Source organism: Triturus cristatus, chromosome 8, assembly GCF_964204655.1.
Source record: "Triturus cristatus chromosome 8, aTriCri1.1, whole genome shotgun sequence".
In the NCBI taxonomy this organism is placed as follows: Eukaryota; Metazoa; Chordata; class Amphibia; order Caudata; family Salamandridae; genus Triturus; species Triturus cristatus.
In genome coordinates, this window is record NC_140591.1 from 440961633 (window position 1) to 441033721 (window position 72089).

The following is a 72089-nucleotide window of genomic DNA, read 5'->3' on the forward strand; positions in this document are numbered from 1 at the left end:
GAGAAAGGGAATGCTCCACAGGGCTCATACCGCTAGTGCCATGACCTAAGCAGCCCGTGTTTCACATATATAATGAGGTGGCCCCCTTTTTCGAAAATGTAGCGGGCTGGTACCGCTACATTGACGATATTTTTTTCATTTGGGAGGGTGACACTGAGAAGCTAAATGAATTCCTCGATTGGTTAAATCAGGGTGATCCTAACTTGAGGTTCACATCGTACCACAGTAAAAGCAAGGTAGATTTTCTTGATATCACCATAAAGGACTCGAATGGAAGTCTGGAGGTTGAGTTGTTCACAAAACCAATGGCAAAAAACACTCTCCTCCATTTCTCCAGCTTCCATCCGAAGTCCCAAAGAGAAAGCATTCCCTTCAGTCAATTCCTTCGTTTACGAAGGAATTGTTCTGACCTACAAGACTTCTATAGACATGCAGAAGATCTCAAACGTAAGTTTAAAGATAGAGGCTATCCTAACAAACTCCTCTCACACTCCCTCAAACGTGCTAGGTTCTATGACCGTGAAGCACTGGTTGAAAAATCGGTAGGTAAAAAAGAACCTCCCAACAAAGTCGTTTTTGTTAGCAAATTTTCTCACCTCAGCAACCAGATTAAAAATGTAGTCAATAAAAACTGGCATATTATTAATTTCGATGAAGAAGCGAAACTGGAGAAACCGTTATTTGCCTTTAAGAGAAACAGCAATCTAAGAGACATGCTTGTGCACACATACCGTGAGGAAAATAACTGGACATAAAGAACGATTACTAACACTCCAGCAGTGGGCAATGTGAGATGCGGCACTTGTAATGTGTGCCCTTTATGTATGCAAGCAAAAGAAATCTCCTATAATGGCGTGAATATTCGATCTACAACACTCAACAATTGTAGAAGCAAAAATGTAATCTACTTCCTACGATGCCCCTGTGATCTTGGTTACGTTGGGGAAACAGGTAGAGAGGTTCGAGTGAGAATGCAAGAACATAGGTCAGCTATTAAAATGAAGAAATTAACAGCACCTCTTGTTTCGCACTTTCTTGAAGTAGGACATGGTGAAAATGATTTTTCTTGGTTCATCTTAGAAAAAGTTAAGCTTGATAAAAGAGGGGGCAACATTACCTGTAAACGCAAGGCCCGTGAACAATGGTTTATCTCTCATCTTAATACCACACGGAAAGGCCTTAATTCACGTGAGGAGTGGGAAGCCCTGTTAACAATGTAACTTCTTATATTCGAGTCTGGAACTTAATAGTCGTTTTACTTACCACCTTTCTTTAATTTATGTGTCCTAGATATAATGACTACTTAAGTACAGCCGTCTCTGAGGGGCATAAGCTTGAATGATGACTTCAAGTAAGGAAGAGTCTTTTTAAATGATAATCATCCTAATATTTATTTTCGCATTTGCGAATGTAAACTAATGCATAGAACAAATATATGTGCGGAGAATGTCACCCTGGCGATGACTATCTATTCAAATTTTACCTACCATAGATTGTTTTTTGCCCCTAAGGAATGACAATGCAATTAAGCAAGAAATTCAACGAGAGATTTATAAGGAATTAAGATATGTATTGCATTTGTTCCTACAATCACACTTGTGACGTTTCTTCCGTCGTCACATCTGCCTTTCTGTTCGGCTGCAATATAGATGTACTAACGTGATAATTATGGTGAAATTTCTTCCTTCTTTGAAAACGGATCCGTTCTTATTAAATATATCTCCGGTAGTATCTCATAATTACTTTGAGAGAGCAGTGTTCCGTTAGTATAAAGATATAACGAGTTAAACTGCTTGACTTCAGTACTAATGTAACAGTGTTAAGATGGCGGCCACTGTGTTGTTTTGTTATATCAGGTTTTATTTGGCCTTTTTCCTGCCCCGGAAGGATAATCTTTAGTTCCGGTGCCGGCAATTACTAGATGATACTTAAGCCGGTTATTTGTTGGACTCTGTGTTCAACACATTTGAAGGAATCCCCCTTTGCGGTCGGTACCGAGCCCTATTAAGGTACGTAAATAGATAGCGGCAAAGAGCAGATCGCGTCTTTGGTTATTTTGGGGCTTGCTATTCGATTTTTGCTCCTTGTGTTTTTTTGCCATAGGGACGTACAGGATCTTAGTACCTTGGGAACCCGCTATCTTCACCACGTTTTGAGAGTGCTAGAGAACGAACAATAAGGTACCTATCAATATCGAGGGAACTTATTAGTGGCAGGTTTGGAGGATGCCCGTATACCGGGAGCCTTCGTTATTCAGAGCCGCCATTTCAATGCAGGCAGCGTTACGGTGTAGTCTCAATAAGTTATTCTCGGTTGAGCTATTAGTAATGCATGATTATTTCCTTATATATAGCCAAGAACAGTATGGTTTGGATGCATTCTCACGGTGCTGAGTGAAGCCAACAGCAGTAGTAATTCTCGTAAGTATAGCTCCGTGTAAATGGCAAATTGAGCGAGTCTAGCCGATCGGGACATAGATTTAGTTAGAAACAGCTAAGATGTGTGGGGTATTATGGTTATTAATAGATATTTTTGCTCTGTTTCAGATATCTCATTGGAGAAAGATCGAAGACTTTCCATAATTAGAATATTTACAGCCTAGGAAGTGTGTATATACCACCTGGCTGTATTAAAAGAATTGAATGGTAAATATAGGAACTAGGGTGTGCTATAACTGTATTTGGACCTAATAGATAGGGAGCCAAGCCTTTCTGATAGGGCTGATTGAAAAACATATATCTGTTTTTTATCTATGCTAGGTAACAGAATTTCATGTGATTAATGTCCATGAATTTATCTATGGATCACCAGCTTGCGGGGCCTTGATTTATGCTAAGCACAGAAAACCTTAAGGTAACTTCTTAAACCCTTCAAATGAGATGTACTCGTTGTGATGAAGTCCCTTGGCAACTGAACAAAATTGTAGTGCTGCTGTAGCCTTTAGGTAATGCAGGGGACGAAATATGATTATAAGAACTGAGGTCGTATGACCTACATAATGGCAAAATTTCAATTTCGTAATGCCATTATGTATACAATACTATATACATATAACCTCTGAGTGAGAGAGGTTATCCTCCCATAGCGATTCAGTTCTAAATATTATGAACGATTGGCTTTATGACTCCATTTATGGGGAATAAACTTTTTTCAATTATCAACAAGCACTATGTACCTACATAGTGCGGTGTGAAAGAGTGTATGCATGTTTTGAAATAGAACTGTCTTTTTAGCATGGGCTGAATCGTGGTCAATGAAGTATATCAAATAATGTCTCAGGTGTTAATATGGGTAGTCACTTATGTTATTTTTGTTGTACATTTTTTTCAGATTTTCTAATTATTAATATTGGGATCAGCAAACAATCCTGAGGAAGGTGTTGGCCGTTACTTGTGGCCTACCGAAATGCGTCGATGCTTTATTAAAGGGAAATCGGATATAATCTGCAACAATAAGGGTTGTGCGAAATGTATAATGTAATCAAATGCTAACAGGGTCACAACTACTCAGTCCTTGATTAAGTGATTCTCCCTTTGGAAGTAGGAATAAGTTTCCTGTTCTTCTCCCCTTTTCCCAATTCTCTTGTTTTTATTAATTCTTTATTGTATATTGACAGTGAGGACTATTGTTGTGGTGTCATTACACTATATGTCATTGAATTATATGTACAATTTTTATAGATTTTTTATCTTTTTGTGTATTTTGATAAATTGTCTAACAATTGTTTCTTAACGGATGTGTACAACTGCTCACTTTTTTGTGAGACTTATGTGACTAATTTTAATAAACCAATGATTTAGTAGCTTGTTTGTTTGCTTCGTTGATGCCGGTTCTTACCCTGCTACTTTTTAAAGTAAAGTTTTGTGTGTTGTATGATTGACAGGTATATACATATCCAAGGGAGGCTCTTCTTTTTTGACTACGGTCTTGCTTGGCACGCCTCTCCCTTGGTGTAGGGGTCCCTCTCTCTTTGTTAGAGAGTAACACGAGAAAGGGACATAGTTTTAGGTCGCGTTTGCTGAGGGAGAAAGGGAATGCTCCACAGGGCTCATACCGCTAGTGCCATGACCTAAGCAGCCAGTGTTTCTCTGATTCCACATGTGATCATTCCATGAAGACCCTGAGCTGGGAGGACTGGTAGTACCGGTGAGATCAGGAATGCCCAGACCTTCCTCTAAGGGGGGTCTGTAGCTAAGGTCCCTGCGGAGATGCAGCCGTTTATCCACCCACACAAATCTGTTAAGTTCCTGCTGCATGGTTGGCACCATTCCCGGAGGGGGTGCCGCAGGAAGGGCCTGCAAGAGGAACAAGACATTCGGTAAAATTGTCATTTTGATTGCTGCGATTCACCCTTTCCAAGACAGTTGGTACGCTCACCACTGGGGTAAGTCAGATTTGTTCTGTTGGGACAAGGTCAGATAATTAAGTGCCACAGTGTCCGCTATTGTGGAGGCGATTTGAAGGCCTAAGTAGAGAATAGATGACTGGGCCCACTGGAGAGGCAAGGTTCGTTGGAGAGCATCTGGAGTGTGTTGCCTGAGGGTCAGATTAAGAGCCTGTGATTTGTGAATATTTATTTTAAAGCCTGCTGCTAGGCCAATGCTGATACTAATCCCCCTTTTTTTTCTTCGTAGATGTCCCTACAACACTAGGTCCTGATGAGACCCTGTACTGCACAGAGGGTCGAAACGTCGTCGACACAAAGCAAAAGCGAACCATCAACAAGCGCATATCATTGTATATAGCTGCTGCATATTCTGTACATACTCGATGGTCGACTTTCAAAGAATTGTGGAAACCTTGCAAAAAATACTGTCACAATAAGGAATGTCATTTGAGGTTCCTGTTTTCACTGGGACACTACGCACAACTGTTTATTTAATTTTGTCCTAATTCTTTGATATTGTATATACTGCTCCCTTGCTCTTTGCCATAAAATCTAATGTGATACATTCAATCATTGGTATTAGTGGTTCTTTGCCTTCTGACAGCTCAACAACCCTTCAGCTTGCTTTTACGCAAAGTATTAATATGATAATAGATTATACCAGTCCACAGGAACCATTGATCCTGGCAGGACAGCCCTCTCCAACTCTACACAGGTCCCATTGTTCACTGTCTGGGCCCAATAAACATTCTTGATGGGGCAATTACGATACGTTTGAGTGTATAAATCTGTTCTCTGTCTGATCCCAATCTGAAGATTGCACCTATTAATTGAAATAAGGTAAGCCTGAACGATACTTGTGTTGTTTTATTTCTCCTTTCCTGCCGAGTCTTGGGGGCGGGACCTGGGGGGCTGACGGCACTGAAGGGAGTGATAGTGCATTCCCTTGACTGCGCATGATGGTTTGGCCGGCTGTCTCAGGCCAGCCAAACCATCATGCGCAGTGAACCTCTCTCCAACCCCTGCTGCATTGCTGGTGTCGGAGACAGCAGGCACATACTTCCAGTTTGTCCTGGAGTGCCAATCAAGGGTGCTCAGGCCAATCCTGGAGCTGCTCTCATGTGAGAGCAGCTCCAGGATTGGCCGCAGGGCATTCTGGGAACCTGTGCCTGTCTGCAGCAGTGGGTCAGAGGAGCGCGATGCGGGAAGCGGACGGCTGAGGGTAGGTTTTAGTTTTTAAAAATCATTTTTATTTTACCCTTCCTCCTTTTGAACCCCTATGCCCCCTCCTGATCTCCCCTCCACGTGCCCGCACACCCGCCTTGCCACTCGTCCCAAACACGGGCCACTACTGTACCTTATGAATATTAAAATGGAAGATCTAGGACTGGCAAAGGTTTATTTTGTCAGGCCATATTGGCAATTTAAACTGCACTGCAGGTTTTAGCAGCTGGCCTGAGACATGTTTTAAAATGCTGCTTTAGTGGGTGGCTCAATGAGTGCTGCTGCCTCCTAAAAGCATTTAATGTACAGACACGGGGTACACATAGTAGCATGTACCAGGGACCTAAAAGTAAATTCAATGATCCGATCAGGTTTAGGCCATTTTTGCCATGTTTTAAGGAGAGAACACAGGCACTTTACCACTGATTATCAGGGAAGAAGTACAGAGAGTCCAAAAAGCCAATAAAAACAGGTTCAGCAAAGGAAGGTAGAGCGAATAAAAATCTAGCAAGACCCTGCAGAAAGGACCAGGTACGACATTTAGGTTTCAATTAAGGTGAAACATATATAACTACAATGCTCCACAAACCACATTGGTCACAGTGGTGTAGTTTGTATAGATGCAACTAAAAAGGAGAGAAATGTGAAATGTATAGTGTAATGTGTATGTCATTTTGATGTTTGCCTCTTACAAGCACCGGAAAAAAAATATTATTTTAATTTGTTTGAAATTTTTAAACAAGCTTTAGTGTAGATTTATCACCTAGTGCTTACAATAATTGCAATTGAAAGCATGATATTCATAGGGTTACGTTGATTAAAGTAAATAAATACCTGCTTTCAAGAGCACACAAAATCCATTTATTTTGCTTGTGAAGGAAAAAGTCAAACACAAGCATAGAAAGGTATTTATTTTCACAATTACATAGATGGCTCTCCGGCATGTCCTCTCAAGCAATCATTCTTCATGTCTGTGCCTTCCACATCCCTGGGCCACTTTAAACAAATCTCCCCAAGGATTTTCTATGGAGAAGGGAAAGGGAGTTCATGTCAGCACTGTATACCCCAAACAATGTCTCTGTCATAGACCTGCTTGAAAGGCAGGCAATTGTAACAATTCTGCTTCCTCCTTCCTTCCAACCTTGTTCCCCGTGAGGCCAGATGGCCTGGAACTATGACTGGAGTATTCACAAAGATGTACCCTTGTAAGTAATTTATATGTGTTTATTACACTTTTTGAGTAACTTTACTACTTTTAGCTTTACACAGAAATCCTAGTGAAAAGTTACTGAAAGGTGTAGACTTACACGTCTCTAACCGTGGAAAAGGGGGAAGGGGAACCTAAATTACAAGTGTAAATTAATACAAAAAAAAAAGTAGTAAGTCTAACACCACTCATTGCCATCTCCTGGTAACACCCTCCTATACAAAATAATGGAGACAGGGACATTCATTTAAAGTAAATAATTAAAAATAGATACACAAATAAATATTTATAATTTAATGTTACACAAAGATATAAATATAGTACACATTTTTTATTTAATTATGGAATATTGTAATCAAAATTTTGCATTTCAAAATTAATGTAAAATATGTCTTATTTCAATATTATTACATTACTATTAATTATATAGTTCATTTCCCAAAATTATGAATACATAATTAAAATATCTATTTTGTATTTTAATTCAGAATTTATTTTTATTTGTTGAATATTTTTTAAATGTAGTTAGTTGTGCATTTTTTATTTCATTTGTACTTTTAAAATAGATATATAACATTAATTTACAATATTATTGAGCATAAAAATATTTTTACAGAATTTTTCCACCTTTTTACTCATCACTATACTTTACCATGCAGAGATCTCACCTCTGGGATGGATAGCACCCATAGGTAAATACTTTACTATGTGGAGATCTCTGTCATGGCTGCGGAGATCTTCTAATGATAAAAGGTTACTTTTCCCAGTACTATACGATTGCAGAGTCTCTCCATGGCAAAGTATTGGGAAAAGTAAAAAAGTTTATTCAACTTGGAAAAAGTTTGTTAAAATATTTTTATGTTAAACATTAATGTAATTTATTTTATATATTTATTTTAACTGTAGAACTGAATGCTACAGCACTATTAAATCCATTTTGAATGAAAACATAATTTAAAATATATTATTAATTAATATAATTAATTATTAAATAATTAAAATATATTAAATTACATGATGTCTATTTTTTCCTAAGTTTAAATTAAAGCATACATTCCCTCCTAAACTAAAATATATTTGTTATTCTCCAATAAAAATTATTCAACATGATGTATAGAATTAATTAAACGTAATTTAATTATATGTAATAATATTTATTTATATGACATTTTTAAATGCAAAAACGTTATTCAATATTTTATAACTAAATTAAAAATACATACTATTGCTAGGTATTTGTTTATATTTTTTTAACTTTTCCTATTTAGGGGCCGATTCCGATCCGGGTCGGAAGGGCACCGAACGCGATCCAGCCGGAAAAACTACGAGCCATACGCGTGTTTTCTGGCCGACTCGTACAGCTGTATGAGCGAGAAAGTACGATGCGAGCTACGTGAGATTCACCGACCGAGTCGTTTACGGGTCCGAACCGCACCGTACGTCTCGGTCGGAAGCTAACCGTGGCGTGCAATGGATGCGATTTACAACCGAACCAGTACGATGCACGCGTCGGACAGCCTGTGTGAGCCGGAGTGTCCAGCTCGCAAAAGCTCCCGGAGTCGGACTTCGGGGGTCCGCGTTGGACCCCCTGACACCCGCAGCCCTACGACTCAGACACAGGGGGAGACCTATGGGTCTCCCCAACACAGTGATGTACGGTGCGGATGGCACCGACGCGTACCCACTGTAGGGGGCGCACTTGTTCAAGATGTACCCATTCAGTCAATGGGAGCGCATGTACGCGTCATACAACTGGCTCCCATTGACTTCTATGTGAGTCCGACCGAACCGAGTCCGACAGCATACGTGCGCATCGTACTCGCTCGGTCGGACTGTAGGGGTCCGGCTCTGTCGGAAAACACTCTGGATCTGGCTCGGTCGGAGTGCTTTCCGACCCGGATCGGAATCGGCCCCTAAGTTTTATTTTAGATCTGTAACTCCATTAATTTGGATGGGAGGGTGTTGCATTACCAGTGTTTGGTCATGTGTGGTGCTGGATTTACTTCAGCTCTGAGCTGGAGTACTTTAAGACTGTGAAGTCCCTTTTTGGCTGTAGTAAATTTAGAAGCGCAGTTTGTGAATAGGAATGGACTTACTCTTTTGTTGATGGGGAGACATCCCTACCCAAGTCCCTCCTGGTCCGTTGCTTAACACCATGTTGCATCTCCCTATTCTGCTCCCCTTTAGTAAGTATTTAAAATTTTCCAGCCCCTCCCCTCTGTCCCTCCCACATTTACTAATAAAATGTACACTTATGTGTGCGGATACTTTGCACTTGGAGTGGAGACCTCCTCATCAAAAAAGATTGGAAAGCCTGAGGTGTAAACTACACACATATGCTTGTGAATCACATTTTGTAGTATATGTTGTAATACTACAAAGCATTCTACATAATGCAGTTTGCGGATAGGCCTCTCAGGCACTACTCATAGTTTTTCAGACAACAGAAAAGAGGATTTCTCTCCACTGTGTTTCTGTTATTTTTGTTAGCATAGCTATTGTCAACCTGCTGGTAAAATAATACAGCAGTCCTGCACACTCGTTTAGCTAGCATCACCTTTCAAAATATTTGTTTTTAAGCCCCTACTCTAAAGCACTCCTCATGCTGTTATACAATTAGGCATGTCTTTTTATAACATGTATATAATTTCAAGAAAGAACTGTCATGGAGACAAGTGTAAATAGATGTATCTGCTGTCCCCTTATTGTGGTGTCTATGATGGTTGTTTTAGGTCCAGTGAGGGCACAGCATAATGGTCCAAACATACTTGCTCCACATTCATAAAAAATATCAGTAAATAAATTGTCCCTTCCTGTTACTATATCACCTAAATACTAGTTCATACAGTGGAGCTATTCTGTGCCCACAAAATCAGTTCACCACCTTTGGCATTCATCTTTCTGAATGGCGAACAGTTAAACAGAGTGCCTGGTTGTCAACATTTCCAATGTGCTGGTCAAATGCTAACCATAAGTGACAATGGTTTAAGTGGGGTTTCATTCCATCAACTGTGTAATAGGAGATATGGAAGTTCTGCACCTCAATATATGGAGGGAATATACAAATTAAAATTATGTATGTACAAAAGTAGTCTATTAGGAGCAATCATGAAACACAACACTAAAGAGCTTATTAGAGTTTGGAGAACAGGATACAAAATGCATCAGAAGCCCCGGCCTTTTTGTTACAAGTACCACAGGCTATAGAAAATTTTAATATCGTGCATGGGACATTCATCATGTTTGCAAAACTGTATCCCATATGACAAACTCTTAATAAGGCTGTAACTCTTTACAGGTCATAATGGTGGCACAAGATTCCAGTCTTTACCTGCTCTTTTCCTGCTCCCTATTGCAACATTCTATTATCTAGGGTTTCAAGCTTCCTTCAACAACATGTTTTTATCCAGGGATGTGCGACATTTGTATTACACAAGTAAAATCCCATTGACCACCCAATTATTGCCGTTTGTGTGTTTTGCATAATTTCAATTTCACCTACACTTATGCTATTTTCATAATTTTTGCTCACAGGAGACATAGGGCATGATTTATATCTTAGTGGTACGCATAAGCTTTTGTAACGGCAATGGAGTCTGCTGACTACCAAGATAATGGTTCATCCTGCAATTTGGATCCGTGCAGACTATAGGTTTAATCACGGCAGAGGCTACTCTGTTTCTGCTGTGATTAAATCCCTCCGACAGCCTTGTGGAGTAAGGGCCATCAGAGCCAGACCTGTAATTCAGCCCACCTGATTTAGATGATCAGAATTACAGGTCAGTTTAGACTGCATATCACCTCCAAGAATACCCTATTGGTAAGTGTTAGAACTGGGGGTTTTGGTTGGTTAGAGTATGCACCTAAGCCAGGCAGAACCTACCACTCTATTCAGGCAAGTAAGTTACACACCAAAGATAACCTGTGCTCACCCTCTTGTAGCTTGGTGCAGGCCAGGCAGGCTTATCATCAGAGGCAATGTGTAAAGCATTTGCGCAACACACACACACACTAGTGGCACAATAAATACACCACAAAGAGACTCCACACAGGATTATATGACAATATATATATTATGCACATAGTATAGACCAACAAGACATAGATCATAAATACTGCACATCCTATACAAAATCTTGAGATAATAATCACTATCCTGACGATGAAAGGTAAAAATGATATATAGTAGAACATCAGAGCATGAAACGAATGTAGCAGATTACGAAAGCAAACACATGAATCATAGGTTCTGTGCAGATTATGCAAATCAGGTTGAACACATAAATCATTCAATATCACCATCACTACATGGATCACAAAATCTCACCATATACACATAGGGTGCAGCGTACCTACACTTCTATTAGCCTTTATATGGTTATTAGCAGTTCCACATAGGGCCCGAAGCACCTGCATGCTTATTGCTAGTAATACAGCAGTTTCTAAACCAGAGACAATAACTATACACCAGAATCTGGTCAAGCCCCAGTTTGCTGAAATAATGGGAAAGCGTCCCCCATGGGCCCCTGGGTGCCTGCAAGGCACAGTACTCATAAAATATAGGAGGTGCTCTTTCCATTGTATAGCAGCACAGGCCTAAAGTAATGATTTTTTAGACCCTACTCTGCTTCAGGATCAAGCATTGGTCTAATCAGTGCAGGAAACTTCTCTCCCAGTTTTGCCTCATTTAGAAACAAAGGGGCTTGTTACAATGGCGGAAAAATAGCCACCGCTACAATCGTCAGATCATGATAGCGGTGGGTACCGCGGCGGAGAGAAAGTCCGTCAGACGCTTTTCCGCCCGTAGCAATCATCATGATTGCCCGGAGGAGCGGTCAGCATGCTCACAATGACGGCAGAGCCTAGCAGACTCCGCTGGCACAATTATGATGCCAGCGGTAGCCAGCCTTTCCGTGGCGGTTGAACCGCCATTGAAAGGCTGGTGGAGAATGTCTTCCAGGGCCCTTTGTGGGCCCCCCTTGTGTCAAGGGGAGGTGTGGGTGCACTATTTCACTGCACCAAGTGGCAGGCACAGTGTAGTGCCTGCCACGTAGTGCAGTGAAATGCACAACATGCTTTTTTCAACATTGCGGCGGTGCTGCTGTCAGCAGCCTCCACCACAATGTTAAAGGTGCGGAATCCGACCACAGCGGTGGTGGTCCCATCATAATTGGATAGGCAGGACCGCCGCTAGCATGGCGGTTGGACCCAATCACCGCTACGGTGGCGGGCAGAACAAATCGTAATGAGCCCCAAAGTGCCTGCAGGGGTGAGATATGGCAACACCCCCTCCCCACCATACCAATTTCCTAGGCCGGGAAAGTCATGTTGCATTGTCCTTTTCTAGGAGCCCTGCTGCGTTCGACACATAAAAACGTGGCCTTCTTTTTAAAGCAACGAAAATTCCTGTGTCCAGCTGGGGGGTCCACAGCCTCTAGGAATGCCAGCGTGCCTCTGGAGCAGGGCCTGTGCTGTTCTTTGAAGTAACCACACTGTTCCAGGGGGCAGGCTACCAGCTTGACATCTTTGGGTCTCTTTGTTGCCTCAGCAGCGCAACGGAGGGAAGCCAGCTTCTGGATTAAGCCTGCAATGCAAAACACCTGAGACCTGCTGGTCCTTTTGTCTGGAAGGTGGGAGGCCCGTGCAGGAAAACAAACACAGCCTGCTTGATTGAGGAATCAGGGGCATGCATCAGCACTTCACCACGTGCTTGTTAGAACTGGGGGTCTCTAGTTGGCAGAGGTAGGTACCTTTGACCAAATAGGGACCCTTGCTTTTAGTCAGAATAAGACGGTACACTTCTAAAATAACCTCTGCTCACCCCCTTGGTAGCTAGGCACGAGCAGACAGGCTTATCTCAGAAGCAGTGTGTAAAGCATTTGTGAACACATACAGTAATACAGTGAAAACACTACAAATGGACACCACACCAGTTTAGAAAAATAAGTAATCTTTACTAGACATAACACAAGACCAAACAACAAGAATCCACAATACTGTAATCAAAAATAGCCTTTCAAAATGGTAGCAATAGCTCAGTTCAATGTAGATGGTAAATGCGACACTTTACTCTCAAAGTACCTTGGATGCGTCATGCAATACAAACAAAAGGGTCACAGGGAAGGTGATGCGTCGGTTCCTTGCTTTGGGGGAGGTGATGCTTCGGTTCCTCACTGCAGCACAAGGGAGGTGATGCGTCGGTTCCTTACCAGAGAGGAGATGATGCGTCGGTTTCTTACTGTGATCCGGTGCGATGTCACAAGATGGCACCTCGATGCGATGCGACGATCAGGTGCTGCGATGCGAGAAAATGGCGTCTTGATGCGATGTGACAACGTTAGATGTGATGCGTGCATGCCTGATGGCCGTGCAGTGAACTCAGTAACTTCTGAGCCGCGACAGGCCCTGCGACATGCTTGTCTGGTGATGCAATGGCGACCTCTGCGGCAGCGTCACGCTTCCCCGGTGATGCAACGCGCTTCGTTGATTATGCGACGGTGAACAGCTGCAGCGGCGGCACGCTTCTTCGGTGATGCGATGGCAGCTGCTGCAACAGCGGCACACTTCTCCTCGTTGCGTCGCGCTTCCAGCTCCCAGCGACTCACAGTCTTCTCAAAGCGTCCAAACAACAGTAGGCACCTCTCTGCAGGCAGAATTCCACAGCAAGGGAATTCAGTGGAGCTGGTGGTGAACTCTTGTATCCCCGAGACTTCAGGCAGGAGGCAAGCACAGTTCAAGACCTTGGAGATTCTTCTTCAAGATTGCAAAAGTACACACAAAGTTCCTTTTCTCCTTTCCTTGGCAATAAAGTAATCACTGCAGGCCAACCCCAACAGCACAGGGGCTGTCTTCTCCTTCAGCTTGCTTGGTTCTTCTCCTTGACAAAGGGTCGTCTTGATTCCCAGAAGTGATCTAAAGTTCTGGGGTCTGGGTCCCCCTTTTTATACACAAATATCCTTTGTCTCTGAAGGCAGAGAGTGTCTGTACCCAGTCCAAACCAGTTCTGGGTGCCTTCTGCCAGTGCACAACTTCTTCCTTTGTCAGTGTGGGCCAGGGTCATCAGACGCACCACAGGAGGTGGAGCCAGCATTGTGGAAGGCAGGCACAGCCCTATTCAGGGCCTGGTGCTACTCATCCCACCACTCCTCATGCAGATAGGTCTATTCAGCTTTGTGCTGACTCACTCTGTCTCCTGGAGCCACCCGAGCCCCTGTCACTCACAAATCAGACATGGAATACACAACCTAGCAGAGGCAGGCTTGGATGGTTAGGCAAGAAAATACCTACTTTCTAAAAGTGATATTTTCAAACACAGAATGTTAAAACCAACTTCACTAAATGATGTATTTTATCATTCTGAGTTCAGGCATATTACATTCGAATTTCTTCCTTGTTCTTTGGGTCAGTTAGGATTATAAGATGTTATAATCACACTGCCCATTCAGGCCTATGGGAGCAGGTAGCCTTGCAATAGTGAAAAACGAAATTGGCAGTAATTTACTATCAGGACATGCCACACACATCAGGGCATGTCCTACCTTTTACATACAATGCACCCTTCCCCTGGGGCTACCTTAGGGGTTACTGATATGTAGGAAAGGGAAGGTTTAGGGATTGGCAAGTGGGAGCACTTGCCAAGTAAACATGGCAGCCCCAGGCTGCACACAGGCTCTGCAATGGCAGACGTGAGTCACATTTTACAAGCTACTTCTGTGGGTGGCACAACCAGTGCTGCAAGCCCACCAGCAGCATTTGATTTACAGGCCCTGGGCACATAGGGTGCACTGTACTAGGGTCTGACAAGTAAATCAAATGAACCAATCATGGAGTTGCTAATCCAACACAATACTTTACAATAGGGAGCACTTGCACTTAGGCACTGAATAGCAGTGGCAAAGTGCCCAAAGCATCTAGACCAGCAAAACACATAGCAAAAACACAGGAGGCAACAGCAAATAATGAAAGGGAGGTGCCAGGTTTAACAGTGCTGGTTTGTTTTGTTTTGTCACTGCCTCAGTCCTAGGACACAGAATGCAGTGTGAGCTTTTGTTTAAAAAGAGGAAAATTAAGCACTCATCCCACGTTGGTGGTGGAAGCACGAAACACATGCTGGGAACAAAAGATGGCAAAAACAGGGAGGGAGGCACCCAGTCCCTAAAGAACAACTGGGGAGCACTCAGGGGGCAGTAGGCAGGCAGTACAGCACACAGAGTCACTTGCAGACTGGCAGTCCCTTTAGCAACCTAGCAGGCAGCAGGTCACCACAACAAGCAAGTATTCCAAAATGGCTGTTCCTCCTGGAAGCACAGCAGTCCTCTGGTGCAGTATGTAGAGCCAGCATTGTCTGGTTACAAGTCCATGCAGAGCTTCAAATCATGGGGTCAGAGCCCCAGCACTTATACTCCAAATGTATTTGATGTAGAGGTGACTTCAATAGAAGCCTTAGAAGTGCACAATACCCCCTTTCAATCCCAGCCCTGGCTTCAGACATAAGTCGGGGGTGAATCCGCCCTTTGTGTGATGGAATGACACAGCCAATTTCATATGTAAGTGCGTCCCCTCTCTCTATCTATCTCTGTCTCTCTGTCTCTCTGTCTTTCTCTCTCTCTCTCTCTCTCACAGCCCAGGAAGACTATCAGTATGCATATGGCTGCAGATGCCTCTCCTGCCATACCCAGCCCTTCCCATGTTGTGGCTGTCTGGAAAGTATGCACAAAGTGTAACTACCAACCAGGCCCAGACTTGGATTGAAGTCAGGCTGCAAAACACTAGCGTTTTAAGCACAGAGAAATGCATACTCTATAAAGTGGCATTTCTGATGTAAAATCCACCTACACTAGTAAGTAGAATTTATCACCACTTTTCCAAACATACCAAACATGGTAACGTTACTCCTTTCAGATCAGGAATTATCCCTTAAACACATACAAGGGAATTCCCAATGCTAGTCTATGAGATTGTTGTGTTTCGATTTAGATATCAGTACATAGGTTTTCCTAAATCATGTCCTTATATAGGCACAATTTGCATTGCCCTTATTTAGGCATAGAATCCCAGTCCTTATTTAGGCATTAGCCCTGCTATCCAAATACAGGCATGGTCACCTACATCCGTCCATCCCCACGTCACAACGAGTTCTTAGAAACCAGACCCTTAAGCCATTGGAACTTTCCGTAGCTAGGATTATTGATTTCTCTAAGAACTCATCTATTATGCATGAACTACTATTCCTTAGGGGTTCATTCATGACATCTTCCTCTGCCCGACTTTACGTCAATGCTAACATTCCTAAGCACCTTCCAGGTATAAATATACCTTCCCTTACCATAGCAAACCACGGCTCGGCTGCACAGCTCGATACAACTCGCCACGGCAAGTTCGGAAGAATTTGAGTCCCCGCCTGACGCACTGACCAGGCGCTGTTATCACTGCTCACAGAGAATCCAGCTTCCAGTGTTCTGACTCCCTTCACAGGGTGTTAGAGTATGAGACCCGGAAAGAGATTCCCACCTCTCTCATTCTAAGGTATGGAGCTGACTAGAACCTAGAGGGACTCTTGGCATATGCAAAACTATAGCTTACCATACTATAGAATACAGCACCTATTTCCTACCTTGTACTACACTTAGCTTAGGAACACTGGGGTAGAACTATTTAGAAGCATCAAACGAGTATCCACTTTTTAGCCCATGTTATTTATGTATGTGTATATGAATATATGTCATAGCTAGAAGACGATGCTGTTGCAGTATTATTTATTCTTACTGCTTACGCAGCACGTATTATATCTTGCATACTGTCTTGCGATTGTAACAGCTTATATCTCTTACACGAGAATCAAAGACTGTTCAATAAATCCTTTTATTGAAACGCCTGTCTATCTATTTCTGTGTAACTCTGAAGGAACTAAGCATACACGATTGACTGAGTGAAACTGTTATCTGTTGTTTCCACGATTCTGAGACATGTTCCGATTCTAAGGGAAACAAAGTTGTCATGTTTATGCGGTTGCCAGAAACTACTCCCTTCTTTTTTATTCAAGGAGTTTCTAGTGGCCTCTGAGTTATCTGGCACACAAAGTAATTAAGTAATGTACTCGATAGAGGCATACTGACCTCAGTCCTATACCACAACTATGGTGTATATTATTCCAATGTGCAGAGCCTTTAAGGCAAATAGGAACTACACTACAAGATGAGTAGACCTCACAGTAGTGAGAAACAAAAAAAGGTGTTTGTCACTACCAGAACATGCCTCACAATAAAGGCACATGTCCTACCTTTTACTCACACAGCACCCTGCCCACAGGGCTACCTAGGCCTCCTTAGGGGTGACCTATGTATAGTAAAGGGGAAGTTTAGGGCTTGGCAAGTAGTTTTAAATGCCAAGTCAATGTGGCAGTAAACTGTACATGCAGGCCCTGCAGTGTCAGGCCTGAGACAGGTTTGAAAGGCTACTTCTGTGGGTGGCACAACCAACTCTGTAGGCCCATTAGTAGCATTTAATTTACAGTCCTGGGCCCTGGGTATACAAGATATCACAGTACAAGTGTCTTACAAGTAAATTAAATATGCCAAGCAGGTGTAAATAAATAATACCAAGCCCGATTTCCAAAAGTAATCTGAGACAAAATCCTAGACTTACTATTTTTGGTATTCACAGAAGGCATTTAGTAGTAGTAAAGTTAGGATTCCTAACTTTACTACTACTAAACTGAGACAAAATCCTAACTTTACGACTTTCGGTATTCACAAAAGGGATTTAGTAGTAGTAAAGTTAGGAATCTTAACTTTACTACTACTAAATCCCTTTTGTGAATACCGAAAGTCGTAAAGTTAGGATTTTGTCTCAGTTTAGTAGTAGTAAAGTTTAGGATTCTGTCTCAGATTAGTTCTGTGAATAGGCCCCAATATGTTTAAAGGAGAGAGCACATGCACATTAGCAGTGGTAAAGTGCCCAGATTCCTAAAGTCCTAAAGCCAACAGAAAAAGGGTCAGAAAAATAGGAGGAAGAAGGAAAAAAGTTTGGGGATAACCCTGCAAAAAGGACCAGGGTCAACAGTAAGGAGCAGTGAAAACTGCTAAATGCTCCCTTCGCCATGGGAAAGAACTCCATTTTGGGATTTTCATTTTGAAAATAGAAAAAGGAAACTGTTTGGTGCAGGGCTCCAGCATGTTGACGCTGCCCTGCACCAAACAGCTAAATGTATTGACAGGAACCACTGTCACAGCAATTCCTAGCAATGCTTCATAAATGACCACCAGCTTGGCGGTCATTTACACATGTGGTGGGCGGTCCCTCCACCAGAGAGATGGAGTAATTTACTCTGTTGCTCTGGTGGAACATCCAACAGCAATTAAATCACCGCCTTAGTTCGAGCAGAAACAATTCAACAGGGATGGTGAAACTCAATGAGTGGCACAACCAAATGTACTCTTCTAGCAGTTTTCACTGCATTAGAAATTGTACAAACAATACATATACAGAGTTGGGATTTGCCTTTTGTATCCAAGAACATACCTTGTGCCCAGTTTTTACGCAAATGATAATCTAAGAGAATTTGTCATACTACCCATCATTTTTACTAGAATTACACTTATTACCTGCCGAAAATATTTCACAATTTTTCCCACCCCCAATATTATCCCTGCTAAAGATGATGCACATATAAAAGGCGTATTTAGTGTATATTTTCTCTTAATGAGTTGGGATAGTGTACCATAGACTATGCACTTAGCAGAATGATGCATAATCTTCAAATTACTGAAATGGTCGCAACTAATGAGGTATAGGTCTGTATGTGTTTTGTCAATAAAGTATGAAGGTCGCAAAAAAAGTTGACCATAATACTAACAGGGCAGTACTTCCACATGGTTTGTTATGTTATGTTATATCTATTTGTATAGCACACTAATCATCTGCAAGTGTATCCAGGCTAGGGTGACCAGGCATCCTAGATTTGCCCGGACAGTCCCTGTTTTTCGGCAGCTGTCCCAGTAGATTTCAGAAAAATAAGCTCATGTCCCGGTATTTTGAGAGGGTCGACTGAAAAAGGTGGGTGGTATTTTTTTTATGTTTCTCAAAGCAGGGATAGTTAGCAGCTGTTATAGGAAAGCAATTTAGTTAACAGGCATGCAACTGGCTTTAAAATGGCATTTTATGCATTTTCTTTCTGCCTTTTCTGTAATTTTCTCCTAAGGAGCACGGTCATTCTGTGCACTGTGTTGAAGTGAAATTGTAGTCCTTCTTCTATTTTTGGGAAATGTCCCTGTTTCTTGCTTTAAAATTCTGGTCACCCTAATCCAGGTGCTTGAGCAGATGTGTAGCAACGTAGTCCCCATAGAGTTATTCGAAGAGCCAGTCTTGGGAGGTCTTTCCATGTTTTGGGTGCAATATAGGAAATGATGGACCATCTGTTATGCTTTTGTGAATGTGTGTGAGTGAGAGTGAGTCTGAGCGTTGGTGTCTGGCAGGTTGGTGAAAGTGGATACTGCTGTTCAAGTATGATGGCCCAGTGCTGTGCAAGGCTTTGTACATGTGTGTAATCTTGATGTGAAGTGTGACAAATCATCTGGTTTTTGGGACCCACAGGGGTATAACATTTAACCAGTTCTCTTTAAGAGAATGCTTGATCACATTCTGTAGGCTGCACTAAGAAGCAAGTATATCTATCAGAGAACATTTGTGTGGCGTCTGGTGTAAAAAAAGAAAAAGAAATAAAGAATGTAAACAAGTTGTACAATGAAACACAATAGGTAATCTGAGCAAAAAATACAAGAGTAGAAGCAGCAAATAAAGTCCAAATGTCAGTCCTTGATATTATCTTCTTTATTCCAAGTTCAATGGGTGTATATTCATATTGTCAATCTTGTTAACACTTGTAGTTCAAGCCACAAACTATGCCAACACGTGTTTCGTCTATGCGGCTGTAGGCTATAGACTTCATCAGGGCAAAAGAAAATCTCATCATAATCAACGTGTTCGAAAAATAGAAAATATTATAAATATCCAGAAAAAGCCTTAAAGTCCAAGGACATATTGTGCGTCCATTCCAGCGTAAGGGTACGTTATAAGTAGTAAAAGATTCTGTATCAAAGCAGGTCACGGTAGACCATAAGTCCCTAATCTGGCATTACAAATAGAGGAAAAAATTTCTCGTATCCTCCGTGGCTGCGCAGATTTCCCTTACTGCCTTTTTGTGTTTTTGCCTAGTAAACAAGTTGTATTTTTGCAAAAGAGCTAAATGCAACAAACATTTAAGAAAATTGGGGTTCAAAGTTAATCATGAAAACCAGTTATTTTCTTAAGGAATAATGGGAAAAGTTGTTTTCCATGCCATCCAACAAGAAGGTAAAAGTCCTGTAAACGGAGGGCCTGATTTACTAAAACTAGTAGCAAAAATCTTGTAGAAATTTGTGACTGGGTTCAGTAAAGGATTTTATGAACCCACCTATGTACTAATAGTATAGTTAATAAAATTCCCAATTCAGAGTGGTTCACAATCTGGCCTACCTCATGAATATTAACAAGGGGCGTTGAAAATGACACCTCACTCCGGTAGGTGGCCTGCTTGGGTCTGCAGACCATCATAGCTGTGATCACCTTTATATAAAGTAAACTTTAAAAAAAATACAGCCCATTTTCTCTAAAGGAAACAGTTTGCTTTTAAAAAACTTTTTGTTTTCTTGAGTGTTTTTGAGAGTTAGCAGGGGTCCCACGGAGCTGCCTACACCGCAACAAGCTTTGTTTTTTACATTATATTTTGGGCAAAACTCTCCTTTTATGAATGCCTTCCCACCCCAGCTCAAGAGTTTGTAATTTTTTTATGTTTTCACTCCTACGTCGTAAGGTCCTTCCTATGTTGCCTGCCACTACTAAAACCCTGATTGTGTGCAGTGTAATATTAAGTAGGCTGAACTGCTGTAATGCTCTTTTGCTAGGCGCACCAGAATTTCTGTTAAAAAGATTGCACAAAGTCTAAGCTTCTGCCACTTCATTGGCACTGAATAGACCCAGGAGATCGTCTACATCTCTATGTATGTAGATTAACCAAAATGCTGAGGGAGCTGAAGGGACATCACATGCAATTTGGCACTCTGAGAGTGCTGAATTTGTAAAAATATAGATTGCCAGATGTCCATTGCAGGTGTCACTGCTGGAAAAAATGCAATTGCAAGTATTGTCTACTAGTATACATCATAATCAGATACGTTTGTTATTGTTCACTATTCCAGGTCATCCCTCAGCTGTGAACATGGTCGATTAGTGCTGGTTTCATTATTGCTTCTATGAAACTGAAATCTTTAAAAATCTACTGAAGAGCCATCCTCAAAAATAATCAGAAACTGCCACCATGTGGTGGACTCTCATAAATAAGTAACGGTGCTGAGCACCAAAACACAGGTACAAATGAAGCACTCCTCTGACGACATCTCATGAGGTGACATCACAAGACATTCGACTCTGATGTAATCAAATGAAGTCCTGTCACATGACACTGAACCCGGACGCAGTACAGAAAGTGGATAACCTCTCATTGTTACGCATTAAGTTGCTTTAGAGGGGGAAGCAAGCTATTTCTTTTTGGAGATCATGTATAAAACTCACCTTGTCCGTCACGCAAAGGAGTTGGAAGATGTTTTTATCTGTATTATTCATAGTTATTTAATTTTTGGGATGAGGTAAAAGCATCATATAAATGTTGATCTTAATATACATTTTGTAAACTATCCATCAACAATGAAGTGCAAAAATCAAGAACATAAATGGGAATCTCTGACATGAGGGGATAACCACAGTCTTCAACACACCAGCGACGTCGCTCATGAAATAGATTTCATCTTTCTTTTGAAACGCCTTAATTTACGCTCATAGAGCGGCGGTGCTCTATTGTTCTGTACAACACTCTGCTCATGGCCTCTGTACAGCTGCACACATAAATAGTTGAGTCTCTTTGCCATGTACAGAGATTGTTATAATTGCACTTAATGTTCTTGCTCCGTGACAAAGCCCAGTTTCCAGTTCCTATTACCGCTCTCACAGCTTCGAAAATGGTGTTAAGAGCAGAGAGATCTCTTTGTTGATGAGGCGGAAGACAGGTGTCACAAAAAGGAGGTCTGAAAACATTCATCAGATGCTCAGCCTGGCAACCCTTACTCGAGATACATGGCTAGCTCACGGCTAGTTAATCTTTGACAAAAAAATGAGAAACTGTGTAAGTCATATTTATTACACATAAGTAGAGGGGGTGGGGGGGGGGGCTGGGGGTCAAGCCACCCTACCTTGTCCCTAATCAAATAATTAATGGCAAAAGGTTATTAAATGGCAATCAAATTCGACGAGAATAATAGGTACAGAATGTCATATTGTCATACTCAACTTATACAAAGTCCAAAGTTAGATCTCTACAATGTATATATTTTCTTTAATCTTCGGTCCATCTGAAGACCTTCGACGATCTAACTCCTGCCGTAGTCAGGGACATCTTAAGGATTTGGGGGGCCCTGGGCCAAACATATTTTGGGGGCCCCTGTTCAGGACACCTTTGAATTCATGATCTAATTTGAGCCCCTGTTTCCCACGCAGCTTCCGCTACTTCAGCTGCACTAGCGATCCAGTTTGCATCATAGGCATTAGCCTATATATTCCCGATGTAAATGGACATGTGCAGCTTACAGGTGTAGGATTCATGGTTTCCTGCCCTGCTACTATGTTTTTAATACTTTTTAAATTGTATATGTGTGGCTGAATTACTCTGTGCTTTTTAACAATTTCTCCTACCTATGCGCCCTTGCACTTTACTTGATTCTGCTTGCCAACACCTCCTTAGCTGCTCCGATTCGCATTTCGGTTTTCCTCCAGTCCTGGTCCGCTGCTGCTGATACGCCGATTGTGTGGAGGGCTGGGGCTACTATCTGGCTACTCACTTCCGCCCACGCAGTTTCCACTTCCTCAGCTGTGCTAGCGATCCAGTTTGTATCATAGGCATCAGCCTATATATTCCCGATGCAAACGGATGCGCGCAGCTGATAGCTGTAGGATTTAGTGTTTCCTGCCCTGCTACTAGGTTTTTATTACATTTTAAATTGTATATGTCTGGCTGAATTACTCTGTGCTTTTTAATAATTTCTCCTACCTATGCGCACTTGCACTTTACTTGATTCTGTTTGCCTACACCTCCTTAGCTGCTTCGATTCGCATCTCGCTTTTCCTCCAGTCCTGGTCCGCCGCGGCTGATACGCCGATTGTGCGGAGGGCTGGGGCTACTATCGGGCTCCTCACTTATGCCTATGCAGTTTCCGCTTCCTCAGCTGCATTGGCGATCCAGTTTGCATCATAGGCATTAGCCTATATATTCCCGATGCAAATGGACGTGCTAAGTGGACGTGCACAGCGGGCGTGCCGCTGGCGCCGAAGGTAAGCCTATTTGGGAAAAAGGGGGTGGTGATGGACAGAGTTTCTGAATGATGCAGAATACTCTTACCAAGTCAAGAGATCATGGTTTTAATCCATCACCGTTTTTTAGCTCACTGCACCATCCCAGCTCAGAACCTGGCTACATGCAAATTAGTCTGTACCTGTCCCAGTGCATGATGGGAACAGGGCAAACCAAACTACCAAGCCAATTCTTATACTGGGAAGGAAACAAGCTTCCGGGGACCGGTTTCTGGCATCACAACCTTCGTCGGCCCGGCTTGCCTGAATCCTGATTGTTCAATGAGCAAGGGACTCACGTCTGAGCATACCCTCCCACACTGAGTGTGGATAAAATCGATTTGGGAAAAAGGGGGTTGTGATGGACAGAGTTTCTGAATGATGCAGAATACTCTTACCAAGTCAAGAGATCATGGTTTTAATCCATCACCGTTTTTTAGCTCACTGCACCATCCCAGCTCAGAACCTGGCTACATGCAAATTAGTCTGTACCTGTCCCAGTGCATGATGGGAACAGGGCAAACCAAACTACCAAGCCAATTCTTATACTGGGAAGGAAACAAGCTTCCGGGGACCGGTTTCTGGCATCACAGCCTTCGTCGGCCCGGCTTGCCTGAATCCTGATGGTGCAATGAGCAAGGGACTCACGTCTGAGCATACCCTCCCACACTGAGTGTGGATAAAATCGATTTGGGAAAAAGGGGGTGGTGATGGACAGAGTTTCTGAATGATGCAGAATACTCTTACCAAGTCAAGAGATCATGGTTTTAATCCATCACCGTTTTTTAGCTCACTGCACCATCCCAGCTCAGAACCTGGCTACATGCAAATTAGTCTGTACCTGTCCCAGTGCATGATGGGAACAGGGCAAACCAAACTATCAAGCCAATTCTTATACTGGGAAGGAAACAAGCTTCCGGGAACCGGTTTCTGGCATCACAGCCTTCGTCGGCCCGGCTTGCCTGAATCCTGATGGTGCAATGAGCAAGGGACTCACGTCTGAGCATACCCTCCCACACTGAGTGTGGATAAAATCGATTTGGGAAAAAGGGGGTGGTGATGGACAGAGTTTCTGAATGATGCAGAATACTCTTACCAAGTCAAGAGATCATGGTTTTAATCCATCACCGTTTTTTAGCTCACTGCACCATCCCAGCTCAGAACCTGGCTACATGCAAATTAGTCTGTACCTGTCCCAGTGCATGATGGGAACAGGGCAAACCAAACTACCAAGCCAATTCTTATACTGGGAAGGAAACAAGCTTCCGGGGACCGGTTTCTGGCATCACAGCCTTCGTCGGCCCGGCTTGCCTGAATCCTGATGGTGCAATGAGCAAGGGACTCACGTCTGAGCATACCCTCCCACACTGAGTGTGGATAAAATCGATTTGGGAAAAAGGGGGTGGTGATGGACAGAGTTTCTGAATGATGCAGAATACTCTTACCAAGTCAAGAGATCATGGTTTTAATCCATCATCGTTTTTTAGCTCACTGCACCATCCCAGCTCAGAACCTGGCTACATGCAAATTAGTCTGTACCTGTCCCAGTGCATGATGCATGGTGCAAGATCACAGCAGACCAGCTCGCCACCTCCCTGAGCCAGCACCCTCCTGCCAGCTCAGCGAACCCCAGCCAGGCCGCCGACAACCTCACGAAGTGGATCAGCAACTGCGCGGACGAACTCGCCCCGCTGAGGACCCCGCCCAGCAGACCCGGCAGCAAGAAAGCCCCATGGTTCACCGACGAACTCAAGAGCTCCAAGAAGAACTGCCGAGCCCTCGAGAAAGTCTGGAGAAGGGAACCAACACCAGACAACATGACCACCTTCAAGCTGGCCACCCAGAAGCACCACCAGCTGATCCGCGCCGCCAAGAAAACCGCATTCAAGGACCGGCTAGACAACAACGCACACAACTGCAAGGAACTCTTCAACATCGTGAAAGAGCTATCCAACCCCAGCGCAGGAAACAACGACATCACCCCATCGCAAGACCTCTGCAACTCCCTCACCTCATACTTCCACAACAAGATCGCAGACATACACAACAGCTTCAGCACCCAACCAACGCACACCACGACCGAACCGCCACCCCCCACCACCACCCTCTGCACCTGGACTCCGATCAGCACCGAAGACACCATCCGCATGATGAACTCCGTCCACTCCGGATCTCCGACCGACCCTTGCCCTCACCACGTCTTCAACAAGGCCGACGCTGTCATCGCACCCCACCTGCGGGACATTATCAACACCTCCTTCGACACCGCCACCTTCCCTGAGAGCTGGAAGCACGCCGAACTCAGCGCTCTACTCAAGAAACCTACAGCGGACCCCACCGAACTCAAGAACTACCGCCCCATCTCGCTCCTCCCGTTTCCAGCCAAAGTCATCGAGAAGACCGTCAACAAGCAGCTGGCCGCCTTCCTTGAGACGAATGGATCCCTCGACCCCTCACAGTCTGGCTTCCGAGCCAACCACAGCACCGAGACCGCCCTCATCGCTGCCACCGACGACATCCGAGCCCTGATGGACAACGGAGAAACAGCGGCACTCATCCTCCTAGACCTCTCCGCGGCATTCGACACTGTCTGCCACCGCACCCTAGTACAGCGCCTCAGCTACGTCGGAATCCAGGAGAAGGCACTGGAATGGATCATCTCCTTCCTCGACGGAAGAACACAGAGAGTCCGCCTACCACCGTACAAGTCAAAAGCCTCCGAAGTCATCTGCGGCGTCCCTCAAGGTTCCTCCCTGAGCCCCACCCTCTTCAACGTCTACATGAGCCCCCTCGCGGCCATCGCACGCAAACACAACCTCAACATAATCTCCTACGCCGACGACACCCAGCTGATCCTCTCCCTGACCAACGACCCCGCCGCCGCCAGAGCCAATCTGCACGAAGGGATGAAAGATGTAGCCAAGTGGATGACGACCAGCCGCCTGAAGCTGAACTCAGACAAGACGGAGGTCCTCATCCTGGGCTCCTCGCCCTCCGCCTGGGACGACTCCTGGTGGCCTCCCGCCCTGGGCTCCGCACCCAAACCAACAGACCACGCGCGCAACCTGGGCTTCATCCTGGACTCCTCCCTCTCCATGACCAGGCAAGTCAACGCCGTATCCTCGGCGTGCTTCAACATCCTACGCATGCTACGGAAGATCTTCTGGTGGATCCCCACCGAGACCAGGAAGACCGTCACCCAGGCCCTCGTCACCAGTCGACTGGACTACGGCAACGCCCTCTACGCCGGTACCACCGCCAAGCTCCAGAAGAGACTCCAGCGGATCCAGAACGCCTCAGCCAGACTCATCCTCGACATCCCACGAACCAGCCACATCTCCGGACATCTAAGAGACCTGCATTGGCTCCCCGTCAACAAAAGGATCACCTTCCGCCTCCTCACCCACGCACACAAAGCCCTACACGACCAAGGCCCGAGCTACCTCAACAACCGAATCAACTTCTACGCTCCCAAACGCCACCTCCGATCAGCCAACCACGCCCTCGTCCCCCGCATCCGAAGAGCAACAACAGGAGGAAGGTCCTTCTCCTACCTGGCCGCCAAGACCTCGAACTCCCTCCCGACCTACCTGCGCCGGACCCAAGACCACCTCTCCTTCAGGAAGAAGCTGAAGACCTGGCTGTTCGAGCAGTAACGGCACCCCCCTCCCCCCAGCACCTTGAGACCCTACGGGTGAGTAGTGCGCTCTATAAATGTCATTGATTGATTGATTGATTGATTGATGGGAACAGGGCAAACCAAACTACCAAGCCAATTCTTATACTGGGAAGGAAACAAGCTTCCGGGGACCGGTTTCTGGCATCACAGCCTTTGTCGGCCCGGCTTGCCTGAATCCTGATGGTGCAATGACCAAGGGACTCACGTCTGAGCATACCCTCCCACACAGAGTGTGGATAAAATCGATTTGGGAAAAAGGGGGTGGTGATGGACAGAGTTTCTGAATGATGCAGAATACTCTTACCAAGTCAAGAGATCATGGTTTTAATCCATCACCGTTTTTTAGCTCACTGCACCATCCCAGCTCAGAACCTGGCTACATGCAAATTAGTCTGTACCTGTCCCAGTGCATGATGGGAACAGGGCAAACCAAACTACCAAGCCAATTCTTATACTGGGAAGGAAACAAGCTTCCGGGGACCGGTTTCTGGCATCACAGCCTTCGTCGGCCCGGCTTGCCTGAATCCCGATGGTGCAATGAGCAAGGGACTCACGTCTGAGCATACCCTCCCACACTGAGTGTGGATAAAATCGATTTGGGAAAAAGGGGGTGGTGATGGACAGAGTTTCTGAATGATGCAGAATACTCTTACCAAGTCAAGAGATCATGGTTTTAATCCATCAACGTTTTTTAGCTCACTGCACCATCCCAGCTCAGAACCTGGCTACATGCCACTCCGTCATGAGCCACGGGCGCCGTGTGCTCATGACGGAGTGGTTCCGTCACGCTGCGGCCGTTGGCGGCCGCTCCGCCCACGCGGCACTGATTCCCCGCCTGTGCGGGCGATCAATGCAAGTGGGCGGAGTCGTGACGGAACCACCGTCATGAGCACAGCGCGCCCGTGGCTTATGACGGAGTGGTTCCGTCACGAGCATGGTGGCGCCGCGCTGACCCCGAACTCCCCCAGCGCCGCGGCAGAATTCGTATACATATGGACAATGGAAAAGACCCTCAAACAATTTCCTTGTTGGAGGCGCTGCAGGCCTGCAACATGTTTCCATCTGTTTCTTTGACCACCCATGAGAAGGGCCATACCCTAGACCAAATCGTTCACAACTTTGATATATCAGTAAACCTACCTCTTCCCATTACCTGGTCTGACCACCTCCTATTAAAATTCGTCATTCCCAACTCTGCCACAGCCCCTTGAGCTAACACAGGGGAGAGGGTCTCTAATTACAGGACGTTCCATAAAATATCCATCCCGATGTTAGCAGACGCCCTCGGTCGTTCCTCACCAGAGCTGTCTGGCTGCCCCGACTCGGACGCCCTCTCAATAGATTCATGGCTCCGAACCAACATTGATGCAGTGGTACTGGTTGTTTGCTCCTCCTCAAAGAGGTCAGCCCCACCAGCTCCATGGTTTAACGATTTCCTTAGATCTCGCAACAGAAATTTTGGAACAATTGAACGGAAATGGCGTAAATCCTATCGACCTGAGGACAGGAAGGTGTATAAAGACACCTTAAAAGCTCATTACATTCTCGTGAAGGCAGCCAAGAAAAACCTCTTTCAAACCAAGATAGAAAATGCCCAAAATAAGAGTAAGGAAATCTTTAGCATAGTTAAATCCTTTACTGCCCTGAGAGCCGGCACAAAGTAAGGGCCATGCACTGAAGAATGGTCTAAGTAAATAGTTGAATTCTTCCACAAAAAGATCTCCATGATCCAACAAGCCTTCACTAACATCTCAGAGGAAGAACTGACCTTCTACCTTAGTTCTAATAGCAAATTTCACCACTTGGATCCTACATCTTTACTAGCTTTCCCTGAGTTTCAGCTTGAAGAGTCACTGACCCCTCTCCAAAGCATTAAGTCTGGCTCTCCTACTGACCCTTGTCCAGGGAATATCTTGAACCTATTAGCTCCCACCATAAACCCCCACAGTAAACCAGCTCTTTAATGCTTCTCTCTCCACAGGCAACATGCAGAAATTATGGAAGAATGCTAAGATTCTTCAACTGATAAAAAAGGCTAACGCCAAACCGACGGACCCTGTCAACTACAGGCCAATCTCCCTTCTTCCGACCCTCTCCAGAGTACTAGAGAAGCATGTAAACAAGGCCCTCCAAAAACACATTGAAGATGGGAAGCACCTTCATGAGTCCCAATCCGGTTTTAGGGCTAACTACAGTATGGAGTCCGCTCTGCTGGAAGTGACTGAATTTCTCACGGGTAAGCTGGACCAGGGAGGCAAGACTGTTCTGATACTGCTCGATACGTCGGCGGCCTTCGATATGGTCCCACATGAGAGGCTCCCGGAGAGACTTGCTAACATCGGTCTGGGGGGGACCACCTTTACAATGGATGTCATCCTTCTTGGTAAATAGATCTCAGGACATCTCGCTCCCCCCTTTCTCATCCCCAGTTCCGGCCATGAATGTAGGTGTCCCTCAGGGCTCCATTCTCAGTCTTACCCTTTTTAATATATATCTATCCCCCTTGCATTTCTGGTAGAGGAAGAGGGCGCCAAAATTGTTTCCTATGCTGATGACACTCAGCTGAATTTTACGTGTGAAAAAGGAACCGACTTTGACGGGGCAATGATTAGGTCTTGCCTCACAAAGGTTTTTTAACTGGCTTAAGATCAATCAGCTGAAGTGCAATCCTGACAAAACTGAAGTTGTTTTCTTTGGTAATCCATAAACGCCTGACTGGAGCGCTTGGTGGCCAAAAGATCTGCCGCCCCCGCCCGCTGAAAAGGAGAAAGTCAAAAACGTAGGAATTGTCATAGACAAGACACTCTCCATGTGCTTTCAAATTCAAAATCTAAATGGCACTTGCTTTGGCATACTCTGGATGCTAAAAAAAACTCCTGCCACTGTTACCGCTTGAGAGCAGAAAGATCGTGGTGCAGACTCTGGTGACATCAAAGCTTGACTATGTCAACAGCTTGTACCTCTGTCTTCCCAAATCCCTTATCCAGCGCCTACAAGTGGTACAATACACGGCGGCCAGAGCCATTCTGAGACCTAAACCCAGATCTAGTATGACCCCTATTCTTAAGTCTCTCCGCATAAAAGAACGGATCGGCTTCAAAGCGATGACCATCTTATTTAAAGATTTCCATGGCTTAGGAGCCGGCTACATAAATAAGCGCGTTAATCGCTACACAACAGCTAGACCCCTAAATTCTTCCAATGCCAACCTGGCCATCATGCCTAAAATATGCAGTGCCCGCATTGGAGGCAGATCCCACGGCTTTCTAGGCCCAAAATTGTGGAATAGCCTCCCTGAGTCTCTGAGACTAACCACAGACCTACTCTCTTTCATGAAAGAACTTAAAAACTTGGCTTTTTGATAACTGATGGGTCTTTTACGCATGTTTTCCTCCCACTGTCATGCGCCAGGACTCTCTAGTCTGAGTAGCTGCGCGCTTTATTAAATACACAATTTCATTTCATTAGGTCCCTGACAGTGCACAGGAACACTCGTCCAAATTCTAAGCGCTTTATTTATGAGGCTTTGCTTCACTTTTATGCCGTTGGTGCGTCACTTTTTGTGACGCACCGGCAGCATAAAATATGTGCAATGTTACGCCCTATTTACAAAGTGACGCATCTAGGCAGATGCTTCACTTTGTAAACCCCTGCACCGCATTATACCAGCGCCAGGCATAATGTATGCAGGGTGGGTGTTGCCCCGCAAAATGCCTCGTAGAAGTGGCGCATTGAAATCTATGAGAACTCAGTGCGCCACTTCTAGGACGCCATTGCGTCAATATCTTACACCTGCCACACAGCAGGCATAAGACTGATGCAGGCCCTTTCACATGGGGCTTGCCCCATGTGAAAGGACACATTGCTGGAGTTGCGTCTATTTTCAGACACACCCCAGCAATGCATCACTTTTGCGCATACAGATTTGTCAGAAATACTGACATATCTGTAACTCCTTGCGACATGATGCGTCACACAGTAAATATGACACATCCATCATGTCGCAACGAGGGCGCACTAAGAAGTGACGCATCCCTGTTTTCACACAGCGATGCATCACTTCTCATAAATAAGGCCCTGAATGTGTTTACATCTAATATTCAGGGATAGTTATGTGTGTTTTCAATATTGTAACACAGCAGCAGCTCACCAATATTACTGCAAATAATCTCTGTGACCCCCTCCCATTTTTTATATGTTAGACTTTGTTTTGATCTAAAATAAACGTTTTTTATGTATATTGCATGAAACATAAACACAAAATTTCTCTGCAAAATGGCTGTACTAGACTCTCACACATCAGGTACATAAGAAATAAATGAAAGGAAAACCGAATTTAAAACAAAATGTTTAGGAAATATTCAAGGTCATTAGGGCAAAACTCTGAAGAATGGAGCTGACTGTCATGGGGCCCCCTGAAAGGCTGGGGCCCTGGGCCAGAGCCCACTTTGCCCATGCATTAAAACGTCTCTGGCCATAGTGCCTGTTACAGCAAAAAGATGTACCCACCTGAATCGATGAGATTATCTAGAAAGTTGAACATTTTAAATATGATATTTTACGAGTCAGCTTACAGTTAAGAACTGCTCAATGTCTAGGGGAACAGTGTAAGTGGTTATATGTCCGGATATCAAAAAAAAATATTGGGGGACATAAATATCATGACCTAAATGTCATTCACAAAATATTTGCACCATTCCGTGTAGATTTCCTTTTCATTTGGGCGATATATTTGAAAATGATTATGTCTAAACTACGCACCTGCTAATACATTTAGTACACATATAAGGATCAGTATACAATGTTCACAAAATTATATCTTGAGCTCTTCCAAAAAAATATACAATCTTGGTTCTGTACTGTTCTTTGTTTCTTTAATTATAGATATTGCCCAGCCAGGAATCAATGAGCACCACTGAAGCTCAGAGGTCCACCGTAGACTTCAATTTGATACCTACATCAATTGCAGTTAAATCTAAAGGGAAATTTAGAGGTCTGATTGTCATTGTTGGAAAATAAAAGCATACAAAGCTCTCAAGTTGCAATACACATTAGTAAATTACATATATACAAAATATGCAGGATAAGATTTCTCCATAGAAAGCTCAGCTCAATTGATGTCTTCAGCAAACAGGCTTCAGTGAGTTAGATTACAATTTTGTCGTCAAGAATATTCCCTTCCACACACAATATACCCTCTTTATTCACACGAGGAATACTGTACAATTGTAGGTTATTTCTTTATGCATTGTGCTACAATCTTACCCTAAAAGGTTGTGGGTCTACTAGAAAACTCTTACCAAAAGCGTACCAAGGCCGTTCACTCTACTAAAGAGCCTTGTTTAACATTATCAGCTCAGATTCACTGATGTTCTTATTATATCCAAATCCTGTACCATAGCTGCATACCATGGCAGCCAGACAGAGGGCAAAAGTGAGAAAGTGGATTATTATTTGCGGTGGATGGTATTCCTCCACAGGTAATAATGTCACTATTTTTGTTAGGTCCAGAAAATGTTTCAATAGTTTGAACATGAGCTCAAACCCTGGTAGCTATGGCTCAGACCAAATGGACTTAACCTAAGAAAATGTGTCCAGCATTCAACAGTATCAAACAGTTAAAAAGTTTAAAACACTTTTCTTGAAAAATAGAGGAAAATGTAATAACCAAAATGGCACAAAAAATGGCAAAATCCAAAAAGGACAACTGGAGATATGGATTTTTAGATTTTTTTTAAAAAAGCGCCAAAAAGCGCTAAGTGCTAACTGTGATCTTCTAATTGCGCTTGACCGTGATTTAAGGCAGATCGTGATTAAGCGTTTGACTGATGCAGAAGCCAGGTTACTACCAGTCAAAACTTTTACCTTCAGATTTGTTCTCCGAAAGGGAAGACAAAAATCTACAGCAGAGCTGGGCACTAGGCTGTGGGCAAGCTCCTCCTGTGGGGAAAGGCTTCATGCTGTAGCCGGACAAGGCTCCATGATGCCATCTACCCTCTCAGTGATATTCCGCTGAAAGGGATTTGCTACTACAGAAAAACTCTAAGTGGGAGCAACCTGAATCTTTGTTCCAGTCTAAATGCACCTTCATCAGACTGACTTAGCAGGTTTGTCCCGATCCTCTTGCGGTCTTTAGAGCCAAAAAGTTTTGATGTCCTAGGTTTCTCAGGATGTAAGGAGAAGTAAACTTTAACAGAGCTAAGTGTCCCAGAACCTAGGGGGTGGGGCTTGCCCAGCTTCAAGATGGCCGCTCGGTAAACGAGCTCCGCCATCCACCGTAACAATCCGGAAATATTAGCTGCTTCAAACGCTCGAATGGGCAGTGATTCTACGACCAGGAAATTCCCCGCTGCCTGCTGATTCCGCTGAGGAGTCTTGGTCCGGTCTGGTGCCATAGGATTGCAAGATCTGAGCCGCTGCAGTCGGCGGCGGCATGTGGTCTGGATGCGTGGCTGGTGTGCGCGCCTCGGCGTCCCGCTGTACCTGGTGGCGGCTGCGCCCGGAGAGGGCGCCGTGGACCTTCGGCGCTCTCCTGACGCTCTCATGGTCCTTTGGAGCACCGCCGCTGTGCTCCTGTGATCGGCTGGAGGTCAGGTGAGGGGTGTGCTTGGTCGATCCATGGCCCGCGTATCGGAGGTGCAGATTCGGCCTGGGGGGCGCGAGACTGCTGGTTGCGGCGCGGCCCCGCCTGTTCTCGGTCTCCCGCTGCTGCCCGCATTGCCCTGCGATGCTGATGCCCTGTGATACCAGCACCGCGCCCTGACATAGCACCTGCTCTAGACATCTGGGGGCCGGCCCTTCAGATATACCGCATGGACCTTCTACCGGCGGATGGAGGCCGAGCTGCTCCACGTCTGAGGGTGTGCCCCGCTGGGCTGTAGCCGTCCCTCATGGGGGCATTTGCGAGCTGGCAACACAGCTTGTGCCTTCACCCCATACCCCTCCACGTGTATAAACTTTCACTAGTACTGAGCCTCTGATCTGCTGTGTGGTGTTTATTGGTCCCAGATATTCACCTACTGTCCCCATTGTGCACTGCGTTGGAACAATCATGGGCAAACCAGATAAATCTCAGCCAAAGATTAACTTTGAGCAGCGCAAGTCGAAGCGCTATGAGGAGGCGGTGGAGTCGGCGGTGGCCAACTCAGATAACTCCACTGGGGACCCTGTGAGTGACATTAAACAAATTATTGCATCTATGTAGCGTGGTCTGACAGCCATTGACGCTAAGATAGACACGCTTGCCTATAGGATGGATAGAATGACAGAAAGGGTGGATAAGCACGTGGAGCGCCTGGATATGGCGGAACGCCGTATCACTGAAGCCGAGGAAGCCCAAACCGACACCAATGCACCCCAGCGACAAGTTGAGAAGGCACTGGCTGTGATGCAGGATACGGCTGAGGATTTGGAGGCGAGGTCGAGGCGGTGCAACCTCCGTATTGTGGGCCTTCCTGAATCCACAGTTACATGCACCATGCAACTTTTCGTGGAACAGCTCCTTAAAACACTGCTTGGGGCTGAAACCTTCTCTGCCATGTTTGTTGTGGAGAGAGCACACCAATCGTTTGGCCCCAGACCCCAGTCGGGTGCTCCCCCACGGCCCATTATCGCTAAGCTTCTCAACTATTGCGACAGGGATGCAGCACTGAGTAAGGCAAGAGAACTGGGTACACTGCGCTATGAGGGTTCCTCACTCTCTCACTTACCTGACTTTACCATCAAGGTGCAGGAGGCTCAGAGGCAGTTTGTCCCCCTTAAACGCAAACTGCGTGTTCATCACATCGAGTATGCCATGCTATACCCTGCACAACTGAAGGTCCACTTCGATGGCAACCCCAGAGTTTTCCCTGATCTGCAGTCCCTGCAGACAGCCCTGAAGGCCTGGGAGGTAGCGGGGCAAGCCTAAGTCAGTCGATGGTGCAGCTGCGGGAGGCATGGCCTCGTCGCATGACCTTGATGAAAACGACTGAATGATAAGGAATTGAAACCACACTGCTTCTCCTTTTGTATCTGTCTATCCCATTTAATGCCATTAATTACATTGTCCTCACTTTGTTATCTTTAACACTGTAGGGGAAGGGGAGGGGGTTTCTTCCTGCCATTGGACGATGTTTGTCTGTTGGAGCTCTGCTTCTGCTTCTCTGGCCACAGTGGTGGGGGGGGACTCTTCTCCTTCTGTTGATGCTGTTCGCTGTTTGTGGCTATGTATTTCTCTTTGATGCCTATTCATAATTGCTACCTATTGCTATATTGTTGGCCTTTGGCCTCCTTCGCAGTTGTTGGACTTGGCCCTTTTTGCAGGATCATCCCTAAACTTTTTGCCTTCCTCCTGCATTTTGTCTGACCTTTTGTTGGCTGTTTTATGACTCTGGGCACCTTACCACTGCTGTTCAGTGCTAAAGTGCATATGCTCTCCCTATCTGAAATGTATATGTTGGTTGCATTCCATGATTGGCTTATTTGGTTTACTGTGAGACCCCAGTAAAGTGCACCAGGAGTGCCCAGAACTTGTAAATACAAATGCTGCTGGTGGGCTTGCAGCACTGGTTGTGCCACCCACAGAAGCGGCCTAGTAAAATGTGTCTAAGGTCTGACATTGCAGAACCTGCGTGCAGTCTGGTACTGTCATGCTGACTAGGCAAGTGCACCCACTTCCCAGTCCCTAAACCTTCCCTTAACTTCATATTAGTCACCCCTATGGTAGACCCAAGGCCAGGGTGCATTGTAACCATAAGGTAGGACAAGCCCTGATGAGTGTGGCATGTCCTAATAGTGAATTACAGCCATTTTCGTTTTTCACTATTGTAAGGCTACCTGTTCTCCATAGGCCAGAATGGGCTGTTAGAATTGTTACATCCTATGATCCTAACAGACCCAGGGAACATGGTAGAAAATCAAGTTTAGTATGCCTGAACTCAGAATAATAAAATACATATTTTAGTAAAGTTTATTTTAATATTCTGTGTTGCAAATACCACTTTTAGAAAGTTGGTATTTGCTTGCCTACCCATTTCAGCCCGCCTCTGCTATGATGTGTATCTGCCTGTCTGGTTTGTGGGAGTGACAGGGGGCAGGGCTAGGTAGCCTGGTGGCGAATGGAGAGATTGACATCCAGATGGGTGGGAGGAGTGCACCTGGACACTGAATAGGGCTGTGCTCTGCCACCACAATGCTGGCTCCACCTCCTGTGGAGCGGCTGATGTCTCTGCCCTGCACCCTGAATAGAAAGGCAGAGTCATGTCAACAAAGTGCTCAAGAACTGGTTTGGACTGGGCAAAGGCCCTTCTACCCCAGAGGAACAAAGGAATTAGGGGTATAAGTATTGGGACCCTGCTCCCAAGAAATTAGATCCTGGTTGACAAGAAGAACCTCTGCCTGAGGAGAAGGAACTGGGAAAGCTGTAAGGAGGAGTACTGTCCCTGACCTGGGGGATTGGCCTGCAGTGGTTGCCTTGCTGTTGAAAGGAGAGGAGAAAAGACTACAAAGACTTTATTTCAACTTGTGCTTAAAAGATCTCCAAGGGCTTGTGCTGAGCTTGCCCCCTGAATGAAGTCCCAGGACCAGTGGACTTCACCCCCCAGCTCCCCAGAGTCTTTTGGAAGTGCCTGCTGCTGTTGTTGGGCCCTCTGAGGGACTGCGTGTCGCAAGGAGCTGGAAGCGCGACTCATGAAGGAGAAGCGTGCCACCGTCGGAGCTGTTGTCGTCGCATCTCGCAAAGGTTGTCGCCGCTGCAGCATCGCATCGAGCGGAAGCGTCTCGCATCAATCCGGAAGTGTCTCGCAACGCTGAAGAAGCGTGTCGCCATCGCAGCCATCGTAGCTTACGCATTGCACCGCATCAAGAGAAGAGTCTCGCATCGAGGCAGAAGCGTGTCGCCATCGCAGCCATCGTAGTTGTCACATTGCACCGCATCAAGAAAAGCGCCTCGCATCCACGGAGAAGCGTGCCACCGTCGGAGCTGCTGTCGTCGCATCACGTAAAGGGGTGACGCCGCTGCAGCATCGCATCGAACGAAAGCATCTCACAAACGTCGGAGAAGAGTGCCGCTGCCGAGGCCGCTGTCGTCGCATCGCGTAAATGGGTGATGCCGCTGCAGCCGACGCATCGAGACGAGTCTTCTCGCAACATCGGAGAGGCGTAACGCATCTGGAAGATCTTCACGTCTTTATTTCTTTGCACCAAAAACTTAATCGCATCAGCATCGTTGCAACACTTTCGTTGCCCTGCGTGTCACATCTAAGGTACATTGACTTAAAGTGTCGCATTTAAGAAATTAAGCGAACTAAGCAAACTTCTACCATCTAAAGTAACAGTATTGAGTATTTTTGTCATTTAATGGTCTTGTGGTAACTCTATATAAAGAATCCTTATTTTTAATATAAAAACCTGTGTGGTGTCCATTTGTAGTGTTGTCACTTGGTTACTGTATGTGTTCACAAATGCTTAACCTATAACGCTCTGAGATAAGCCTTGTCTGCTCGCGCCAAGCTACCTGGAGGGTGAGCAGGGGTTATTTTAGGAGTGTAACCCCTTACCCTACTAGAGGAAAGGTCCCCTACTTGTCACAAGTACCTACCTGTGCCAACCAGAGAACCCGGATTCTAACAGCAGTGCATCCTGACTGTTTGAGGCCTTCTATTTGCGTACGGTGAAAATGTTTTTTGGATTCTGTTGCTCGAGATTGTTGGGTAACATCCGCCCGTAAGCGTTACCCGTTGCTGTTGAGAAAGTTATTGGGGATAATGTTTGTGGTCTTTATTTTCTTTTTTCTTGAGTATATTAGATCGGTTTCCTCTTTGGGTGGGTTGAGGGTCGCTCTTGCTTGGTTGGGATCTGCAAGGCATGGGCGGGGGGTGGCAATGTGGGGTTCTTTTTTGTATGTCTTTGGTATTTTCTTTTTGCAAGACGTATGTACAGGTTATAATGTCTTGCGCCAGGAGGTGGGGCATCCATCTCTAGCTGTTAATGGCACTGACAATTGCTTATTTTACTTGTTAATTGCTGGACCGTATGACTAACCGAAAGAGCTTGAAACTCTTGATGTGGAATGTTAGGGGTCTTAACGACCACAGAAAAAAAGAGGTTGACATCGCTCTCTTGCAGGAAACGCACCTTCATCCCGGCTGCGGCCTGCCGACAAGTAGCCGTCTGCTGGGGGAGTTTCATGCAGCTGGTTTTACCTCACACTCAAGGGAAGTCCTGACCTGGGTTAATCCTAGTGCAAAGCTTTGGATGGACCGCTGCGAGGCGGACCCGTCTGGCAGATACACAATCACTCGCTGCTATAATTTCTCAGTGGATTTCTTGGTAGTTAATTCCTATGGCCCAAACGATGGCAATCCACAGTTTTATCATTCTCTCTTCCGGGCTATACAATCACACACCCCTTCTTCTATAGTGTGGGGTGGGGACTTTAATTGTGTTTTGGACCCACTGTTGGACCGCTCTAAGCACCCTCTGAGGCCACCTTCAGCTGCTGATTGGGCGATCGCTGATGTGTCTCTACAGTTGATGTGTGGAGGGCTCGTTCGGGAGACAGGGGCGGATTCACACACTACTCGGCTCTGCACGACATACACACATGTATTGATTACTGGCTCATCTCGCAAACCTTATTGTCCGCAGTGCAGAATTGTGAAGTGTTTGCGTGGACGTTCTCTGACCACTCGCCTATCCTTCTGACTCTATCGGTCCCTCCGCGTGGGCCTCCCCCTTTCCTGTGGAGGTTCCCCCCCTATTCGTTGCTAGATGCGGCTTTAGGGCGGAGCTTGGAGATGCTATTTCGGAGTTCTTTAAGTTAAATGTCGGCTCAGTGGGTTCTTATGCCACGTTCTGGGAATCTTTTAAGGCTTAGATTAGAGGTATAGCTATCAGCAAACACGCAGAGGTACTCCGTTCCATACGTGGCAGCCTGGCATTGTTGGAAGCCCGTATCGCCGCTTTAGAGGACAAACTGTCTTGGGGGTCCTCTCCATGACTGCAGGACCTCCTTCAATCCGCGATAGCAGAGTTTAACAAAGAGGCAGACGCTGAGGTTAAGCACATGGGAAAATATGCTGCAGCGCGTGTTTATGGGGAAGCGGATCGGCTGAGCTTGGTCCTGGTGGCCATGGCGAGGTGTAGGGCGAGATCCGGTTGTGTGCCGGTATTGTATTCAGATTCTGGCTCCACTGAGTCGGATCCGGTGGTCGTCGCCAATCAGTTCCGCCACTACTATCAGGATCTCTATATCTCTAAGGTCTCCCCTAGCGACGCGGACATTTTGCAATATCTGGAATATATCGAATTCCCTTGGTTACAAAACTGGCATAGGGAGTTTCTAATGCGCCCTATAGAGCTGCAGGAAATCCGACTGGCGTTGAACTCAATGAGGGAAGGCAGCACGCCTGGATAAGACGGATTCACAGTTGCGTTTTATAAAGCCTTTAGCGATCTATTGACTCCCCAGTTGGCCACGCTGTTTCAGGACATCGGCGCTGCTGGGATTATGGAACAGACAATGCGGGAAGCCTTGCTCGTTACCTTACTGAAGCCAGATAAGGATTCACGCCTCTGTTCCTCTTATCGTCCGCTTTCATTGTTGAATGTGGATGCTAAGATATTCGCGAAGATACTTGCAAACCGTCTCTCCCTTCTATTGCCTCAGTTTATTGGGCCTGAACAGGCCGGTTTTATTTCAGGCTGTACGCTTGCGCAGAATCTTCGTACGGTGTTCGGCGCTTTACAACACACACATTCAGATGCCTTCTTAGGCACCAAAAAGGCGTTCGATTCTATCGAGTGGCCGTTCCTCTATGCAGTACTGCGGCGTGTGAGGGTAGGTGATTTTTTTTACATTTGGTTGGAGCCCTCTATAATAAGCCGGGAGCTCGAGTTTGTGTGGGGGATGCATTGTCTGACCCAAATTATTATCTCTAGAGGGACCAGACAGGTGTGTCCCCTCTCCCCGCTCCTATTTGCGCTGGCGTCCAAACCTCTGTTGAGGGCCTTGAGAGAATATCACGGTCATAGGGGCCTTCGCTTTCCTGATTACAATTTAATTGTGTCAGCCTATGCGGATGACACACTCCTATACATTAGAAACCCGGAAGTGCATCTCCCGCCGGTCATTCGTGAGGTGTTGCGCTATGAGGGTTTATCAGGACTAAACATTAAGTGGGACATGTCCCTGATTTTCCCGCTGACTCCCTCTACCGTTCCTGTGGAACTTGACTTCCCGTTGCAATGGACCACCGATTCGGTTTGCTATCTTGGTATCCAGGTCCATTCGGACGCGGACCAGGTCATCTGGGCAAACTACGGTAGAGTTATAACTAAATTGAGTGAGGACGTGGATCGCTGGATCTGTAGCTATATGAATTGCGTGTGTTGATGAGCAGACTGGCTTGGGTGGGTAAGGCGCCGCGTGTCTCTATGGACACCCTCATGTTGCCATGTTCTGCCGGGGGCTTGGGTGCTCCGGACTTCGAGCTTTATTATAGGGTAGCTCAGGCGTCCCACGCACATGCCTGGGTACACAGTCCCCCAACTCTGCCGCATCTTCATATAGAAAGGGTTGCGGCAGCTCCCGAGCCCTTGCCTTGGCTCTTAACTAAGGCTCCAGATCGACGTTGTGGTGTCCTTGACTCGGTGAACTTGGTTGCTCATGCGTGGCATACCCTGCTTGGCATGTTTACTGGAGCTCAACTATATTCGACGTGCATGCGTAAAGAGTGGTGCCACTTGTTCATTTTTAGTTCGGACAGAGGCGTCCTCCGTGCTCTGCACAGTCTCAGGTTGTCTGAAATGGGTGATCTTTTCCGAGATGGTAAGATGGTCAACTGGTATGAGGTCATTGCTAATAGAGAGCAACCAACTGCATTAACGCAGTTTCAGTTTTTCCGCACGAAGCATGCACTACGGGAGGTATTGGGTGAGGAGTTAGTAGAACCTATGGACTCTCCTCCTTTGTCCTTATTACTCCGATCTCAGTCCCCAGTCAAGTTGGTCTCTAAACTATATGTTTCGGCCGTACAGACTAAGATATCCCCATACACGAAAGCTTGATTGGCTTAGCAGGCTGACATTGGGGAGCAGCTCTCGGATGATGTTTGGTTTTATTGCTGCGAAGTCACCCGCAAAATCTCTCTCAATGGCAGGCACAGATTGGCACACTTTACATTTCTCAATAGGGTTCACTACACGGCGGAATGATTGCACAGGTATGGGTTACGTGACTCGGATTGCTGTGAACGTTGCGATAGCCCGGGTGCTGGCTTTTACCACTTGGCATGGCTATGTCCTCCGGTGGCAGAGTTTTGGCGACAAATTTTTTAGACTCTCACTGCCATTGTGGACTCCCCTGTCACACCCGATCCTTTACTTGCATTATTGGGATACACGAAACCCCTGCGTAAAAAGCTGCGTAAATTGATAGGAATGGGCCTTCTCTTGGCCAGACGCAGGCTTGCCATGAGATGGATGCGGGGACCTTTACCAACAGTGGCCGAATGGGAAAGAGACATGGTGTACTGTAATACCCAATCAGACGTGTACAGTGAACTGCTTCCACCTTCCTCCCGTCCCTTAAGCTTTTGGGGCCTCTTTGCTCAATACCACCAGCGGACTAGTGTGGTATGTTACATTATCGACAGCCCGCCAGTGGTACCTTTATAAAGAGGTTGTGGTTGACTGCTGTGATGCCAATGTGGGGTTATTGTTGCATTATTAAGAATATGTCTCCTCAAGGGATGCTACTGTTGTACAGTTGCTATTCTGTAAATGGAATGCCATTGTCCCTTTTCCTCCTCCTCATATTATTCAAGTGATGTTTTGTACTCTGTATGTGACCTGCGCATTTTTATTTAATCTTCCCTCTTTTTTGTGTATCAGTGAATGTATTTTTTTCCCCAGTGTTTTTGAAAAATCTCAATAAATAAAGTTTAGAAAAAAAGGTGTCCCAGGACCTCAGGAACAGCACTTGGGGATCAAGACTGACTCCAACAGAAGCCACCAGCACGGATCAGGGCAGGTCCAGTTGGAACTAGTAAGCTAGGCTTTTCCAGAAAAGGCTTCTAGCAGCTTGTTTTGTTCCTGTAGACTAACAGGAGGTCAGTCAACTGACTTTTCGAGTCCAGTTCTTTGTCCTAGTTACAAGAAGGAAGACTTCCAGTCTTTCAGGTCTCCTCATAAGTATCAACAGCAGGTGCAGTCCTTCTTCTGTCTTTCATAGTAGTGTACTGAAGAGGTATAAAGGAGGGTGCAGGCCCAGGTGTTAGTTGTATCTGTCTATGACAGAGTTGAGTTCTTTGAAGTTAATTAGTTTTCTGGACACAACCCAGATGGCCCTCCTGCAGAACCCCTCCCTACACCCAAGGCCTTTACAATAGCTCTCAGAACAAGTTCACACCTCATCAAGAGAGCCATTTAGTTCCTCATTGACAGTTGTAGCTCGTGCAAATGGGCCTTTAGAGAATTTAAACACGACAAAGGTAACTTCCTAAAAGAATGCTAGCCAAAACATTTATCACAAACCCAACTTTACCAGTGAACTGGGCTTGTAGTAAATATTTTAAGATATCCAAAAGTGAACTTTGTTGGTGCTTCGTGGCTAGAGCTCTCCATATGTACATTTGCTATAGTATGTCAATACTTTCCTATGTACTAGCCAACCCTGTTACAGTGAAAATAGCTTTTAGGGCTTTTGCGCTGCAAGAACATGTTTAAGATTGAACTTTAGCATGTCCTACGTTTATGTACTATGCACCCTGCCTTATGGGCATATTTAAAAGGAAGATATAGGCCTGTGTAAAATCAATTATTTTGGCATGTTCAATTTGCAGTTTAAACCTACACATTTGTGCTATACATGGTAGGCCTGTAGTCATATTTGCCTTGTCAGTGCAGTGGGTGGCACAATGGTGCTGTAGTCCACATGTACACTCTGTATCATATACTAGGGACTTATAGGTGAATTAAATATGCCAATTAGGGTTAGGCCAATTTCATCATGTTGAAAGGGGGAATACAGGCACTATACCACTGGTTAGAGGAGGTAAAGAGCACAGAGTTCTACAGCCAGCAAAAAAAGTTAAGGCAAACATTCGGGTGTACACCATGCAAAATAGTGTACTTTCCAATAGAGGTGATCATGCAAAAAGACGCATCTTCCTACATGAACCCCCTCCAGTTGAAAAGTGATGAGCACCTCAACTATTCCTTCGGAAGTTCCCATCACCTAAGGGGAAGAACCTAGAAAGGCCATATGTATTGGCATGGTCAGTCCCAGGTCTGTGTGCCACTGTAACATTCATACACTGTACTAAGAGGGACCCCCTCTACCATTTGGAATTATCCCCTCTTATATGCATGAGTCATCTGAGAGGCCTGTGGTCAGCTTCTTCATTGATCAAGCCACAGCAAAGGCTTTCCCCTCTATGGCACTCCAACGCTGCTCTCTGGGGAGTAGTTGCCTATAAATTCAACTGGTTTATCCTGATTCTCATAATTTACTTGTGATAAAACTGCCCGAATCTCATTTCCTGAAGTCTATGTTTTAACTACAAGCTCCTTGCTTTAATCAGGTGCATTGAATACAAGTGTTGCACATAGTACCCCCTTTTGCCTGTAATAGGCCTTCTAACAGTTCTCAGTCCATATGCGCTTCTTTGGCTGCTTATAAGGTCAGCTCTGTCAGGGAAGGGGCGGGTACACTGGTGGCATACCCGTTGATAGACCTTCTGTAATAACCTGTCAGACCCAGGAAAACTAAGACCCAGGTTTTGAGAGGATCCCGACTAATGATTATCTGGATTTTTGGGCTGGAGAGGCTGCACATATGCACTACCAATGTGGTGGCCCATGTACACTACAGACTCCTGCCTCATCTGAAATCTGCTGTCCTTGATATTAATTCCTACCTCTTGCAAGGTCAGAATCACTTCCCTGAGGTAGGTCATATATTCTTGACAAGTGGAGTTGAAGACAACAATATCATCTAGATATGCTGCACTAAAGATCTCTAACCCGAAACAGAACCCTGTTCAGCAGCCTCTGGGAGGTGGCAGTGACAGTCTTCAATTCAAACATCATTACTCTAAATTTTAAGTGGCCCTTAAGAGTGGAGAATACTGATCTCACATTTGCTCCCACAGTCAGGGCAATCTGCCAGTACCAGGAAGCCAACATGCTGAGATACATGTCAGCTCCTAACTGGTTGATCAGCTCATCAGCTCTGGGAATGCGGTGTGCGTCAGTCTTGGTGACGACATTCAGTCCTTTAAATTCCATGCAGCATCTGAGTTCTGCAGTCCCCCCGTTTCGGGTTGACCTTGGGCACCAGCCCAGCACTACTGGGCTAGCCTACAGGCTACTAAAGTGCTCAATTACACCCAGGAGCAGCATTTTGAAAACCTTTTCCCTGATGCTGGCCCTTACTTTTTTTGACAACCTGTATATTTTGTTCAGACAGGTGTCAACAGTGTCAATGTCATGAGCACATCACTGGGCCAGTCCAGGTATCAGTGAGAGCACGCCTGCAAACTGTCCCAACAATTGGTGACAAAGTCTCTGCAGCTGCTCTGTCAGTGCCGGGGAGAGCAAAGCTTCCTCCCCTGATCCATCCTTCGAATCCTGTGATAGTAGGTATGGGAGAGCCTCACTCTCCTCTTCCTCCTGTCCATCAGTGGCCATGAGAATGGTCATATCCTTCCTGTCAAAGTAAGGCTACAGATGGTTGACATGGATCACCCTTTTGGGCTGTCTGGGGGTAACAAAGTCTACCAGGTAGGTCACCTTACACATCCTCTTCCTTACTATGTAGGGCCCAGTACATTTGTGCTGGAGACTCCTAGCAGCACAGGCTCCACAACCCACACTTTTTGACCTAGCTGGTATTGCAAGAAGGTTGCTTTTGGTTATCTCAGACAAGGTTTAAGGGAACTCTGCCAGGGTGCCCAGACTACAGCTCAAAGAGGCTAAAGCCCAGTCCCTTTGTGGTACCTCCCTTTAGGCAAATAAAAGGCACATCCTAGGAGTTTCTAAAACAAACCAAAATCATCTCTTTTAGGATCCTGTTGAATCTGTCCACAAGACCATTGACTTTAGGGTTATAAGAGATAACAAACTTGTGAGTAACCCCACACTCATTCCGCGTAGCCTTCAAGTATGCAGATATAAAATCTGCCACACCATCTGAGATTACTTCTTTGGAGAACCATTCGCTGGTAACCATACAAACCAGGGGCCTGGCCACTACCAGCACAGTGACAGTCCTCAGAAGTACGGCTTTAGGATTGTTGGTCAACCATCACCAAGAGAGATCTGTTCTCAGAACCTGCTTTCAGATCTAGTGATTGACCAACCTGTCCCAGTTTTTGGTCTTCCCCAAATGCCAAGCCAAAGGGATATAATGGGCTGCATTCAAGCGGAATGCCTTGTCTTGTAGGGGGGCAACCAATATCTTGGTTGCTTCAGGTTTGGGGTCTGTAGCCTCGCTTTATAAGACACTCTCTTCCCAGTAGATCCTGTGGGTTCCACCAGTATTCTCCTGCTCCTGGACTTCAGCCTGGCAGCAAAGCCCTTCAAGAGTTGGGCACTCTCTCTGTGCTTGGCAGAATTCCTCCCTGGAGGGCCATGCTTCCCGATGCAGCCCAGAGAATTCTGGCAGGTCTCTCATGATTCCTTCTTGGACATAGGAGGGTTTAAGGATGGTTTCCCACACCTCTTGCTCTTCCTCTTGATTGTGGAAACCCGGGCCACTGTTCCAGACTCCCTTAATTTCCCTGATGAGTTGTATGGGTCCCTGTGGTCACATACACCCACTATGGCAGACCCAACATTTCTGTCTTCCTTTCCACCTGAGCTAAGCCCAAGCAGAAGGTTGTAGGTTGTTTCCAAACAAACAGGCATACAGCCAGGGCTGCAACAACCATCCCACTCACAGAGGCTAAGGTGGCTTCAGTCCAACCCCTGGTTTATTCCCCCCCCCCCCCAATTCCTACACTTGCAATTCCTTGTGACTGTCCAACAGTGGTGGGCTACTTAGAACAGACTAAGTCTCCCTTTTTATGTCCTGGCTTGTAACTGTCCAGGCATACCCTACCCTCACGGGCAAAAATATTTGTTCCCCTTGTACTCTCTCCCCTTGGGTTTGGAAAAGGCCTGGGGCTCTCCAACAGGAGCAGAACTTTGGAGCCCTTTTCTTCTTCTTATCATTGTTGTTCCCCCTTCCCCCTGAGGGGGGCTGATTCCCCTTTCTTCAGGTCACATTTTTAGACAGCCTAGAGTGCATCCACATGTCAGCTTCCCAAGCTGCCTGGAACCAGAGAACCTGGAATCCATTAGATGCTGGTGCTGTGCTCCTTCGTGATCATATTATATGGCCTATCATCAGTAGTGACACAGCCCTCCAGTACATTTATAGAGCCATTTACAAAGTTAACCCAGGATTATTGTGCAGGGTTGTGTGTCCGGAATCTTTTTTCCATACTTTTCAGGTGTGAGACCAAACATCTGACTAGTGCGTCTTTCACATGAGTGCAGGAGTCACCTACCCCCTCTTATGGATTTAGGAGTGTATCCCTCACCAGTGTTGGTTCTAACTCTGACAGTTTGGCTCCTGGGCTCTGTTGACATACCTGGCACATTCTCAATGCTCTTTCCTAGGGGGCAAACCATTTGTCATTTTTGTTCCGCATCACATAGCTAGGCGCAATGCTCTTGGGCAAGCTTTTCCCAAGGTCCTGGAAGACTGAGCTGTCTCAAAATGTACTCTTAGTAACATCCTGAGAAGCCTGGGACTCAGAAACCTTTGGGTCTGAAAACCTCTGGGGGACCGGGACAAACATGTCAAGCAGATCGACAAATGTGTTTTGCTGCTGGGCCGAAGATTCAGGTTTCACTGCTCAGAGCTTTTCCACAGCAAAAAACTGAACGAGCAGGACCTTGTGAAAATGGTATCTGGCCTCATTGAACCCTCCTCGACTAAAGCGTGCAGCAGCTAAAGCCTGCAGCCTTGCTCCGCTGGAGGAATCTGAGCTCCAAAAAGTGACTAAGTGCAACCTTAGAAAATCTTCACTGGGTGAAGACACCCAAAGTATATGACTGGTGAGGGCCATTCCTTGGAGTAAAATCCAAATTTCTCCTGCTCTGAGCTTTCCCGCCAAAGGTCAATGGCTTCACTGAGACCTCGTCCAATGGCTAAACGACCTTGTGGAGCTCTTCTTTGTCACATCCTGCCGCCTTGCCCCGCTGAAGGTTTTGGACTTCCATTTCAGAGTCAAAGTCTGAAATTCACATGCAGATGGACGTTGATGGGAAAGCTGTACTCATCCTACTTGATCCCTCTGCTGCTTTTTACACCGTTAACCATAAGGTACTAATTAAGCGGCTAGAGACGGTAGGAATAAAAGGGGTCACTTTAACCATGCTTACCTATTTTCTCTCCTACAGAGAACAGAAGTTAACTTGGGGAGATTTCACTTCTGACAAGTTTTCACTCCAAATGCCTTTAGGCAAAGAGGCTCCGCATATTAGGTCTTCATAGACTAATTACAATTACAAATTTAACTAACACAAAAAATTAAAAACAATATCAACTAAGGGAGAGCTTTAAAAACATCCCAGTACATGAACATTCAAAATATTTTGGAGCATAAAAAAACAACAATATATATCAAAGAAAATAGGTGAGAGGCTGTGGAAGCAGATATGAATTTTCCAAACATCTTGGGATCCTAGTAGTATTTTAAATTTGTCCCCTTTCAGTTTAAACCTGCTACAGTCAATGCGGTATGCTATCAATTGAGGTGTGTCAGCCACAGACCTAATCCTGTCCTGAAGCACATTGGCACACAAGTACTTCTCACTATCATCTGCATACTCATGCTATTGATGGCTTTGGGAACTTAGTAGGTTTGTAAAAAGAGTTTCATAGGATGCTAAATAATCTCTCACATATGTTAATAAAATCTCCCCAAACAGATTTCAAAGATGCCACCATATGTGAAATGTGTGCTAAAATATTGCAATTAAGGCTATTTAATAAGGTTCTACATCAGATCAATAGTTTTACAAGAAGGAGCAATAGAACATGATTTCTCCACAAAGTTGTCAAACTTGCTGAGGTTCTGCGCTACAGTATGGAAAGTATTGATAATGAAGACAGTCATATCTTTTTTTATTTAGATATTCTTTAGTAGGTAGATCAGTTAGGAAGATGAATGATTCTGGGATGGGCAAAAAGTAATATCAAGTGTGGATATGCAGGTAAGTTGGAGTGGTAGTGCAGGTGTTAAAGTAAATATGACATTGAATAAGATACATTCAAATGTTGCTAAGTCACTGAAAATTGTGATATTCCTGGTACTTTTGTAAACAAAAAAATGGATGAAACTAAATCAATTTATGAGACCATAGCTGTAGAATAGATAAGCATTGTCTTAATTATTTATGAGGGGGATAGGCCTGTGAGAAGATCAGTTTAAAGAAAATTCTCATTGGGCAACGTTATTTTTATTATTACTCTCATGTCCTTGGTGTGCTCTTTTTCCCAACTGAAAACAGACTACACATCTTTTAAACTTACAAAAGTACCAAGAAACTCAAAGGGAAATCAGGCCAATGCTAAGATGTAAACAGAAATAGACAGGTCCAAAACAATAAGACATTTTTCTCACCACATATCACTGCTGCTGTAAAACAATGTCAAACAATTAACTTCAAATGACTTCGACAATATGTTGGACAACTTTGTAAAGTAAATGTCTACAAGCCATTCATTATAAGGAGCAAATTAGGAATATACCTTTAAAGTAATGGTTTGTTCTCCTCTTTTGTAAACGATGGTAGGCAGTGTTTCTGTAAATACAAGAAAGAGGTCTTTTAGTACAGTTGGTAAGTTTTAGCGCACTAGAAAGATATTGGAGCACTACACCACAAGAGAGGATCCATGGAGAGATGTTATAGGCTATGTTAGGATAGGCTATTGGGCCAAATGTATCAAAAGACTGGTTGCAAGAAGTGGTTGCAAATGGCACACATACTTTTGCAACCAGTCTTTAATTTTGCAATGCAACTGATGAAGCGTGAAATCAGATTTTATCACCCATGACACATTTACTGTTCATGACACCAAAATCTGAAACTACATTTACACACCTAGTGCAAAGAAAAACAGAAACTGACAGCACAGTAATAGCATGCATGAAACTGTAATAATAGATATGTTTCTGAAGAGAGTATAACTGCTTATTTTTAGAACATACAAACAAAGGTTTGATATGAGAAAACGGATTTATGAGTGTTTATATTTACCAAAGTAACATAGATTATGAATGTAACCTAGCATTTCTATTGCATCGTATCGTGCACTAAAAGAAGAATGTGGTGTATATATCTGATATTAGTAGATATGAAGCTGAAATTTACTACAGTGATAATTACAAACATGATGTTTATAGAGACTAATAAACGATATTAGAAAAATTATTTAGAAAAAATTATTTACATGTATGAACTTTGAAATATTTTACAGTAAGCCATAGATGGCGTTAACCAGATTCATGTGATGTGTTGGTGAAACACTATTTTCTGTTTTATTATAATTGTTTGAGATAATACCTAATATTTAATTTTAATTGGGTTAAATCATTTAAATCTGAGGTAGCCATCCAAATGCCTTTCCGATGTGCTTTTTCCCTGATGCTGCCTCTTTCCCTTCGCTTTGCTGGATGTGTCATTATTTGCACTAGACATGGTACATGTTTCAATTTAGGGATATTCCTTTAAAGTTCATTGCTGAATAGTTCGGTGGGAAGTTGACCTAGAACCCATAGACGCGGATTGCTACTTTGTAATTGCTTACTGGAGTATGGAAAAGTAAGAAGGAGTAACTAAAATATATTTTGTGACTACATACGTAAACTAATCATATGAACGACTGACTAGTGGAGTGGCACCAGGTCATTACAGTGTCATAAGGACTATAAAAAACAGAAACCGCAAAGACGGGCAATGCTTCAAATTTTTCCTTCTTTGAGAGATACAACTAGCCGTCATTATTTTGTCTTTTTCTTGGTAGGCAGATACTACGCCATTGCTTTATGCAAGAGGACTGAACGGTTTTTTGGTAATTTACAACCATCCTAGATTTATATTTTTGGACTGCCTTTATTCCTTCTTTGATGAACTATTAATTTGCTGTTTCTCACTTTTGCCCATGCACAGTGACTCACCCTTAGAGGACTTTAAACTTGATCCCTTTTGCCGCTGTGCTTAGAATCTTTAATGATGTTAATGAAGCTTCATACCTATTTGCCTAAATGCTAGTTGGGATTTGTAAATTTGAAAGCATCCTCTTTCCGATTCCATTTTTGGATTAATTGTATAGCTTTGGACTACATAGTACAAAGTTTTTGACTGAAATGCTTAAGAGATTTCTTAAAATATTGATTTTGGACATGCTTGACGATAGTTCGATATAGTTTTGCTTTCCATTTCAGCAATCTATTTTGCCATGGTGCAGAGTCCCACAAGGGTATGTGGAAAAGACCCTCAATCTTTCACCAGATACTCAAATAGAATCGCTGGTCTCTGGAAATGCTGAATCATTCAGTGTTAGTGCAATATATGGATGACCTACTGGTGGTGTCAAATACAAAAGATGCTTGAAGAATTGTCAAAAGTGCCCCTTTAAACCACTTAGCAGAGAATGGACATAAGGTTTCCCCAACTAAGTGACAGTTTTGCGAAACAGAAGTCTTGAAGGGAGAGACGAAAGTGTCACAGGAAAGAATTCCAGCAATTCTTGATATGAATCCTCCGACAACACAAAAGAAACTCTGCATGTTCTTAGGAATGGTGGGCTATTGCAGGCAATGGATACCAAACGTATTATTGACACCAAAATCTGAAACTACATTTACACACCTAGTGCAAAGAAAAACAGAAACTGACAGCACAGTAATAGCATGCATGAAACTGTAATAATAGATATGTTTCTGAAGAGAGTATAACTGCTTATTTTTAGAACATACAAACAAAGGTTTGATATGAGAAAACGGATTTATGAGTGTTTATATTTACCAAAGTAACATAGATTATGAATGTAACCTAGCATTTCTATTGCATCGTATCGTGCACTAAAAGAAGAATGTGGTGTATATATCTGATATTAGTAGATATGAAGCTGAAATTTACTACAGTGATAATTACAAACATGATGTTTATAGAGACTAATAAACGATATTAGAAAAATTATTTAGAAAAAATTATTTACATGTATGAACTTTGAAATATTTTACAGTAAGCCATAGATGGCGTTAACCAGATTCATGTGATGTGTTGGTGAAACACTATTTTCTGTTTTATTATAATTGTTTGAGATAATACCTAATATTTAATTTTAATTGGGTTAAATCATTTAAATCTGAGGTAGCCATCCAAATGCCTTTCCGATGTGCTTTTTCCCTGATGCTGCCTCTTTCCCTTCGCTTTGCTGGATGTGTCATTATTTGCACTAGACATGGTACATGTTTCAATTTAGGGATATTCCTTTAAAGTTCATTGCTGAATAGTTCGGTGGGAAGTTGACCTAGAACCCATAGACGCGGATTGCTACTTTGTAATTGCTTACTGGAGTATGGAAAAGTAAGAAGGAGTAACTAAAATATATTTTGTGACTACATACGTAAACTAATCATATGAAGGACTGACTAGTGGAGTGGCACCAGGTCATTACAGTGTCATAAGGACTATAAAAAACAGAAACCGCAAAGACGGGCAATGCTTCAAATTTTTCCTTCTTTGAGAGATACAACTAGCCGTCATTATTTTGTCTTTTTCTTGGTAGGCAGATACTACGCCATTGCTTTATGCAAGAGGACTGAACGGTTTTTTGGTAATTTACAACCATCCTAGATTTATATTTTTGGACTGCCTTTATTCCTTCTTTGATGAACTATTAATTTGCTGTTTCTCACTTTTGCCCATGCACAGTGACTCACCCTTAGAGGACTTTAAACTTGATCCCTTTTGCCGCTGTGCTTAGAATCTTTAATGATGTTAATGAAGCTTCATACCTATTTGCCTAAATGCTAGTTGGGATTTGTAAATTTGAAAGCATCCTCTTTCCGATTCCATTTTTGGATTAATTGTATAGCTTTGGACTACATAGTACAAAGTTTTTGACTGAAATGCTTAAGAGATTTCTTAAAATATTGATTTTGGACATGCTTGACGATAGTTCAATATAGTTTTGCTTTCCATTTCAGCAATCTATTTTGCCATGGTGCAGAGTCCCACAAGGGTATGTGGAAAAGACCCTAAATCTTTCACCAGATACTCAAATAGAATCGCTGGTCTCTGGAAATGCTGAATCATTCAGTGTTAGTGCAATATATGGATGACCTACTGGTGGTGTCAAATACAAAAGATGCTTGAAGAATTGTCAAAAGTGCCCCTTTAAACCACTTAGCAGAGAAGGGACATAAGGTTTCCCCAACTAAGTGACAGTTTTGCGAAACAGAAGTCTTGAAGGGAGAGACGAAAGTGTCACAGGAAAGAATTCCAGCAATTCTTGATATGAATCCTCCGACAACACAAAAGAAACTCTGCATGTTCTTAGGAATGGTGGGCTATTGCAGGCAATGGATACCAAACGTATTATTGACAGCAAAACTTCTTCAGAGGTTGACACACAAAGAAGTGTCTGATCTGGTACCCTGGGATGGCAGTTATAGGCTACAACAAATGCTTTGTGTTGTTTTGCAGTGAAATAAAATGCTGCACTCTTTTAGTATTGACACAAATGCATGGAAGCAATTGCAGACTGATCGCCTACTTTTTGGTGACCCTTGACCCTGTTGCGGCTACGTTGCCTGGACGCTTGAAAGTGGTTGAATCAGCATGCATGAGACTTGAACAATATGAAAGTAGAGTCATGGGACACTCACTAACTGCATGTGTACCCCATCCAGGGGCGATGCTGTTGACACATACCCATATACAGTATCTTAAAAATAGTCGTTTGACTAAGTACGAACAGATTCTATTGGGGGCATAGAATGTGACAGTTAAAATATGCATAATTCTAAATCCAGTTACTCTGATGCCATTGCCTGGAAATGAGAAGGTGGCTGATGAGGTTGAACATGATTGTTTGGATGTGACTGAGTTGTGTACGAAACAGTGTCCTAATATTTTGGGCAACCCATTACCTGAATCTGATCATGTGCTGTTGGCTGATTGTTCTTGTTTGAGAGACAATGAAGGGAATCTGAAAGTTGCTTATGCTGTATGTACAGTTGGAGGAGTTGTGGAAGCATCATGGTTGCAAGGTGTGTTTTCTGCGCAGGTTGCAGAACCTGTTGTGCTAACCTGAGCTTGCAGCATTTCAGAGCAACTTAGAGTTAAAATGTATGCATATAATCAGTGTGGCTTTTGAGTAATGCATGATTTTGGGCAATTGTGGTCACAGCGTGGGTTCATGGCATCCTCTGGTTTGCCAATACAGAAGAGAGAGTGTATGAGGAACCTTTAGCAGTCTGTACAATTGCCTTCCCAAATTGCAGTCATGAAGTGTGTTGCTCACCGACAAGGTATTGACTTTGTAACAGTCAGAAACCAATATGCCGATGAGATGGCAAGTTATTGTGCATTAAATGTGCAAACCTTTAATGAAGAAATACTGAAAGGAACATCAGACATCACAGATTGCAACTTATTGTTATCAGCAGCAGATACCTGGGACGAGGTAAGGAAGTTGCAAGAGGAGGTGACAGAAATTGAACAGCAAGTTTGGGTGCGTGCAGGTTGTACCAAAGAGACAATGATGGTTAGGTTTACACTGATGGCATACCTGTAGTACATGATAGTTTACTGCCACTAATGGCAAGACACTATCATGTAGGAAGAGGTGCAATGATGTGCCTTTTCCAACAGGTATGGTTTAATCCTAGATAAGAGTAACAGCAGAATCATTGTCCCACAGATGTATGGTATGTCAGTAACAGAATTCTAGAAGAAAAACTCAGGTTGTGATGAGTCACATTGGTAAATCTGCAGGTCCTTTCAACCAAATGCAAATGGACTTCATTGAGATACTCCTTTGCAATGGTTGGAGATACGTTTTTTGATTGGTTATTGCAGTGGTTCCCAAACTGTGCGCCGCGGCACCCCGGTGCGCCGTTAGGAGTAGCCAGGGGCGCCGCACACGTTGTGGAAAAAAGCTTGCAATCATGTTGAGAGAATGCATCTGAGCAATTAAAGAATGATGCATTGTTTGCCTGAAGGCAGCAAGTGAAGCTTATTTAAATGACACCCAGCCGCAGTGCAACACACAGGTAAGTTACAAATGCCGCCTGTATAATCCAGAATCATCGTTTGGCCCAAGAGCCCACGGCCACCATACGCGCGTGCCTACTTTCACGTAGCCTCCGCATATGGCCGCCAAACGCAGCAATGTCTGTTGAGCGTTATTGGTACTAGTGTTCTGCTGCTCCTCCGGGGACCCTCTTCACAAGTTAAAAGTAGGTAACAGGTTGGTTGCACACTAGAATACTCCTTGCTTTAAGTTGAACTGTAAAGAAGGGGAACATGACAAACTCGTGACCCCCAAGCCTGTGTATTATTTATATGTAGGGTGCTATTAATGCACTTCTTTCGAATGAAGAAACACCGCGCCGGAACTTACAAGCCAGTGCATTCTGAGTGGTCTGGCGAGGTTATTTCTGCTTTATTTTTGGGTTAATTACTGCTGCACAATTACCATCTTTACACGATTTTCGAGTTAAAAAACAATGAAATAAAGTGTATTTCTGCTCACATTTTTCACTTGCTGAAGCAAGTGGGAAATGTAAACAGAGAAGTACCTGGACTTCAAGGATTGCATGAGTTAAATATCCTTTTGATTCTGAAATTGACTTTATTCCCAATTGTGGCCCAAAACTCCGTAATGCCCGATAATTGAGCTGGTGCCAATGGCCAGAGTTGGTAACCGTGGGCCTGCAGCTTTTAGTCAGATATATAAAAAATAGCGAGTCACCTCTGCAGAGAAAAACAGGCGTTTCTTCAAGCACGTTTACCCCTCCATGCATATTCACCTATTAATTATTCGATCATTCCATTCTCCGCTTCATACACATACAAAAAAAATTGTATGGGATATAAAAACTTAAACCGCTTTTGAAATTCATATGTTTACATTTTAATCAATGATACCAAATATTTCAGCTAGAACAATGCTAATATCTGAAGAAGCCCAGCCAACTAAAAGACCAGCTTACATTGTTAATAGGTAAAAATTATTGAATTCTAGGAACATTTTACGTAAAAAAAAAATAAGAGAGCACAGCTGTTAAAAATCTATTAACTATGATTGCGCTCTCAGATCGCCCCAGCTGTTTTGAGTTGCAGCTGTGGCTCTGCACTATTATTTGTTATTTTATATAGCGCGCACATGGCCTGTAGGTATGAGAGCGCTTTACGAAAGTAGCATGATACAAGGGTACAGCAAGTTACTGTTACAATAATTATGTTCAGACGTTGTCGCTGCCTCAAACACGCCTGTTACTTTCCTCTTGGGCCAAATAAGGCCTCTCTAATTGTATCGTAATTGCATGGATATAGTGCTTACTACTTCGGACAAGACATCACAGCGCTGATATGCAAGTTTAGCTCAGACTGCAGCAACCTGGGCGTCGGAGAGGCGGTTAATTCACCCTACACTCGGCCACTTATGTTTTATTTATGGGAAGAGGAGTGTGACAGAGGGATGAGGGAAATACAGGAAACTAAAAGTGACACCAAGACTTTCAGTCTGAGAAAACAAGGGCAAGCCACCCAGTTGGAAGATGGAATACACGGGGTAAAACAAAGTGTGAAAGATTCAAAGAGGAAGAGAAGGAAAGCAGGACATAAAGGCAGAGAGAGGGGTGAAAAAGAATATCTGAAGAGGAAAGGCTTCGACAAGAGGTGGAGAAACGAAAAGGATGAGGGAATAGAAGACGCTTTAGCTTTTTCATAACTGAAAGTTTCATCATTAACAGACCATAAACAGAATGCAAGCTTCCTTATTGGTGGTTAAAAAGGGTAAGTCATGACAACATATTTGGCAAATAATATTGTATAGTTTATCACTTAAACAATTAAAGTTCTTATTAAATGACTGGTATATTTTAATTTTGTTACAAATATGATTATAATACCTTCATCAGCTCCATCTCAATTAATTTCAGGGAGAAAACGGGAAGTACTTCCGAGATCGGGCTTACATCCCCCCAGCGATAAAAAAAAAAAGTGACATAATGGGGAGCCACGGCCAACTGCCAATTAGGTCAAGGGAGCCACAGGTCGAAAAAGTTTGGGAACCTCAGGGTTATTGTGTATATTTTTTCTCAAAATGGGTTGAAGCCTATCCAATATGCAGGAATGATAGCTTGGCTGTGGCAAAACTATTGTTAAGGGAAGTGATTCTGAGATTCAGATTTCCGACTTCGCTCAGATGGAGGAACTCATTCTAATAACGAGGCCCGGAAATTGTTGTGTGCAGCACTACAGGGTCAGCAGAAGCTCCATTGCAGTTATCGGCCAGTAACTTCTGGCTTCGTGGAGCAGGTAAATGGCACATTGAAATCTTGAATGGCGAAGGTGTGCGCTTCCACATTTCTGAAAAGGCAAGATGAAATTGCCTCTTGTGTTGATGAGTTTGAGAAGTACACCAGACAGGAGGACAGGATTGTCAGCACATGAAGTTATAATGGGCCGAGTGATGAGACTGCCAGCTGTTCCTGCCAATACACTTGTGAATATAACAGACAATATTATTTTGCACTACTGCAAAGGACTGGCTGATGTGGTACATTCTGTGTCTTACCAGGTTGGCACCGCTACTTTAGTGGTTAAAGAGGAGCAGTGCCATGACCTCCGTCCTGGTGACTGGATAATGGTGAAGAAACATGTGTTCAAAATACGTCTGGAAATGCTCTGGAGAGGGCCTTTCCAAGTGATCTTAGTCACCAACACCACTGTGAAGTGCAGAGGTCTCCCGAACTGGGTACATGCAGTGTCCCATGTCCCCTTGATGATACAATGGCACCTATTCCTGATGTACTGGTGGTCACAGTGAGGCAGAGGTAGCTGTTGGGGACCCGCAAGCTGCTAGGACAGCACTCGTTTGGCCTGAGGTGGTCAGAGAGAGTCAACTATAGGTATTGAAGGGTCTAAGCAAACAAAGTTGACTGTGAAAGGTACGGATCCTAGTGGAGGGCCTAGTGCACCAAGAAAGCTAGCAGTACCCAGAGACTGTTGGCCTAAAAGAGGAAAGATTCGGAGAAGTTGCTTGACATCAGGACGAGTACCACCAACGGTTCCTGAAAGCTCTGAACAGTCTGATCAAAGTGATACTGATCATGAGAAAACCACTGTGAGGAGATTGAAAAGAGCAAGAGTACCCATTTGAAAGTACTCATCTCATGAATGGACTTATCTGGCAGTGAATGAATGGGAACAAGAGTTTATTATCCATTGTATTAACAATACAAATCCACCTAAACCTCCTTGAAACTAACTTTGTTGTGGAACTGAATTTTAAGCTTGGTGTACCAATTGAAGTACTGACACAATCTTTCTTAAATATAATCATCAACAAAGCAGATATGAGAATCTTTCTGTATAATATAGTATAATTGATAAATTAGCCACCAGTACAGCTGGGGGATTGCTGGTATAGATGTAGAAATGATTTCAATGAGATCAATGGTGATTCAAGATCGACTTGCCCTTGATATCCTTCTTGCAAAGAAAGACTGTATGCCGGTTGCTGAAGGTTCAACGTTATCGCACCTACATACAAGACAAGAGCATAGGTTTAGAAGGTTATATTAAAAAATTACTGATCTAACTAAGGACTTCAAAGATTTGAAAGCAGATATTGCCTCTGAAATGATAGGTGAGGGATTGTCAATTGTTAGCAACTTGTTAGGTAACTTAGGAAATGAAGTAGTGATTTCCATCTTGAGACCTTTAATGGTGATCTCTTTTTGCATTATTTTGATGATATTATCCATCAAATTCTGCAGATAAGGAAAAGACAAAGGAGGAGTGAAAAGAACTGAGAACTGATCTTAAAATAGAGGATGCAAAGTTTAAATATTATGACAAAATGAACATTTTAGAAGAGAGCAGACGAAAAAGGTTAAATGCAACAAACCCGTAATCTAGGATCACATCTGAAGGGTAGATATTGTGATGGCTTGATTCACCTTCAAAGGAGGGCTTGAAGTGTGATATCAGATTTGATTACACATGATACATTTACTGATTTGTGACACGAATGCCTGAAAGTACATTTACACATGTAGTGCAAAGAAAAACAAAAACTAAGTGATAGCAGGTAAAAGCATGCTTGAAACTGTAATAATAGATATGCTTGCAAAGAGAGTATGACTGCTCATTATTAGAATGTAAAAAGAAAGGTTTAATATGTGAAAACTGATCTATGAGTGTTTATATTTACCAAAGTAATATATGTCAATAACGTGGCCTAACACTTCTATTGTTTTTTATTATCATGCAGTAAAAGAAAAATATGGTTCAAATATGTGATATCAGTAGATATGAAGCTGAAATTTACTACAGTGATCGTTAAGAACATGATGTTTATAGAGACTTATAAACAATATTAGAAACATGATTACATGTATGGACTTTGAAACTTTGTAACAGTAAGCCATAGTTGATGTTTACCACTTTAATGTAAAAATATGTTGGAGAAGCACTATATTTTCCTTTTTACCATAACTGTTTGAGATAATACCTTATATTTACTTTTAATTGAGTCAAATCATTTAAAAATAATAACTTTATTGCATGATTAATTAAAATCTTACAATAAAAAAATGAAAAAATCATCAATACACGACCATTAAAACAGAGCTATAAATCCAAAATCCATCATAACCCTTAGCGGAACAATTTCCACAGCGGATAATAGAGTATTATATACTTTATATACACCTATTTAGTTAATCATTATTGCAAGTCAACATCGAGTCAAATCATTTAAAGCTGAGGTATGCATCCAAATGCCTTCCCAACTTGCTTGCTTCTTGATGCTGCATTTTTCCGCTAGCTCAATACAATGGACTTTTGCATTTTCTGAATGTTTAATTTTTTTGTACTAAACATGCAACATATGTCAATTTAAGGGCATTCCTTTAAAGTTCATTGTTGAATTGTTTATTGAGAAGTAGACCTATAACTCGAAGACTCTGATTGTTACTTTATAATTTCTTACCAGAGTATGGAAAAGAATGCAGAAGTGACTAAAATAAATTTTGTGACTACATACGTAAACTAATCATCTAATGGACTGACTAGTGGAGTGACACCACATCATTATGGTCTCATAAGGACAATAAAATAAGAAACCCCAAAGAAGGGGTAGCACTATTATTATTTCCATCTTTGGGAGCTACAACGAGCTGTAATTATTTTCTCCTTTCCTTGTGAGAGAGATACTACCCATTGCTTTTTCCAAGAGGACTAATTGTTTTTTCAATGATTGTCAATCATCTTTGTTTTTTATTTTTAAACTGCCTTTATGCCTTCTTTGCCGAACTATTGATTTACTGATTTTCACATTTACCCATGCATAGGAACTCACCCTTAGAGGACTTTAAACTTTTTCCCCTTGGCCCCTGTGCTTAGAATCTTTACTAAATTTGAGGAGCCTACCTACCTATATGCCTAAATGGTAGTTGGGATTTGTTACTGTGAAACCATCCCCTTTCAGATTCAATTTTCTGATCAATTGTGTGTGGCTTTGGACTGCTTATTGTAATGTTTTTGACTGACATTTCTTACAATTATTGATTTTGGATCTGTACTACAATAACTAAGTGACTAAATTGCCTGAGTCTATTATTGTGTCTTGATGTTCTTTATTGAACTGTACTATATTTCCAATTATATTAAATGCTTGGTAGATAGAGTTAGAGAATCTTTTCAGAATATCAAGTCTTTTTATGTGGTGTGGCAGCAGCCGAGCTCCTCTTGTGCATAATCCTGGTTAGACTTAATTTCTTCAGGTGGTTGTGTTTTTCTATTGCAATACTTAATGTAGTATGGTCCTGAGAATAGTATATTTGAACCTGATTTCGAACTTGTCAGTTAGTCACCAATTAATGGTGCGCATTGGGTGACTCATGCTGTGATTTGGCACCCTATTTCTCAACCCTCCTGTTGGCAGAGAAAGATACATCAGAGGACCATTCGCATCTGTGGTAAGGAAAACATTGTGAGTCTTTTGACTGTAAAGGGCCCAGTATGGTTAGAGAGATAAATGTGTAAGTAGTGGATTCAATTAGAAAATGTATTAGATTATTTTTATGCTTTTGCTGGAACACAAGCTATATAGTAATAAGTTGCATCACAAAATATCCAGTCACAGGGGAACGCATAATGACCTGCACAATAAATATTATTTAGGCATGTCACTATTTGTGATCCATTGTAATTAACTAAAAATTCAGGGGTGGGTGCCTGCAAAAACAGCATGCCACCATGCCCGTGTTTGTATTCCAAAATGTGAAACTGTTTTTTTTGCAGCCCATGTTCCATATATATACTGATGAGACTTTTAGATAAAAATTATTCTGCCTACTAACCACAAAAGGATACCTTCTCCTTTGAAAATCAGTTACCACCTCCTTTGAGGTGTCAGTAACTAATCAATGATTTGCAGCCACAATTGCAGAAGCAATCAGTGATACATGTAATATTGAATTGTAATTAGAAAGCAAAGCTCATTTCAAACTCCTTCCTAACTGTGGTATGTGTTAGTAAACTTATTTTGCAAATCGAAATACTTTCACAAAATGGGTTCCAAACATTTCAAAAAGCCATTTTGTGGACGAAAATAATGCAATCTTGTAAATTGCAGGGTTTGTGATAACATGTTTTATACATCTGGGCCATTGTTACTGACCTTTTCATAATGCTTTAGCACAGAAGTTCATAAGTAAGTGAATATTAGGATATCACCATCAGACCTTGGGAGATGCTAAGACACCCTAGGGCTTATTCACAAATAAAATTATGAATACGGGAAGTACTACTCTTTTAGTACTACTTCATTTACTCATACATGCCCTTGTGAATTGGTCTCACAGTTGCACAAAGACATCAATGAGTTACAAGAAGTAGTACCACAGGAGGGCTACTTCATGTACTCATAAATGCTTTTGTGAATTCATAGTCCTATTTGTCTTTGAATACTCCTCTCAAACATGTATCATCCTCCTGTGTTCATTTGGACGCTTTTGGTTATATTGATTTGTAACCTAACCCGCTTCATGTTCCTGCTGGAATGTTTCAGAGTTGAAGTTTGTTGGCTTTTTGGTTTACTTCAGTCAGTTAGCTGAAAAGGCTACGGCGATTGGGCACAGCTGCACTGGGTTTCAGCAAGATTTACTTAGTGTGCGTCTGAACTGAGATCCCTTCACAGATATGCCTGCAAACAGCAGACATTGCACTATTAACTCAGTTGACTGTGAGCTTCTGCCTCATGCTCCGATTGCTGTTCCACCTAACCTGTCCCCGATTGTCTCAGTCTGCCTCCATGTTTCTAGCCTTGCCTGTGTCTTTTTTTGCTTCTCATACTGCACCCTCCATCCCATGTCCTGCTTAGTTTGTCTGCTTCTCAGCTCCCATTGTAACCTTTGTATGTAATCTCCATATATCGCAAGTAACCCTCTTCCCTTGCTCTCTGTTTTACCCTTTCAGTGATTGCTGTCTTGGTTTTGCTTGGTATGGCAGACATGGTTGCATGTCAGAATATTGAGATACAAAATGTCAATCTGCAACAATATTGACGCCAAATTATTGACTAACACCGTATGGTAAAAGCAGGTTTGTGTATGAAAGAGTAGATTAGCTCTACTTGATTTCCTGGGTGGGTGAATAGTGCACGACTAAGATGGCTGTCTGAGTGCTTGCTCTTTCTGATCAAGAACACCTTCGGCCCAATACGGGATTCAGATGGCGTGTTGACAGAGGAGCCTCGATGTCGCTCACCTGCAACAGCACTGCTGCAACTACGGTGACAATTTCCCCCATGTAAGCAGAGTTGGGAACACAGGAGCAAAGATGTGGCTATTTGCGAAGGTCAGCCTGCAAAATGGCTGCTGCCATGATTTTCCTGCATTTCACATTATTTTATGGGTGAATCACCATAATTTGTGGAAAGTGGGTACACCCACTTCTTCTACCACATTATACCTGATGATTTCTGGAAAGATTCTGGGGTTTATACATTGTAATCTGTGGGTTATAACCTGAAGGTCAGACATCTTCTTCAGAGACAAAATGGCCGCCATGGATACCAGTTTAATTGTTTGCTTCTAAATGACTGTAAATCACATTTTCTACCTCACTGGGTGTTCCTGATTCCTAAACAAGGGGTGTCTGGATACATATTTGTCTATGCTTATGAGGCATTGGGATTCTTTGTGATTGTGGATACTCTTTACGATTGGAAGTTGAACCTATGCATAATTCATTACTACACTTTCTACTATTTCTCTTGGTCATAAACCTCCATGCGCTGTGTACTCATTGCTTATAACCTTTACCTCACACTAACCTCTATCAGAGGTTTTTTATTGGATATATATACCTTTCTCGTTATGTAGTGAAGAACAACCAAGAACAGCCAAGAACAGCCAACGCCTTTCGTCCAGTACAATGGACTTCTTCAGGGCATGCACAAGATATTCAATCATGTGGTAACAAAGCTACCCAAATATCCTTCACAAATCGTTGAGGGAAATTGTGCCAGTTCCCGTAAGTAAAAATTAAGTCACAAATAATCAGAGAAATTATATTCAAAATAGTGGAACTAACATGATGAAATCCATCCATAAAAGACAAATGATAAGCGTTGATGCAATAAGGGTTCCCCTGCGGTATCTCCACATGGATCGAGTAAGGTAGAAGAGATACTGCAGAGAAACCCTTAACGCATGCTTATCATGGTATCTTTTTGAGGGGTGATTTGCCCTTGGTCTCCTTATTTGGGACTTCGCTCTAAATTAGTTTTTTATGGATGTATTTCACCATGTTAGTACCACTATTTTGAATATAATCTCTCCGATTATATATGGATGAAATGCGTTGGCTGTTCTTGGCTGTGTCTTCACTACATAGCGCATGTCACATCTGATCCATGTTTGAAGAAAGAAGAAGATTTGAAAAATACCTCTCTGAAAATTATTTTGATCTTTGTTTAACACTGTTTAATATTTAAGCATTTATTGTTGCACAGGTTGCTTCTTGTTTTAAAATGCATAGTCCGGTTAGGACCACACCTTGACAGTGGGTGCTTTAACTGTGTGCACATAAACTTAGGATATTTCCTCCATTATTTAATAACCTTGGAGATAGCAGGATAGGAATAATATGAAAGAAGAGAGGGGGCCCACTCTCCGAGGGACAGGGCACTGTTAAAGTGAAAGAAAACAACTCCCACGGAGGAAATTCTTTTAAACACACCTCAAACAAACACTCACACGTACTTCAATATACATACGGAGGGAATATGTTAAAACTCAAAAGAAGAAAATAAGAGGGTTCCTCTAAAGTCGGAGCCCATAGGTCAATGAACGTCTTTGATGAAGTCACCCCAAAAATTTTTTTGCAATGATAATAAAATTTAAAACAGTTTATTTCGCACAATATCACGAGAACACAATACTTCAAATAAAATACATTGCCTACTAATAAAAATAAACACAAAAAAAAGGATAGCAGGATAGGTGCAAGTCTTGGTAGAAGTTCCACTGTCATGTTTTGTTATCACAGATCTGATGCAAATTTTTGCAAATTTTATGCAAGTTCGACTTTACTTCTTTACTTAAGGTACTGAAGATGTGCCTGACTTAGAATGTATTATTTGCCTGTATCATGCTCCACAGGTGCTTTCATAGACTGTTTACATGAAATTATCATTTCTCTCTTCACAATTGTTATCTTTATCTTGATAGTAGGCCTCCTCATAGCACTTCTGTTTTCTTCCGATTTCTCAAATATTCTGGGTGGTTTTCTGAGCTTTAGAACTCTTTTGGGATTGAAAGTGTGAGTTCTATATTTTTGCACGGTTCTTTTCTCTTTTCTCATTACCCATAATAACCAGCTCCCTAATATCTGGTTAATCGTGTTGTTATTCTATCTTCAGGTGGATTCTTCTATGAGACTTTATTGGCCTTAATTCTGACTCAATCTTTCATATGGGTACCACGTTTATATCATGTCATTCCATTTCATCATGTTATGTAGGGTTCTAAAAGGATACCTTATACAATACACTATACCGTATTCTTGCTGCTAATGATATGGGTGCTTCCAACATACAGTCCCTTAACCTCTTCAGCACTGCGCGGATTCCCGCGCAGTGCTGAAAGATCTGAGCGCGGGCGGGGCCATGACGGAACGGTTCCGTCATAAGCACAGCCCAACCGGCGTGCATGACGGAACCGTTCCGTCATCGGCATCGAAGAGGTTAATATACTCTCCCTTAATATTTATTTAACCATCCTGTTAAAAAATGAAAATAGCAGATTATTGCCATAAGTTCATGGGTGACATCATACTTTTGCTGGAGTCTAAATTAGAACAACCTGCATATCGAGACTCGAATATCACTAAATTAATGTTTTCTTTGCCTCACCTGCACGACATAAGAAAAATTGAGTTGTAACCCTTATGTTGATAAATTCTAATATTACAACCACCTTTCAAGAATATGACAAGGAAGGAAGATGGGTGATCGTTTTAGCTAAAAATGGCTAGATGGGGATACACGCAGGTTTATCATTTGGGGTTTACAAGGGGATTCCAGGTATACACGTATACTAATTGGGTAGACTAACATATTCCAACATATTAGGACATGCACAGATACATATGGAAGATACACCCCTGTATTGGGTACGCTTTATGGTGAATCTTTTACGCTGTAGTGTGTACACTCCACCCTCTCTTGCACACTCCTTTATTGAATTAATGAGAGGGCTCTAAGGTTATTGCCGGATCGACTCATAGTGTTTGGGGGTGATTGTAATGTAGTCGTGGCCATGACGGTAAATAGATGGTGCCCACAGGGACCACCTCCAGGGATGGGGCTGATGCACTTATCCTCCTTTATCTCAGCCCTGGATGTCACAGATGTACAAAGAGCACACCACACCACGTCTGGGGGTCACACCTTCTTCTCGGCATCCCAAAATTCATACTTTCGACTGGATTACTTTCTGATTCCTCACAATCACATGCACAGAGTGTCAGATATTACAGAACTATCCAGGGGATTGGCAGATCAGTCTCTGGTGCCCATGGGTCTCTGAGTGGGTCACCGGCTCCTGGTGTTCCGTTGGCGCTTATGACCATAGCATCCTCAGAACCCTGACTATTCTGCACATACGGACTGTTCTATAGATGGTTATTTTGTACACAATATAGGCATCAGGAGCATGGGGAAGCTCTGAAGCCCACAGTCCGAGAGGCAGACATTAGCTATTGTACAGGGGAGCAGCAGTACAAAATGTGAGACCTGATGGACCCTGAGGCCAGGACCACATAACTGGACTTGCAGGGTTATCAACAAGATGACCAATTTGCATATAGACAGCTTGTCCTGGCCCAGATGGGCGAAATGCAATTGGCCTGGCAAGCATTAGAAAACTGTATCTATCAATGGCGAGACAAGTCAAATAAAATGCTTGACAGATTATACCAGGATATCCCCAGATTGCCTCCTTTTCCCCTATTCAGGAATGAGTCTGGTGCACTACTTTCAGAGAGAGAGATAGCACATAGTTTCACTTCCAATTTTGAAGGGGTCCTGGGGCAGAAAATAGGTGGTGTCCAGGATGCGGATTGAGGAGTTCTTGTGGGAGCTCCCACGCCATACTCTTTACCCAGCGGCCCACAAATCCATAGATGCTGCACTCCTTAGGGAGGAACTTTCCTCGGCCATGGCCGAAATGAACACTGGTTAGGTTTCTAGGATAACATGTTCTGCAAATTCTTCAAAATCTATATGCCCAAACTCCAGGATCACCTCCTGGAAGTGGTTTTGTCTGTGGGAGCAGAGACCATCATGCCACGCGACTGGCGCCATTCAGAGATCATAGTTTTCCACAAGCCTGGTCGCCAGTAGATGATCTCACTTTGTATCACCCATTATCCCTATTAAGATTAAAATCTTAGCTAAGGCGCAGGTGAATAGGCTAATAAATCCTATTCTCGATCTGGTCCACCCTGATCAGTTGGGATTTATGCCCGTCTGGGCGACCAGTCAAAATGTCCGTCGAGTATATAATACGATAGAGCTGGCTGATAGGCTGAAGGAGACAGCAGTACACCTCATGGCAGACATAGACAACACATTTGATTCCATAAGCTGGGAGTATTTGTTTCTCCTCCTCCAGGACCTCAACTTTGGTCCATGGTTCATTTAAGATTTCTGAATGTTATATGCAGACTTCACAGCGTCAGAGAGGGTGGCAAGAACCAGGTCGGACACCTTCCCTAAACAGCTTGGGACAGGGCAGGGCAGACCCCTTCCCCACTGCTCTTTGCTCTTGCCATGGAGCCACTCACAGTGTGAGTGTTGATGGACGCATAGGTGCGTGGCTTTGAGGGGGAGCTATCAGACAGGATATCGATATACGCTGATGAGGTCCTCTTCTTTCTTACGACACCGGACACGACGCAACCCAGGATACTGCAGATCATGCACACATATTTGAGGAAATCTCGGGCCTACACAGCAACACAAATAAAATCCACAGTTTATGCAGTGGGCACTGGTTCCCAGACACTTTGGTGGACATCTGGATTGCGGGTAGCCACCAGTAGGTTTGAATACCTGGGTGTCTTTTGGTCCCCGTATGAGACTGTGACATGGAATACCAATGTCAAACCGGCATTTAAACGCCTTAAGGGCAACTTGGAGATTTGGTCTGTGCTCCTGTTGTACTTGATGGGACAGTCAATGATCTTCAAAACGGTGTCTTTACTCAGATTTCTTTTCCCAGTTACAGAATTTACCGCATAATATTCCGCAACAATGGGTCCGCCAACTGAATTCCATCCTTAATGCTTTCCTATCGGATGGTGGAACCCTTCGTGTTGCCCTCAGCAAATGTTTCCAATCCAGCTACTGTGGGGGCATTGCAGCAGCAGATGTTGAGTTATAATATCTGGCAGCTCACCTCTTGATCATAAACAACTGGTGGTATGATACACAGGGTGATCTGGCCTATGCATTGGGAAATGGGCAATGGGTACTACTCCACTGATAGCATACCTATATGGAGGGGGAGAGGCAGTAGTCTTCCCCCAGCAATGAGAATCATCCTAAATTTATAATGGTCAACACTTAGGGGCTGATTAAGATGTTGTAAGGAAAGGTTCCGGATGGGATTCAGTATTTCAGAATCAGATTCGGAACCCTTGTTTCCGACCAAATCTTACAGATTGCCCTGCGACTGATTACGATGCCCAGAAACCATACGGGCAGTCCAAATCAGTTCTAAAAGGCATTGGGACAGTCTGAGTCTTTCGGAGCCAAATTGTACAGCTCTATGGAGACGGTTTGTGGACGACCAGTTAAAATGACCAACTCGGACAGTTGTTCCGATTCGGTTTGCCTGAGACGAAACAGCTACCAGAATCTGTCTTTGGGGGCCTGTTGTGGGCCCCCCTTTTCCCGGAGGCGTATGAATGTTGCCCTTGGGTGTGCCCAAGGGACCCCTCTTCCCAACCATGTACAATGTGGCAGGCACTACGGGGTGCCCACCACCCATTTGCAAGGTTTGCCCCAACCACCCCTTTTTTCAAAGATAGCCTGTGTTCGCGTTTGGAACACAGACTCCAATTTAAGTCAATGCGAGTCTGATCAAACGATGTTGGGAAGCATCAAAATCGAACATCTGGACTCGCAAGACCTGATTTGTTTGGAAACGAGTCCGGAACCAATTAGTTCAGGACAGTTTCCTAACAAGATCGTAATCGGCCCCTTAGACGTATGGTGGGGCAGACTGACAGAGCATACTTCCACATGTAGCTACATTAACTGGATTATGGAAGTGGGATCTCATTGGGACCTCCACATTAGGGGACATCATGCAAGGCATGGTCCACAAATCATTCTAGACCTTTCAGACTGAATTTCAACTACACCAAAATCAATTCCACAGCTATCCACAGCTCTGCCATGCGCTGGCCTCCTACGTGAACATGTTATAGGACCTTCCAAAATGTAATCCCTTAGAGGGGTAACTTATTATGGGTGACCGTAAAGTTGCAAAAATCTATCAGACACTCATATCAAATCAACTGGCTGTGTTCGGTGTCCTTTGCGCGGCCTGGGAGACCGATGTGAGTAGCTGGAAAATGAAGATTGGCCGGAGGTCCTGGGTATGCCGCAGGAAGCAGCCATAGTGATCTGGCTACATTTGATTCAGTTGAAATACATCCACAGGGTGTTTCTTACACATCGCTGGGTCTGGGGTATAAGTGCAATTGCCTTCAGTGCCTCTGTCTGCTGTGGAGTGAAGGAGGGCACTTTTATCCGTATGATACTGAGATATCCCAAGTTACATTTTGGCAAGAAGTGATCATACACCTGGGTGAGGTTCTGTCTTGGCAGATCCCGCTGAATCTGAGATTGGTCCTCCTCCACCTCACTGAGGACCTGGGTGAGAATAGATAAAAATTGTCCTTACTTTACCTTCGACTGACGATAACCAAATGCGATATTGCTACAGAGGGAAAAGTGGCGCTCCCCCTTGTTCATGGTGTGGAAGAAGGGAATGTACCTCTGTATGGATTGGAGATAGCTGTATACAAGGCAAGAGGCTGCCACCAGAAACATCACAAAATATGGAAAAGATGAATAGAATGCAGGATATTAGATTTATAACTCGTCTGTCTGATACGCCAACTAATCAATGAAGAAATGTGGACATTCCAGGGAGGTGAACTGATCATTTTGTGTGTCATCAAGGGTGTTTATCTGTATGACAGCAGGTGTGAGGGCAGGGGGGAGAGGGTTCGACAGTGCAGATATATTTTGTTTATATTGTTTATTTGTTCATAATTTTCTTTAACTGTGTATGTTGTGATGGATTTATAAATGCAAATCAATCAAATGTGTTGACCAAAAAAAAGAATAAAGCTGGTCGGTTCTTAGCAAATTATTTAAAAGTTGGAAAGCACAAATCTGTCATCCTAGCCATTAAAAATACCAACTCAGTTATTGTTACATCTGGGACAGACATTCTGGAGTCTTTTTGAGACCTTTAGGAATCCCTATATTCCTCTAGAATATCAATTGACGTGGATATCTGTGAGAAATTTCTTAACTGATTGTCACTTCCTACATAAAATCTAGATTGCTGAGACACTCTTAATAATTTTTTCATGTAAACCCGATGGATAAAGCTCGCCGGTTCAAATGATTACACTTTCTTTCCCCATTACGAAGGGTGAACCAATACGAACGCACACATTAGTTTTCATTTTCTAATCACACGCCCCTTTTGATTACATCACACGCTTACGCACGTTGAAGCAATCACGTGACGGGAATCACGGAGTATTTACTTCCGCGTTCCCCATTCACACACCAATATCCGGGCCGAGCAGGACAGATCCAGGTTGATCGCGGTAGTGTGTGAGCATGGAAGTAAGTTGGGGAACCCCTCCTTGTTACAGCACTAGGTTCCTTTCAGCTTTTATAGAGTATCTCAACAGATAAGAATAATTTATTGTTTGTTTTCCACCCTGACAGATACTATAGCTCACTACCCCCCTCTCGGACCCATGACGTTAGTAGTACCAAGTACATGAGTAAGAGGATCAATATTATTTGTCCATGCAGCTGCTTTTAACAATTTTTATCGCTAGACATGCACTGGAGCAACGGCGCCTGGAAAACACCACAGACGCTCGTTTTCAGCATGCCTATCACCTTCACGAGTCCGCTATTTCTTCGGCATACACAGCGGCTAAATAGCCACCACGATTGCACATTGTCTGCTGACTTGACACTATACAATGTAATTAAACGCAGGCACAATCAGTGTACAGGGCCTTATAGAAACTCCTTGATATTTCTATAGGTCCCCTGCTTTTGACGAGTAAATACTCGTGTTTGGGCGTTCTTTGGCTGCAATTGCTATTTTGACACCCACTCCCACTCCACAGCACGGGATTACCAAATTATTTGTTCACCCAATCACGTAAAGGATAACAATGCAACCAACAAAGTTATGTCTCTTTATGTCTTTATGTGTGTTTTGTCTGTTTTTTCTCTTACAGACGTTATTAGCCCCGGAATAGTAGGATGGCTTTTCGGTAGAACTGTAAGTTTTAGCATCTGATCTCCACAGGTTAGGGTGCGCCTTAGCGTGCGCATACCGCCGTGGAGGTCCTTGTGGTCCTGATGAAAGCTTAGCCAACTGGGCATGATAAGCAGAAACATGTCGACCTTATTGTAAATTGGTTGAGCTCTGGTTAACCTAACCAACCGGCTCTTGTCCAACTCACTTGTTTTTATTGGTCTTTGGTTTGCCATGATTAAATTGGTTGTTGGTTAAAATCATTTACCTTTTAATTTCACTTCCTTTCTCATTCAAAAACCAGCTCCGCTGTAATTCAGGCGTCGCAGCACACCAGAGAGGCACTCGGCCTCTCTGGTGGGAACCGGATGATGAAGCATGTCACCAACTAGGTTGGTGAGTGAGGGTTCTTTTAACAAATCCTTTTGGTTTTTGCCCGCGATGTTGCTGCTCTCTCTTTTGCTCCTTTTCCCTTGTCACTCTTTTGTTGTTTAACTTAATTAACCAGGGGGAACAAGAGTGATTTTCCCTCACCCTCTCTTTGTTTTTGTGACACTCTTAATAATCCCATAGAACAGGAGGAAATACTCAAACATTTCTAGTCGTAAACTCGGTAAAGCTCCTGGGACAATGGCTTCAACAGCAAATTTTAGAAGACATTTTCCAGGTAGCTGCTCACATCCCTCCACAATCTGTTACTTTCTTTTGCATTCAAAGGGAAAATCCAAGGCTCTGCCTCTGTAGCCACAATAGTTGTTACTCCCTAAGAAGGGAAAGATCACCTTGAGATTAAAAACTATTGTCCAATTTCACTAATAAACATTGACAGCAAGATTTATGCCAAAGTTTTAACAATTAGATTAGAAATAAATTTGAATAAACTGATACATTCAATACAAACAGGTTTCCTTAAAGGCCGATTAGCAAACAATAATATAGGACACTATGCCATGATTTGCAAAAGGCTGAGTCTCTACACTCCCTTTCTGCCATGATAGCCTTCGACACAGAAAAGGCCTTTGATAAATTCTCTTTGATCCTTCTGCTGATCACTTTACAGAGATTTGGTCTTGTAGATTACTTCATTAAAATGGCATTTGACCTTTACCATGAACCAAAAGCTACTGTCCATATCAATGGTTGTACATCAAATGAATTCTCTTTAATACAAGGCACCCATCAATGTTGTCCTCTTTCCTCACTTCTTTTCATACTATGCATTGAACCTCTGCTTGAGTTAATTAGAAATGATAGTGGCATTAAAGGTATTCCCTTTCCCTCTGCTCCACAAAAAGTTGCAGCCTGTGCTGATGATGTTTTAATCTTCATAGAAGAGGTGGATAAGGCTATCCCTTGCATACTAAAAGTAGTTTCTGCATACTCAGAGGTATCAGGGTATGCCATCAATAAAGAGAAAACTGAGGTCTTCCCCATGACTTTTCGTTGCTTTTCTTCCCATATTCAAAACTCTGAGATCAAATGGCATAAAAACTCACTAAAATACTTAGTTATATTGTTTATTGAGGGCTCGCAGGCAACCCTACTAATTAGTGAAGGAAAAAGCATTAAGCAAATTGAAGAACTGATCACACAGTAGTCTCCAAAATTAGTCACTTGGTGTGGTAGACTCGAAACAATTCGAATAATGCTTTCACTCATAATCAATTTCCCAATTGGTATACTACCCTTAAAACTTTTGAAGTACTTCTTTAAATCAATAGATAACATTTTGATGGGCTTTTTGTGGAAAAGCAAAAGATCCAGGATTTCCAT